This window comes from Muscardinus avellanarius, assembly GCF_963383645.1.
Source record: "Muscardinus avellanarius genome assembly, chromosome: 21".
Classification (NCBI taxonomy): Eukaryota; Metazoa; Chordata; class Mammalia; order Rodentia; family Gliridae; genus Muscardinus; species Muscardinus avellanarius.
The window spans coordinates 16,263,038-16,333,808 of record NC_137807.1 but is presented as its reverse complement, the minus strand read 5'-3'; the positions used below and the strand labels follow the sequence as shown (position 1 = coordinate 16,333,808).

The following is a 70,771-nucleotide window of genomic DNA, read 5'->3' as shown; positions in this document are numbered from 1 at the left end:
GGAACTCAGTAGAGTACAGGGGGACGATGATTATTTATACCCATCTTTGGGGATATACATGCTTATGAACACTAACACTTTTTTATTTTAACTATAATTTTGCCAGGGTTGGATCAGTCGTATTTCTTTGCTTACATTTGAGGTTTAGGATGTCCATATATAGTAGGAACACAGAAGGAGTTAGTTGAAAATACGTATTATGTAAATATTGGAAAGTTTTCTCAGCTATATTGTAATAGTCTGCCCTTTCTTCCAGCCCTGAATTCATAGAGAGGAAATTAAATGAAACGTTTGTTTTTGACTCGCACGCCCTGTGGGAAATCCATTTGCAGTGGTTTATATCTATCGCTAAACCTCACCACATCCATATGATGCAGGCTTTTTGGAGTTAGATGAAAAGGCTCTCTTCCTGTTTGGCTGACAGTTTGAAATTCCCAGGCAGCCTCAGTAAACTGAGAGCGGAGTGGTTGGCCAAGACTACCTTGTGACTCAGGCAAATCTCAAAATAGAAATGGGAGACTCTTGTTTTCATCTTGCAGGCAGTAATTTAGGGAGGAGAAAAAGGGGAGGAAAAAACTTCACTGAACAAGTTTTCTTTTTGTGTGTTTGTGTGGTACTGGGGATTGAACCTAGGGGCATTATACCTCTGAGTACTGGTATTAGAAGTGTGTGTGAGCCACCATGCCCGGCAGGAACAAGTTTTAAGAGCTTCATCAAGGCCTGATGTGGTGGCACACGCTTGTAATCCCAGTACTTGGGAGGCTGAGATAGGAGGATCACAGGTTCATGGCCAGCCTCAGCTACTTAGTGAGGCCCTCCACAATTTAGTGAGACCCTGTTTCAAATAAGGAATAAAGCCGGGCGTGGTAGCGCACGCTTGTAATCCCCGCGCTTGGGAGGCAGAGACAGGAGGATCGCGCAGGTTCAAAGCCAGCTGCGAGCGCTGGCTTAGGAGACCCTGTTTCCAAATAAAAATGTAAAAAGAGGTCTGGGAGTGTAGCCCGGAGGTAGAAGGGCTTCCAGGAACCCCAGTACCACCAAAAAATAAATAAATAAATAAATAAATAAATAAATAAATAAAAAATAAGGAATAAAGCCGGGCGTGGTGGCGTGCTTGGGAGGCGGAGACAGGAGGATCGCTCAGGTTTGAAGCTAGCCTTGCTGGCTTAAGAGACCCTGTTTCCAAATAAAATATAAAATGGGTCTGGGAGGATAGCCCGGAGGTAGAAAGCCTCTGGGGTCTACCTCCAGTACCACCAAAAAAAAAAAAAAAATAAATAAAATAAAATAAAATTAAAAGGCTAAAATAAGAGTATTGAAGGTTCAGGGCCAGTCTCAGCAATTTAGCGAGATCCTGTTTCAAAATAAGAAAATAAAAAAAGTAAAAATAAGCCGGGCGTGGTGGTGCACACTTGTAATCCCCACACTTGGGAGGTGGAGACAGGAGGATCACACAGGTTTGAAGCCAGCCGCGCTGGCTTAAGAGACCCTGTTTAAAAAAAAAAAAAAAAAAATTAGCCGGGCGTGGTGGCGCACGCTTGTAATCCCCGCACTTGGGAGGCAGAGACAGGAGGATCGCACAGGTTCGAAGCCAGCCACGCGCGCTGGCTTAGGAGACCCTGTTTCCAAATAAAAATGTAAAAATAGGTCTGGGAGTGTAGCCCGGAGATAGAAGGGTTTCCAGGAACCCCAGTATCACCAAAAAAAATATTAAAAATAAAAATAAATAAATAAGATAAAGCTGGGGGTGTAGCTCAGAGATAGAATGCCCCTGTTCTTACACTAATGCAATCCCTAGTACAAGAACTCCAAACACTGCTTCCATAAAGGGCACTGTGGCACACTCCTGTGTTCCAAGCTACTTGGGAGGCTGAGTCCAGGGGATCACTTTTTTGCAACAAGTCGAACACCAACCTTCTAGGCAACATATGAAGATCCCATCTCAAAAGCAGACAAAAAAACCTGATATCTTTCTTCACTTATAGTTTGATATGCAGCAAAACTATAGTTTGTGCTGTGTGTCTTATCAGGTTTAAGACAGGCCAGGAAGTGATGTTTTCCCAGCTTAGTCATCTCTGTTCTTTCTCCTCTGTAACTAATTCATCAGCATGATTTGATTTTCTTCAGGAATAAAGGCTTGTTTCTCAGTACTTCAAAAACATGTTCTAATAGGTTCACTACCTTCCCCAAAGAAATCATATTTATACCAGAGATATACCCCTGGTGTGTGTGTGTGTGTGTGTGTGTGTGTAGTACTGAGGATTGAACCCAGAGGCATTCACCTCTGAGGTACACCCTCAGCCCTATTTATTTATTTATTTATTTATTCATGTATTTATTTATTTATTTATTTATTTTGTGGTACTGGGGGTGGAACCCAGAGGATTTCTACCTCCGGGCTATACTCCCAGACCCATTTTATATTTTATTTGGAAACAGGGTCTCACTAAGTTGCTGAGAGCCTCACTAAGTAGCTGAGGCTGGTTTCGAACCTGCGCGATCCTCCTGTCTCAGCCTCCCTTGCACGGGGATTACAAGCGAGTGCCCCACACTGGGCCACACCCTCAGCCTATTTTGTTCTTTATTTTGAAACGGGGTCTCTGTAACTTTGTGAGGCCTTGTTTCAAAATAAAGAATAAAAAACAGGGCAGGGGTGTAGCTTGGAGGTCAAATGCCCCTGGGTTCCATCCCCAGACCCGCAAAATAAATAAATAAATAAATAAATAAATAAATAAATAAATAATAGGGCACACACTTGTAATCCCAGCACTTGGGAGGCTGAGACAGGAGGATTGTGCAGTTTCAAAGCCAGTCAGACCTTGTTTCCAAATAAAATATTAAAAAAAAAAAAATCTGGGAGTGTAAGCCAGAGGTAGAAAGCTCCTGGGTTCCATCCCCTGTACCACAAAAAATAAAAAATTAAAACATAAAATAGGGCCAGGCATGGTGGTGCACACTTGTAATCCCAGTACTCACGAGGCTGAAACAGGAGGATCAAAGGTTCTCTGCCAGCCTCAGCTACTGAGTGAGGCCCTCACAACTTAGTGAGACCCGGTTTCAAAATAAAGAATAAAGCCGGGCATGGTGGCACACGCTTGTAGTCCCCGCTCTTGGGAGGCAGAGACAGGAGGATCATGTTGGTTTGGAGCCAGCCTTGCTGGCTTAAGAGATCCTGTTTCCAAATAAAAAATATTAAAAAATAGGTCTAGGAGTGTAGCCTGGAGGTAGAATGGCTTTCAGGAACCCCAGTACAAAAAAAATAAATAAATAAAAAATAAAAATAATAATAATAACAACAATAAAATGAATAAAAATAGGATAGGGTGTAGCTTGGAGGTAGAATGCCCCTGAGTTCAATCCCACTAAATAAATAAATAAATAATAAAATAAGGGGCTGGGCATGGTGGTGGCACACTTTTGTAATCCCAGTACTTGGGAGGCTGAGACAGGAGGATTGCAGGTTCAAAGCCATCCTCAGCAATTTAGTGAGGCTGTGTAGCTCAAAAGTAGAACACCCTGGGTTTAATCCCCAGACCACACACACACAGAATTCACGAGCATATTGAGAATATGTGAACTGGGGGTGGGAAATGGGTCCCAAAATAGAGGTAAGAAACCAGGCCTCAAATCTGGACTTCGGAGCTGTAAGGACATTTGCAGTGAAGAGGGAGGTCAAGGTTGGATCCAGAAGTTCTAAGCTATCAGGGAAAAGGAAGAGAAAAAGTAAGTCCTAGGTTTGAAGCTGGAGTGACCGACCTTGGCCAGACGCTAGACAGCCACATAGCACGGGCTCTTGGGCTCCTAGAAATGCAACACTGTGCCCTAATCTTTGCTGTGTCTTCAGGATGTAAAAACACTCATCTGCATACACATTTCAGGTGCGCCAGCCTGATGAAGCTGTGTGGCCTGAACTGCTTCAGATTTATCATGCAGAGTTGTGGTTAACATTTTGTGTTTACATAAACAATATGCAAATTAGATGTCCATCTATTAAATGTGTCCGGGTGGAAGAACAAGATGGTTGGGACAGTATCTCTGTTTGTTCTCCTTCACAGTCCTCCATTTGCTCTCCTACGGCTGCTCATTCTTTGAGTCACCTGAGCCCCTTGTGTGCCAGGGAGCGGCTGCTTTTCCCTTTAACTTTCCATCTGGCTCTCTCTCCCATTCTGTTCTATCATGCGACTGCAACTGGTTTTCTCTCTTCTCTCTCTCTCTCTCTCTCTCTGTACTGGGACCCTCAAATCAAACGCTGAACTGCACTCCCATCTCTTCTTTTTAATCTTGAAATAGGGACTTGCTAAATTGCAGAGGCTGGCCACAAACTTGCGATACTTCTGTTTCAGCCTCCCAAGTACTGGGATTATAGGTGTATATGACCATGCCTAGCTTCATTTCTTCTTAAAAGAGATGTCATTAGCCAGGCGTGGTGGTGCACGCTTGTAATCCCAGCATTCAGGAGGCTGAGACTCTAGAGGATAGCTGTTCACGGACAGCCTCAGCTACTTAGGCCCTTTGTGACTCAGTGAGACCCAGTTTCAAAATAAATAATAAAAATAGGGCAGGGGATGTTGCTTGGCGGTCAAATGCCCCTGGGTTCCATCCCCAGACCCACGAGAGAGAGAGAGAGAGAGAGAGAGAGAGAGAGAGAGAGAGAGATCTTTTAAATAATTTGTATGTCAGGAAATACTAATAAATATTATATTTTTCATATATATGCATCATACATTTTAACAGTACACTCTGTTATCCCATTATGGTCAGTGAAATGAAGAGAGAGAGAGAATAAAAGTCCCAAACAAGATCATAGACCGTGTCTGGAAGGAAATGCAAGGGCAGGGGAGATCAACATCTCGTCAGGCTGAGGCCCAGCCGCCGGTCTGATTGCCTTCTCACCTGCTGCGAAGCCCAGTCAACAGAAATGAGCTGTTCCAGAGGGTGTCCTAAGTGGAGTCACGTTGGCTCCAGAATGGCAAACCCTTGGTTCAGTAATAGGAGGTTAAGTACCAGCTTCAAACACCGAGTGCCAGGGAGTCTCCACCTGGGGCTTCCTCCTACACTTAGCGGCTCAGCTGGAAGTCAGCCGCCCTGAGTTTCATGCACATTGGCAGCAGCTTCCTATTATCCTGACATTAGAAATAGAAATTCTGCCCAGTTGCAGCCAGGCATCTGCCACCAAGCCAGCAGTTCAGCAGTTCCAGTTTCTAGGATCTCACCCCTCCAGCGCTGAGTGGCCTAACCTGTCACCTTCACAAGTAGTCAGATACAGGAGGAGAAAGCATCCCAGGCCTTGGTGACTCTGCCATCAGCCAGGGCCTGCTCTGCTGAGTCTCAGCGTCCCTGGATACAGTAGGAGAACCTTCTCCAATCAACGGCGAGCTATTAACGTGCGCATACGCCAGGCATGGTGGCGCACGCTTGAATCCCCAGTACTGGGGAGGCTGCATGGGAGGATGGCGGTTCGCAGCCAGCCTCAGCGACTTAGCCAGGCCTCGCAACTCAGTGAGACCCTGTTTCAGAATAAATAATAAAATTAGGGCTGGGTTGTAGCTCAGAGGTAGAATGCCCCTGGGTTCTATCCCTGATACCACACACACAAACAAAACAAAACAAAACAAAACAAAACAAAAACACTGTGTACACAGCATGTATGTGCAGAGCTCCTCCTGCAGCAGGCCTCCTCCTTTATCAGTACTGTTGTGTCATCTGGATCAGAAGCTAAAGCTTCCAACAGCTCAGCTATAGCTTGAGCCTTGAATTTGTTTTTATTTACTTTTGCAGTACTAGGGGTTGAACGTAGGGCATTCTAGCTCTGAGCTACTATAATATAGTATAATACAATATATACTATAATATACTATAATAGGATCCAGTCCTATTTTTTATTCTTTTTTTTTTTTTTTTTTTTGGTGGTGGTGGTACTGGGGTTCCTGGAAACCCTTCTACCTCTAGGCTACACTCCCAGACCTATTTTTATATTTTTTTATTTGGAAACAGGGTCTCTTAAACCAGCAAGGCTGGCTTCGAACTTGCGCGATCCTCCTGTGTCCGTGGGGATTTACAAGCATGTGCCACCACACCTGGCATTTTATTCTTTATTTTGAAACAGGGTCTCACTAAATTGCTGAGGCTGTCTGAGAACCTGTGATCCTCCGGTCTCAGCCTTCCAAGTAGTGGGATTACAAGTGCCCATGTCCAGCTTGTTCTTGTTTAGTGAGTGTCTTACAAAAATCCAATTCATCACACAGTAATATTAATTTTACTTATTTATGTACTTATTTTGCAGTACTGGGAATTGAACTGAGAGGCATTCTACTTTCAAACTACCCCCAGACCTGTTTTTTATTCTGTGTGTGGTGCTGGGGATAGAAATCCTGATTGTTAGGGTCTTCTCTTGATATATTCTAAGCATTACACTAGTGCGCACCATGGAATAAGAAAGTTGTGCCTCCTTCAAGTCCCAGCTGGATGGAAAGAGAAGCAAGACAAACATGAGACCAAATCAGTACAGTAAGCATAAGAAAAGCCACTGTAGCCAGGCTCAGGGTTGCACACTTGTCAGCCAGTGAGCCAGGAGGCTGAGGCAGGAGGATCACAGATTCAAGCCTCGCCGCAAACTGCACAATTTAATGAGGTCTTGTCTCAAAAATAAAGCCCGGGGTAGTGACAAACACTTGTAATCCTAGTACTTGGGAGGCTGAGACAGGAGGATCATAGGTTCAAGGACAGCTTCAGCAGTTTAGTGAGGCTCTTGGCAACCTAGTGAGACCCTGTTTCCAAATAAGAAAAAAAAAAAAGAAATCAGTTTGGGATGCGGGCGTGGTGGCCCACACTTGTAATCCCAGTACTGGGGAGGCTGACACAGAAGGATCTCATGTTCAAGGACAGCCTCAGCTACTTAGTGAAGCCCTCCTCAATTTAGTGAGACACTGTTTCAAAATAAAGAATAAAAATAGGACTAGGAGCAAGCCTGGTGGCGCAGGCTTTTAATCCCAGCATTTGGGAGGCTGAGAAAAGAGGATCCAGGTTTACAGACAGCCTCAGCTACTTAGTGAGGCCCTTTGCAACTCAGACCTTGTTTCAAAATAAAGACTAAAAAAATTGGACTGGGGGTATAGCTCAGAGGTAGAATGCCCCTGGATTCAAGCCCCAGTACTGCCCCCCCCCAAAAAAAATCAGTCTAGGGGTATAACCCAGAGGTAGGAGGCTGCTGGGTTCCACCTCCCAGTACTACTAAATAAATAAATAAATAAATAGCACCTACACATGATAACACACACCTGTAATTCTAGTACGTGAAAGGGTGAGATAGGAGGGTCACAGGTTCAAGGCCAGCCTCAGCAACTTAGTGAGGCTCTCAGTAACCTAGACCCTGTTTCAAAATAAAATAGGAGCCAGGTATGGTGGCGCAAGCTTATAATCCCAGTGCTTGAGAGGCTGAGACATGAGAATCACAGAGGTTCAAAGCCAGCCTCAGCTACTTAGTGAGGCTCTCAACAACTTAGTGAGACCCTGTTTCCGAATAAAGTATAAAATAAGTCTGGGAGTGTAACCCATAGGTAGAAAAGCCCCTGAGTTCCATACCCAGTACCAACCCCCAGCAAATAAATATGGATTGGGATGTAGCTCAGAGAAAATGCCCTGGGTTCAATCCCCAGTAATCACAAAAAGAGAAAGAAATGAGGGTGCTAAGATAGGCTAATAAAGGAGAGAAATACTCATGTTTTGGCCCGGCGTGGTGGTGCATGCTTGTAATCCCAGCATTTGGGAGGCTAAGACTGGAGGATCATGCTTTGTAAACAGCTAAGAGGTAGAATGCCCCTGGGTTCTACCAATACTGCAAAAAAAGAAAAAATACTCATGTTTTCTGGGAAAGGGCAGAGATTTTCTGGGAATCTGGAAGACACCTTTCTTTCTTTTTCTTTCTTTCTTTCTTTTTATTTATTTATTTTTTGTACTGGGGTTTGAATCTAGGGGCTTTCTACCTCTCAGCTACATACCCAGCCCCCCCCCTTTTTTTGCAGTACTGGGGATGGAACTAGGGGCATTCTACCTTTGAGTTACACCCCAGCCCTATTTTTTATTCTTTATTTTGAAACAGGGTTGCACTGAGTTGCAAAGAGCTTCACTAAGTAGCTGAGGCTGTCCACAAACCACGATCCTCCAGTCTCAGGCTCCCAAGTACTGGGATTATAAGCTTGTGCCAACCCACTTGGCTCTGAAAAGTCTTCTTAATTTCTATATCCATTAGCCTGACATGTAGTTGGCGCTTGATCAGTTACTGATGAACAAATAGATGACGTCATATGGTTTTCTGTTCACCTCCACCTCACAACTGTCATTTTAGTAACCCTTGGCTGTGTGTGTCTGTGTGTCTTTGGTGTGTGTGGTACAAGGGATTAAACCCAAAGGCATTCTCGTTTGTGTGTGTGTGTGATACTGGGAATCAAACACAGGGGCCTTCTACCTCTGAGCTACACTTCCAGTCCTATTTTTTTTTTAATTTAAAAACAGGAGGCTGGGAATGGTGGCGCTTGCTTGTAATGTCAGTACTTGGGAGGTTGAGATAGGAGGATGCCAGGTTCAAAGTCAGCCTTGGCAACTTAGCGAGGCTCTCGGCATCCTGGTCAGACTCTGTTTCCAAATAAGAAATAATAAAAAAAAAAACATCTGGCTAGGAAGATAGACGTGGTGGCGCACAGTTGTAACCCCTGCGCATGGGAGGCTGAGACAGGAGGATCACGCAGGTTCGAAGCCAGTCTCAAGCCGGGCATGGAGGTGCGCGCTTGTAATCCTAGCATTTGGGAGGCTGAGACCTGGAGGATCGCGGTTCGCGGAGAGCCTCAACTACTTAGCGAGGCCTCTGCAGCTCAGTGAGCCCCGGTTTCAAAATAAAGAATAAAAAATAGGGCTGAGGGTGTAGCTTGGAGGTCGAATGCCCCTGGGTTCCATCCCCAGACCCACAAAACAAAACAAACAAACAAACAAAACAAAAACGAAGCCAGCCTCAGCTACCTAGTGAGGTCTTCAGCAATTTAGTGAGACTTGTTTCCAAATAAAGGATAAAATAGGTTTGAGAGTATAGCCTGGAGGTAGAAAGCCCCTGGGTTCCATGCCTAGTAACACACACACACACACACACACACACACACACACACACACACACACATCGGAGGCTGGGTATAGCTTGGAAGTAGAATGCCCCTGGGTTCAATTCCCAATGCAAAAAACAACAACAAAAATTGAAAACAAGATCTTGCTAAAGACTCTGAGAACCTCATTAAGTTGCTGAGAGGCTGGCTTCAAAACTGTGATCCTAATGTCTAAGCCTAAGTACTGGGATTACAGGTGTGCACCACTATGCCTGGCTGGTTCTGTGTATGTTTGCAGTACTGGGGATGGAACCCAGGGGCATTTTACCTCTGAGTTACATCCCCAGCCCTTTTTTTTTTTTTTTTTGAGGGTCTGGGGATGGAACCCAGGGGCATTCTACCTCCGAGCTATACTCCTTGCCCTATTTTTATTCTTTAATTTTGAAACAGGGTCTCACTAAGTTGCAGAGGGCTTCACTAAGTAGCTGAGGCTGTCCGCGAACTGTGATCTTTGGGTCTCAACATCCCGAATGTTGGGATTACAAGCGTGCACCACCACACCCGGCTCTTTTTTTTTTTTTTATTCTTTATTTTGAAACAAGTTCTCACTAAGTTGCAGAAGACCATGATTCTCCTGTCTCAGCGTCCCGAATGCTGGGATTACAAGCCTGTGCCGCCATGCCTGGCATGCTTCTGTATATCTTAATTGAGGATAACATTACCAGGATTCTAGAGAAATAGCCTTACCACTTACTCCTTTTGTCTAGCAGAAGTGTGTGTGTGTGTGTGTGTGTGTGTGTGTGTGTGTGTGTGTGTGTGTGTGTGATACTAGGGATGGAACCCAGGGCTTTCTTCCTCCGAGGTACACCCCAGCCCTATTTTTATTCTTTATTTTGAAACAGGGACTCCCTAAATTGCAGAGGGCCTCACTGAGTTGCTGAGGCTGGCCACGAACCTGCAATGCTCCTGTCTCAGCCTCCCAAGTACTGGGGTTAAAAGCTTGTGCCACCATGCCCGTTATTAGAAGAATCTTAAATCAATGGCTCCCCCTACTGGTCTCCCCTGGCCAGATGCACACAGGTGTCGCCAAGCACCAAAGAACTGGAGCCAGAGTCAAGTTCTTGGAGGGGAAAATAGGACACTTAGCCGGTCCAGGCAGATTTGAGGAGGGAGAGAAAAGCTTGTGGAAACATTCTGGGGAATGCAGCTTCCTCTCTAAGGGACAGGTGGCCACTGCCAGCTGAAGCCCAGGAGGGCAGGGATGGGGACCATAGGACTGCAGGGCCAGGATTCTGACCACAGAGCCTGCAAGGGAGCTGTTGTTATGTGGAGATCAGACCCAGTGTTGGGAATGGAGATGGGCTCCTCTTTCCCCTTAAAAAGAGCCAGGAGTGGAAGCCTGTACCCATAATCCCAGTACTTGGGAGGCAGAGACAAGAAGATTACAGGTTGAGGCCATACTTAGCAATTTAAGGAGACGCTCAGCAATTTACTGAGACCTTGTTTCAAAATAAAAATTAAGAGCGGGTATGGTGGTGTATGCCTTGTACTTCCAGTGTTTGGGAGGCTAAGACAGGAGGATCACAGGTTCAAAACCAGCCTCAGCAATTTAGTAAGACTCTATTTCCAAATAAAAAAATAAAATAGTGCTGGAGTGTCGCTAAGAAGTAGAATGCCCCTAGGCTCAATCCCCAGCACCAAAAATAAGTGAGGAGCCAGGCCGATGGCACACACTTGTTATCCCAGTACTTGGGAGGCTGAGGCAGGATTGCAGGTTCAAGGACAGCCTCAGCAAGTAGTGAGACTCTCATCAACCTAGTGAGAACTTGTTTTCAAATAAATAAAATCAGGCTGGGGTGCAGTGCTAAGGTAGAATGCCTCTGGGTCCCATCAGTATCACACACACACAAAAAAAATAATAAATTATTTATTATAATAGGGCTGAGTGTGGTGGCACATGCTTGTATTCCCAGCATTCAGGAGGTGGAGACCGGAGGATCATGGTCCACAGACAGTCTCAGCTACTTATGAAGGGCGAGGCCCTTCGCAGCACACACACACACACACACACACACACACACACACACACACACTCTGCTTGCTTTTCTCTGCCCGGACATAAACAGAACAAATAGAGCTTTCTCTGAAGCCATTATGTGCTTAAGATGTTTACCAATTAGACAAACCTTCCTTCCTCCCTTCCTTCTGAGTTGAGGATTGAATCCAGGGGCATTCTACAGCTGAGCTGCGCCCCCAGCCCTCTTTTCTTTTGCAACAGGTCTCACTAAGTTGCTGAGGGTCTCACTAAATAGCTGAGGCTGTCCTAGAACCTGCGATCCTCCTGTCTCAGCCTCCCAGTACTGGGATTACAAGCCTGCACCACCAAGCCTGACCTTCTTTCTTGGGGATTGGGGGACTGGGGATTGAATCTAGGGGCATTCTACCTCTGAGCTACACCCCCAGTGCTATTTTTTTTGTGTGTGTGGTACTGGGGATGGAACCCACGTGCATTCTACTTCTGAAATACGCCCCAGCCCTATTTTTTTTTTTTTTTGGTGGTACTGGGGTTCCTGGAAGCCATTCTACCTCTGGGCTACACTCCCAGACCTATTTTTATAGGTTTTATTTGGAAACAGGGTCTCCTAAGCCAGCACGGCTAGCTTCGAACCTGCGCGATACTCCCGTTTCTGCCTCCCAAGCTCGGGGATTACAAGCGTGCGCCACCACGCCTGGCTCAGCCCTATTTTTTTGTTTTTGCAGGTCTGGGGATGGAACCCAGGGGCCTTCTACCTCCGAACCACACCCTCTGCTTTATTTTTTATTCTTTATTTTAATTAATTAATTTATTTATTTTGGTGGTACTGGGGATGGAACCCAGGGGCCTTCTACCTCCAGGCTACACTCTCAGACCTATCTTATATTTTATTTTGAAGCAGGGTCTCACTGAGTTGCAGCGGGCATAAGTAGCTGAGGCTGTCTACAAACCACGCTCCTCCAGTCTCAGCTTCCCGAGTGCTGGGTAAAGTCATTGATTTCAGAACCGAAGGATGGCCTCATACAGAGGGCAGCCAATGCTCCTGTGATTGACACTGAACAAGCTTTTGAGGAAAAGTGAAAACCCCAGGGACCATGGCTTCCATGGACGTGGACAAGGCCTCCTGGGGTCCCATCCAGGTGCCTCTTCTTCTGTGTTACTGGAGACTGAACCCAGAGGCAGGCCACCTCTAAGCTCCAGGTGCCTCTTATTTCCTTAGACACTTGAAAGTATTTGAAAATGTTTTCATCTAGTTGTGGTGGCGCATGCTGTGACGCCAGTACTTGGGAGGCTGAGACAGGAGGATTGCAGGTTCCAGGACAGCCTCAGCTACTTACCAAGTCCTTCAGCAACTTATTAAGACCTGTTTTTTTTTTTTTTTGTCTTTTTTTTTTTGTGTGTGTGGTACTGGGGTGGAACCCAGAGGCTTTTCTACCTCCGGGCTATACTCCCAGGCCTATTTTATACTTTATTTGGAAACAGGGTCTCAGTAAGTTGCTGAGAGCCTCACTAAATAGCTGAGGCTAGCTTCAAACCTGTGTAATCCTCCTGTCTCAACCTCCCAAGCGCTGGGATTACAAGCGTGCATCACCACACCCAGCTTAAGACCCTGTTTTAAAAGAACGAAAAAGAGCTGGGGGTGTAGTTCAGCGGTAGAATGCCCTGAATTCAATCCCCAGTACAAAAAAAAAAAAGTTTTCAGAGCTGAGCATGGTGGTGCACATCTGTAATCCAAGTACTTAGGAGGCTGAGACAGGAGGATTATGGTTCAAGGCTAGCCTCAGCAACTTAGTGAAGCCCTCTGCAACTTAGTAAGACCCTATTTCAAAATAAAAAATAAAGCCGGGCGTGGTGGCGCACACTTGTAATCCCCGCGCTTGGCAGGCTGAGACAGGAGGATCGCGCAGGTTCGAAGCCAGCCTCAGCTACTTAGTGAGGCTCTCAGCAACTTAGTGAGACCCTGTTTCCAAATAAAATATAAAAATGGGTCTGGGAGTATAGCCCGGAAATAGAAAGCCTCTGGGTTCCACCCCCAGTACCACCAAAAAATAAATAAATTAAAAAAAATAAATAAATAAAATAGGGCTGGGATGTAGCTCAGAGGTAGAATGGTACACACACACACACACACACGCACGCATGCACACGTGTGCTGTTTCAGGACCTGGGCTGGGCTGAGTCCTGGGAAGGAGCTGTAGGTAGTTGGGATGTCCCACTCCTGTCCTGAGTCTCCATCTTACCCCACTGACTGATTGGCTTTTCCTCCTCGGCTACAGCCTTGGCTCTGCGAAGCTCTGGGGGGCAGAGCTCTTTCTGTGCATTGCTATCGTGAGTCAGGGCAGGTGACATCCTCAGCACGTGTGCATCCTGGCATTCTGCCTCGGTAGGTGTCCACCCAAACCGGCCCCCTGCTGGAGCAAGGTCTGTCCTGCCCAGACCATGTGAAAGCACAGTCTGATGGCTAGGCAACTTCCCCAGAGGTTCTTGCACAGGCCAGGATGGTCCTTTCTTCCGTGGTGACAGGAAGGAACTTGTCACTTTGAATTCTGGCTGGAATTTGAACTTGCCAGGCAAGGCTGTTGTCTGTTGAATGAATTTGTGGCTTCTAAAAGCTAAAAAAATTCTAGGTAATAGGAACACAGAGATGGATTATGTTTGCCTGAACCTCATTTGCAAAGAAAAGTGGCTTTATATGGGGAGACAGATTAATAAAAAGATGATGCAGGAGGCGGGGGCGTAGCTCAGAGGTAGGGTACTTGCTTAGCATGCACAAGGCCTGGTTTCAATCTCTAGCACCACAAAACAAAACAAACGCACAGAAATGGAAACACATGCAGGACAGAGGCGTCCAACTGGGAGCTCCATGCCCAGGTCAGTGCAGGGACTCACGCCCGGCTCCGTCTCAGCCGCGCGGCACTGACAGCTGCTTGGCCTCTCTGGGTCTCCATGAAAGCAACAGTCTCCACTCCACAGGGCCGCAGATGCGCCCAAGGCCTGCCCAGTGCTTGGTACAGGGATGGAGTGCGTGCCGTCCTGCAGAGGGGCAGGGACAGCCCCACAGGCGAGGGCAGGATGGCCTGAGCTTCTGATAAGAGTTGATAGGTAAAGGGAACTGCATGAATAAGCAAACAGTTTGCCATCTGCCAGAGAAAAGCTTTAAAAAAGCTCAATACAGGCTCCACCGCTCAGGGAGTTTCTGCTCCTTGACATGGGCATCAAAACATTTAGCAGGCTCAAGGCACAGGTTTTTACTTGAAAGAAAATCACGCCTGGCATTGTGGTGCGTGCCTGTGATCCCAGACCGAGGCAGCGTGGGCCAGTTACTGAGATCCCCATCTTAACGTACAATCTAAAAGACGCATGGTAGCACATGCCTGTAACCCCAGTACTTGGGAGGCTGAGACAGGAGGACAGGTTCCAGGCCAGCCTCAGCAACTTGGCAAGGTCCTCCACAACTTAGTGAGACTGTGTTTCAAAATAAAGAATAAAACAGGACTGGGGATGCAGCTGGGAGGTAGAGTGCCCCTGGGCCCAACCTCCTGTACCACAAAAGGGGGAAAAAGAGCCCAGGGCTGGAGCTGCACGGCAGAGCACCCCTGGGTCCATCCTCCAGTGTCACACCTCAAGGTGTGTGAGGGCTGAGACTCTCAGGGCCACCAGGGCTGCCTGGCTGGAGTGGCCGCTGCCCAGGGCACCAGTGTTAAGAAGTTATTTCCTTGTGTGCCAGCTGCACACTGATACAAAGCTTTATTCAGAGGCTCCTACCTTAGCAGAGCCGGGCCTTCAAAGAAAACTAGGGGAGACTAGTCTCTCTGATAAGCCCCCCACCCCCGCCTGCTTCCTGCAAGAGCCAGAGGGACCTGCCACTCTCTTGCTGCCAAGCTTTTCAAGAAAGCCAGAAAGCAGAGGATGGGCAGTCACCAGCCTCACCACCGTCCTCCAGCCCGCTCCGCCAGCCCTCTGCCCGCGCTTCCTCCTCTACCCTGCCCCAAAGAGACACGAATGCAAGCCAAATGAGCCAGATGTGGAGGCCCACGCTGTAATCCCAGCCACTCAGGAGGTTGAGGCAGGTTCAAGGCCAGCCTCAGCAACTTAATGAAACTCTGTCTCAAAACAGAAAGGGCCAGAGAGGTAGCTAGCCTTCTTTCGAATGGCCCTGGCTGGGGATGTAGCACCCACTCTGTAGGGATTGGTGGGCCGGTCGGCAGACCACAGCACAAGATCTGAGTGTCAGATCATTTAAATCACATGAACTAGAAGCCTGCAGCAGGCCGAACCTAAGTCTGGGTGAAGCCCAAGCTCCAAAATTAAGGAAACCTAGAGAATCCTGTTTCAGCCTCCTAAATACTGGGATTACTAGCATGCACCACTGTACCCAGCTCTGATTGTGTGTGTGTGCACGTGTATGTGTGTGTGTGTATTACTGGGAATTGAACCCAGGAATTTTTTATTTTTGATTTTTGGTGGTACTGGGGGATAGAACTCAGGGACTTTCTAAAATCCCTGGGCTATACCCCCAGCCATATATATATAAATTTATTTGAAAACAGGGTCTCACTAAGTTGCTGAGAGCCTAAGTAGCGGAGGCTGGCTTCGAACCTGTGCGATCCTCCAGTCTCAGCCTCCCAAGTGCTGGGATAACAAGCATGTGCCACCAAAACCCAGGAATTTTATTTTTTTGGTGGTACTGGGGGTGGAACCCAGAGGCTTTCTACCTCCGGGCTATACTCCCAAACCTATTTTTTATATTTTATTTGGAAACAGGGTCTCACTAAGTTGCCGAGAGCCTCACTAAGTAGCTGAGGCTGGCTTCGAACCTGTGTGATCCTCCTGTTTTAGCCTCCCAAGCACGGGAATTACAAGCATGTGCCACCACGCCTGGCTCCAGGAATTTTTTTTGTGTGTGGTACTGGGGAGTGGAACCCAGGGGCTTTCTACCTCCGGGCTACACTCCTAGACTTATTTTATGATGTATTTGGAAACAGGGTCTAAGTTGCTGAGAGCCTTACTAAGTAGCTGAGGCTGGCTTCAAACCTGCGCCATCCTCCTGTCTCAGCCTCCCAAGCGCTGAGATTACAAGTGTGCGCCAACATGCCCAGCAACTCAGGAGAATTTTACCTCTGAGCTATCCCCAGCCATATGGAGAAAGGGCAGAATGAGGGCCGGATCCCTCTGCTTGCTGCTTGAGTGGCTGCTTGCTTGCCCTTCCTTTTTTTTTTTTTTTTTGCGGTTCTGAGGATGGAACCCAGGGCATTCAACCTCCGAGCTACAACCCCTGCCCTATTTTTTATTCCTTATTTTGAAACGGTCTAAGTTGTGGAGGGCCTAAGTAGCTGAGGCTGTCCGTGAACCGCGATCCTAAGGTCTTAGCCTCCTGAATGCTGGGATTATCTCTCTTTTTTTAATTGCGGTACTGGGGATGAAACCCAGGATCATTCTACCTCTGAGTTACACCCCAGCCCTAGTTTTTAGTGTTCTTTTTTTTTTTTTTTTTTTTGGAAACAGGGTCTCATCTCACTGAGTTGCGAAGGGCCTCGCTAAGTACTGAGGCCGTCCTCGAACTGAGAACCTCCTGTCTCAGCCTCCCAAATGCTGGGATTACAAACATGCGCCACCACACCCGGCCTGGCCTCCATTTTTAACAACCAGCAGGCATAATCAAATGGCATTCTGTGGGGGTCACAGAGCCACATGTCCACAGTGTCTTGGCATTCTAGGGTCACAGTTTCCTTTGTTGACTTACATCTAATGGTTCAAGCCTCCATTCCACGGTCCACAAAGCCCAATACTTACCCAAAAGTTTGCAAAAGGCTGAATTTCTCTTTCTTTAAATCGAGCTGGGAAACTTTGCCTTTAATTAATAAATTTATTTGTGGTATTCAAGATTGAACATGAGGACATTCTAGCTCTGAGCTATAATCCCAGCACTATCTTATTTTATTAACTTATTTCTGTGGTATTGGGGATAGAATCCAGGGCATTCTATCTCCAGGCTACACCCTTACATCTTTAATTTTTATTTGGAAGCAGGGACTCGTTAAGTTGATGAGCGCTTCACAAAGTTGCTGAGGTTGTCCTCAGACCTGGTATTGGGCTTGAACACGGGCATTGCACCTCTGAGCTATACCTCTGGCTCTATTTTAAGTCGCTGAGGGCCTCTCTAAATTGTTCAGGCTGGCTTCAAACTTGGAGTCCTTATTTCAGCCTCTTATGTACTGAGATTACAGGCATGTATCACTATACTTTTTTTTTTTTGGTGGTACTAAGTGTTGAACCCAGAGACATTCGACCTTCAGGCTACACCCCAGGCCAATTTTATTTTATTCTATTTTTATTTTTGCAGTACTGGGGATGGAACTCAGGGGCGTTCTACCTCCAAACTGCACCTCCAGCCCTACTTTCTATTCTTTATTTTGAAACAGGGTCTCACTGATTTTTTTTTTTTTTTTTGGTGGCACTGGGGTGGAACCCAGAGGCTTTCTACCTCCAGGCTATACTCCCAGACCTATTTTATACTTTATTTGGAAACAGGGTCTCACTAAGTTGCTGAGAGCCTCACTAAGTAGCTGAGGCTGGCTTCGAACCTGTGTAATCCTCCTGTCTCAGCCTCCCAAGTGCGGGGATTACAAGCGTGCGCCACCATGCCTGGCTCTCACTGATTTTCAAAGGGCCTCACTAAGTAGCTGAGGCTGGCCACAAACCACGATCCTCCTGTCTCTGCCTCCTGAATGCTGGGATTACAAGTGTGCGCCACCTCGCCCGGCTCCAATTTTATTTGGAAATAGTCTTGCTGAGGCTTTCTTCCAACCTGAGACCCTCCTTTCTCCGCCTCCCAAGCACAAGGATTACAGGCGTGTGCCACCACGCCTGGCACTTCCCCCCTTTTCTTATGTTCACCAGTAATGGTGCAACAACTTAGATTTAACATCATGTAGATTCAGAAATGGGGCCATGCGGGCTTGCCCTGCCACGTCCCTCCTCAGCCCTGGCCGGCGATGTGTTGGGTTAGCGCCATGCCGCCTCTCCCCAGCCCCGTGCCTCCCCCTGCATCCCATTGTTACTACCTGGCCTAGTTCCTTCCCAGGCAGTTTTCATTACCCAAATTCATATTTATTTATTTATTTATTTATTTATTTATTTATTTATTTATTTACTGGGGATGGAACCCAGGGGCATTCTACCTTCGAGCTACACCCCAGCCCTACTTTTTATTCTTTATTTTGAAACAGGGCTTCACTGAGTTGCAGAGGCCTCACTAAGTAGCTGAGGCTGTCCACAAACCGTGATCCTCAGGTCTCAGCCTCCCGAATGCTGGGATTACAAGTATGTGCCACCATGCACAGTGTCCAAATTCATATTTAAATGTTTATTTGTTAGTTATGTCTCTCATTAAGCTATACAGGGTTATCTTGTTCAGCTCAGGCCTGAAACCATGCGTGACACACAAGCATAAAGGTAGGCGGTGGACATCTGTTCACAATGTACAGCCAGGCGCATACCTCTGATCCGGGGCTCAGGAGGCCAATGCAGGACGGTCACAAGTTTCAGGCCAGCCTCAGCAAGTAAGCAAGACTCTGTCTCAAAGTAAAAATTAAAAAGGGCGTGGTGGCGCACGCTTGTAATCCCCACACTTGGGAGGCTGAAACAGGAGGATCACACAGGTTCGAAGCCAGCCTCAGCTACTTAGTGAGGCTCTCAGCAACTCGCTGAGACTCTGTTTCCAAATAAAGTATAAAATAGGTCTAGGAGTATAGCCCAGTGGTAGAAAAGCCCCTGGGTTCCACCCCATTACCACACACACACACACACACACACACACACACACACACACACACACACACAGGGGGGGTTGCGGGTAACCAGGTGTGGCGGTGAACACTTGTAATTCCAGTATTCAGGAGGCTGAGAAAAGAGAGGAGGATCAGGGTTCATGGCCAGCCTCAGCTACTTAGTGAGGCCCTCTGCAACTCATTGAGACCCTGTTTCAAAATAAAGAATAAGCCAGGTGTGGTGGCACACGCTTGTAATCCCGAGGTGGAGACAGGAGGATCTAGCAGGTTCAAAGCCACCCTCACTGGCTTAAGAGACTCTGTTTCCAAATAAAACTATAAAAAAAAATAGGTCTGGGAGTGTAGCCCAGAGGTAGAAGGGTTTCCAGGAACCCCAGTACCACCACCAAAAAAAAAAAAAAAAAAAGCCAGGCATGGTGGCGCACGCTTGTAATCCCTGTGCTTGGGAGGCAGAGACAGGAGGATCGCTGGTTCGGAGCCAGCCTTGCTGGCTTAAGAGACCCTGTTTCCAAATTAAAAAACATAAAATATGTCTGGGAGAGTAGCCCGGCGGTCGAAGGGCTTCCAGAAACCCTAGTACCACCAAAAAAAAAAAAAAAGAAAGAAAAGAATAAAAAACAGGGCTGGGGTGTAGCTCAGAGGTTAGAATGCCTGAGTTCCATCCTCAGTACTGCAAAATAAATAAGTAAGTAAATAAGTAAATAAGTAAATAAATAAATAAATAAATAAATAAAAAGGGCTGTGGATGTAGCTCAGTGGTAAAGCATTCCTGGGTTCAATCCCATTACCACAGGTCAAGGGGGGAAGAGCTGAATCCTGGCAGAGAAGTCTTCAGTGGAAAGGGCCACCTGTCAATCCCAGGCACTGGTGCAGTTAGGAGGAAGAGAGGTACCCTGGGATTCTGCCCCACCCCAGGTATGGGTGTAGACTGCCCATTCCCAGGTCCCGAAGACGACCCCCCTCGGCCGAAAAACTGCACTCAGGGGATCAGGCAGAGTAAGGTACTAACGTTTTTAATACAGTCTGATCGGATCAATTCACATCACAAGGTTAACCTGCGCTTGCTCGTGTGTGACACGCGGAGGTACGCAGTCTCGCCTGCTGGCTCTCCTGTCCTCCTGTTCTAATAGCATCAAAACCCCACCTTCCTGACCAGACTGGCATTTTTTAAAATTTTGCATAAAACTATTTCTTCCATAGACTTCAAACAATCAACTAGCCAAGTTAATTATGGTACATCTAAACAAAGTTTAATGCTAACCCTAATGTGTGACTGCGGTTTACAAAGAGCTCTGTATCACCTGGAATAGCTTTCAGTAGCGATTCACTACAACTGGTCCTAGAAAATAATAACAATAATAATAATAATAATAATTAGAGAATTAAAACCCAACAGCAAGTTGAATGGTTAAAATCATGTAAGAACTGGAATTTGAGGTGGGGGTGTCCTCAACAGCTGAGCTTGTCCTAGCAGCAAAATGCTAGCCTCCAGCAGGGCTCAGAAAGGCTTGGGGCCCCCCAGGCCCAGGGCAAGGCTCAGGGCGGCTTTCAGAGGACACTCACCCCGTGGTCCGCAAATGCTGTAGGTTTCCAGGTTTCTTTAAAACAGCTGGGCATCAGGGTGGTATGAATGGGTGGAGACCCTACTGTGGCTCTTTGGAGGGACAAGGGAAGGGGGAATGAAGAAATTGAGAGGTGGGATGGGACCAAAGTCACAAGATCCCAGAATGCCACGAGGTTGAGTTAGGCTTGGATCATGAGGGGTTCAGCACCAAGAATTCCAGCTTCTGCCCGTTAGAGACCAGGACTGGTGCCGCCTTAGCGACCTAGGGAGTGCTTCCGCCCAGCCCCGCATGGGGTCCCGCAGAGACTTCTGCAGAGTATCTGATGAGAATCTATTTCTAAAGACCATCGAGGGGAGTGGATGGTGAAGAGGAAGTAGGGTTGGGATGGGGAGTTAAAAACGAATAAAACTCTCTCAGCTACAGAACCCAAAGACATCGCCTTCCTCCGCATTCACAGCACTTGCTCAGCACCCCGATGGCGGCTTCTGGGGGTGCAGCACCTGCCTCACTTCCCCTCAGGCCCCATGGGCTGCTGGTCCACCTCGGGATCTACTAAAGACGACGCAAAGGCCGACTGAACAATCTGAAACCCAAAGGACTCGAGGAGAGACATGTTCTGTTGGGGAGAGAAGGGGGAGCCGAGAGCAGGGCCCAGGTCCCCCAGGGGGCCGCCGAGGGCCCGCACATGCACCTTCTGGATGTGCTTGTTCAAGTAAGACTTGGAGCGGAAGAAGCTCCCACATTCAGGGCACGGGTACTTCTTCTCCCCGTCAGACTCCATTTTGTTTTTGGGGACCGCCATGTCGCAGGAGAAGGAGCCGTTGGCGCTCTGCTTCTCAGGTGTCTTCAGGTCGCTGGCGTCTGAGAGGTCACCATAGGAGTCGGAGCTTTCAATCGGGTCCTGATGTGAACATTTCTGGCCTTCTATGAAAAAACAAACACAGGGGAAAGATGAGGCCAGGCTCTGGAGCCCCTCCTGGGGGGCCACGAGGGCTCACAGGCCTGTGGAGGGCGGCTGGCCAGCCATCGCCCTGGCAGAGCCCGGGGGCCGCCAGCCTCCCTCGCTGTGGACTCCTCATGCAGGTGCACGTGGACTGCTCACCATCCTCTCAGCCTGCTTCAACAAAGGGGTGCAAAGAGGGGCCTCCACTGCTCCTGCCCTGAACAAGTCAAAGGCCAACTCCCTGGCGCCTCTGGGGACGACTAATCCGGAGATGCTCTGCAGGTGAACCGGTGGCCTCCCCACCAGACTGGCTGCAGCCCTTGCAAGGCAGGCAGGACCCGAACCACGAAGTCCTGTCCAGCAAGACAGGAACCAATCCAAACACGAGCCCGACCTCACCACTTCCTCCTGCGAGACCCTTCCAGCACCAGGCAGCCGAGGCAGCTCTGAACAACTCAGCCAGCTGGCGTTCCTGCCAGGCCAAGACACGGCCCTCACCTCTCTGCCTCGCGCAGCCGCACGGGCCCCGCTACTGACTACCAGCCTCCTGCCTGGTCCAGAGAGCCGTGCCAGGATGGGAGGCCTGCGACGGGAGCGTGGAGCATGCCATCTCTGCCATCCATCATGTGCCAAGCCCCTGGCTCATCGCAAGTCGCCAACAACAGGACACACACAGAACCACCATGATCAACAAGGAAGGGTGGCTGAAAGCCCCACAGACCACCTCCAAGTCAGAAGCAACCAGTGAGCTCGCTTACTGCTGTGCGTCTCCTGACGCGGCCCGAGCCTCCACAGAGAGGGCCATCCACGGCAGCCAACTGCCTCCATCGCAGGAGATGCCAGCCGCCAGCCGGACCCTAGTCTACAAGGTCAGCGCAGGAGAGCACACTCCACACTGCCTACGGGCGGCGCAGCTCCACCCTGCCTCCAGGGCGGCGGGTGGTGGAGAGGCCAGGACGCATGCGGGCTGGGGCATCCCTGCAGGGCTCTGGACGGCAGGACTAGCCAGGTGGGAGGAAGGAGCTGGGGAGGAGGAGGGGCCGGGCCTTGCAGTGCCCTGCAGTGAGATCCCCGTGTGACTTTCCTCCTGGCAGGGTGCCACAGCAACCAGATGTCTGACCTCCTCACAGCAACCAGCAAGCCTCCCCACGCCCGGCCCAGCGCCCCGCAACACAGTCTGCGCAGAGAAGCAAAGTGCAGAGCAAGGGGTCGCTTGCCTTTGATGCCATAGGTCCTGGCGCAGTGGAACGCGGCTCCCCCATTCAGGATGGGCTCCTGGTGCCTGGAGACCTGGGGAAGGGGAACACCGTGGTGGGTTTTAACATGGACCTTTAAGTAGGAGGCAGAGGAGAAACCTAAACAAGACAAAAGGAGATGAGATCCCGTGGCCAGCGAGACGCCTGCTTCCCCGTGCCTCTCCTCCGGCCGCTCTGGCTAGCGTTCCCAGTCAGCTGCACCTAGAATGCGGCCCCTCCGAAATAGCTGCAACCGCCTCAGCCCCCTGGCTCAGGATGGGGGGCACAGGCCACAAATCAGCCTCTTTGCAAGGCTGTCCTGAGGTCCAGCTCGCCTGGTGGGAGGGTTTGAGACCTTGCTCCCGCTAGGGCCAGAGGTCACTGCCCCTGGACTTGCTTGGTGCTTCTGTAACAGGTGGCTTAGGTCAGCGTCCCAAAGGCTAGATCAGCTGCAGGGACCCTGCCTAGGAATGTGGTGAGGTAAACGTGTGAGGCCAGGGAGCCCTCAAGCCAGCCCAATGCGCTGAACGCTCGCTACACGGAGACTGAGCTAAAGCGAAACCCCCAAGGAATGCCTCCAGGGTCCCCTTCTACCTGGTAGGAGATGTTCTACTTTGCTAACTTTCCTACCTTCAGAGTAGCGGGATTTAGTAATTGCTTAGGCTTTCTAAAAAAAGAACAAAAATAGGAAGTTATGTTAAAGGGGCATGGTCAGCGAGGCATGATGGCACATGCCTGTAATCCCAGTACTTGGGAGGCTGAGACAGGATTGCAGTTCGAAGCCAGCCTCAGCAGCTCAGTGAAACTTGCAGGAGTTTAATGAGAAATCCCATTTTAAAACCAAAAAAGGGATAGGGGTCTAGCTTGGGGGTAGAATGCTCCTGCGTTCAAGCCCCAGCACCACCAAGAAAAAAAAAAGAAGGCACAGTCATTTCTTATCCATGGTAGTTTTTGACTTGGTTCTAGAGCACCCCCAGGTTCACTTCGAGAAACAAAGCTGATCTCCGCTTGTCTCTCTTTTGGAGCAGGGCAAGCCGGTGTCCCACAGCTGCTCCAGCCACACCACAGCTTGGGCCAATTAGCCACGAAGCATCTCAGGCTGCAAACAGCAGACGCTGGACTGACTTCCACAGCAGCCAAGTCCACGGATACAGAATCAGGCCAGTAAAAGGGACCCAGCTTGGCTTTCACAGGAAGGAGGTATGCCATCGAACACCACTGCAGGCAAGGGCACCGAAGTCTTTGGGTGTAAGGCCCCCTTGGAGCCAGTGTCCCTTTAATCCACTCCAGATCTGGCCCACATATTCTTAGGTACTTTCATTCCCTTTTAAATCACACAAAGCCAACATGGTGCACAGTGGTAATCCCAGCACTTGGGAGGCTAGGACAGGAGGATGGCAGATTTGTGAGGCTGTGGTCAGCCTCAGCAATTTAGTGAGGTCCTCTGCAATTTAGTGAGACCTTGGTTTTGTTTTGTTTTTTATTGAGCCCAGGGGCTTTCTACCTTTGAGCCACATCCCCAAGCTGATTTTATTTTTGTGCTATAGGGGATAGAACCCAAGAGCATTCTACCTCCGAGTTACACCCCTAGCCTGATTTTTTAGTCTTTTTATTTTTGAAACAGGGTCTCACTGAGTTGCAAAGGGCCTTACTATGCAGCTGAGGCTGTCTGCGAACTGCGCGATCCTCCAGTCTCAGGCTCCCAAATGCTGGGATTACAAGCATGCGCCACCATACCCAGCTTATTTTATTTTTTATTTTGAAACAGGGTCTCACTAAGTTGCAGGGAGCAAGCATGTACCACCACACCTAGCTAGTACGATCCTGTTTAAAATAAAAAATACAATAGGGCTGGGGTATACGTCAGAAGTAGAATACCCCTGAGTTTATTCCTAGTACCACCAAAAAAAAAAAAGTCTGATTGTCATAGCATTCTGAATGCCACTGGAACTATAATAAAGTTTCATCTTTAAGAAATGCTGATGGTGGCGCACATTTGTAATCCCAGCATTCAGGATGCCGAGACAGGAGGATCACAGTTTTCAGACAGCCTTAGCTACTTAGTGAGGCCCTCTGTAACTCAGTGAGACCCTATTTCAAAGTAAAGAATAAAAAATAGGGCAGGGGTGTAGCTCGGAGGCAGAATGCCTCTGGGTTCCATCTCCAATACTGAAAAAAAAAAAAAAAAAAGAAAAAAAGAAAAAAAAATGCTGATGGTGCACCAGGGCCCAGAACGCTGTGCACACTATTCCACAGAATTTCTCTAACACCTTATGTGTTGGGATCGCTTTAGTTTTTTTCTTTTGGGTACTAGGGATCGAAACCAGGGGCATTCTACCTCTGAGCTACACCCCCAACCTTTTTTATGTCTTATATGGAACCAGTTCTTGCTAATTTGCTGAGGCTGACCTTGAACCTGGGATCCTGTCTCAGCCTCCCAAGTACTGGATTAGAGGTGTGTGTGTCACCATGCCTGGCTATGTGGGGATAAATATTATACTCATTTTGCAGATGAAGAAACAAATGGCCTGGTGAGGCCAAGTAGCTGTGGGTCACACATACAGCTGCAAAGTGGAAGAACTTGCACTCACTCCAACCTGTGACCACAGGCCATTGTGAGCTTGGTGCTTGACCACTGGAAAGACTCTAACTCTTGCATCTTGGCCCTGGGCCCTAGAAACATTAGAAACATCTTATAGACTTTTTTTTCTTTTTTTTTCTTTTTTTTCTTTTTTTTTTTTTGGGGGGGGGATAATTCTGGGGATTAGGCCCAGGGAGGCTCTACCACTGAGATATATCCCTATAACTTTTTTCTTTTATCCCTTATAACTTTTTTTTTTTATATGAGGTCTTAATAAGTTGCCTAGGCTAGCCTGGAACTTGCAATGCCCCTGCCTCAACCTCTTGAGCCGCTGGGATGACGGGCATGCCCCACCGCTCTGGCAATCTTTTGGACTTATACAGCAGGTTTCGTTATCATCAACACTCTACCACGTCGACAGGTTAGAGCGAATGCTGCCAGTGGCCAGGGCTGAGCCATGGGAAACTTCCTTAGCAAACACTCCCAACAGCAGCAGTTGATAGTTCTGGAGGGAAATGTTAAATTTCCCTTCTTTTTCCCACACAGCTGCTTTAAAGATCCTTCTGCAACAGGTGCTGTGTCCTCCCTGCCTAGGAGAGTAGGTCCTCTTGTGCTGTGACTTCAGTGGTTGGCCTGGGGCCAGTCACCAGGTGACAGGCTGGCTGGGCCCACATAAACATTCCCCAAAGGGAGACTGTAGTCGGGATTAACTCGACCAGGCCGACAGGATAGAGGCTCTTAGCCCTACCCATTGGGCTGGCACTGTGAGGACCTCCAAAGCAAGCCAAACCAGGAGACACTGGCCTTGGCAACTAATACAAGGTATCAAAACTTTCTGATAGGAAAGTTCTAAATGCAGGGACATTCTACTTTTGGACCACACCCCCCGCCCTATTTATTTATTTATTTATTTATTTATTTATTGCAAGTCTGGGGATGGAACCCAGGGGCATTTGACCTCCGAGCTACACCCCCTGCCCTATTTTTTATTCTTTATTTTGAAATCAGGTCTCACTGAGTTGCAGAGGGCCTCACTAAGTAGCTGAGGCTGTCCACGAACCGCGATCTTCTAGTCTCAGCCTCCTGAATGCTGGTATTACAAGCGTGCGCCACCACGCCCAGCCTATTTATTTATTTATTTATTTATTTATTTATTTATTTATTTATTTATTGCTAGGGATTGAATCCAGGGACATTCAAGCTCTGAACTATGCCTCTAACCCTATATATATATATTTTTTTATTTTGAAACAGGGCCTCACTAAGTAGCTGAGGCTGTCCACGAACCGCGATCCTCCTGTCTCAGCCTCCTAACTACTGGGATTACAGGCATATGCCACCATACCCATCTTATTTTTTAACTTTGAAATGGTCTCACTAAATTACTGAGGGTCTGGATAAATTGCTAAGGCTGGCCTGCAACCAGCAGTCCTTAAATCTCAGCCTCCCAAGTACTGGGATTACAGGCACACGTCACTGTGCCCAACTGATGATGCCACCTTAGAAGAGAATTCTTTGGTTTGGTTTATAATCCCTTGTGGATCCTCTCCATGGTGGCAGGGCAGGCCCCCTGCAACCACGGTGGATGAGACAGGAGGAGAGAGCATCTATTTTATTTACTCCTTGCCATACCAGGGGACACAGCAGGTATGCAATAAGAACCTGCTGCGTTTTCCTGGAAAACAGTCTGAGAAACACGTGGCTAAGTCCTCTTGACTTTTCTCCAGCTGTAGACTGTACTATCTATAGCAAAACTGCTTGGCGAGGTGGAAGGAACGGATCCACAGCTGCCACTTAAAGCCCAAATTCAAACACAGAGTAACTCGCAGCCAAGCGTGAGGATGAAACAGAAGCTGAGCTTCTGAGCAGAACAGGTCTTTGAAGCCGGACGCATTTAGCCTTTAGCCAGCACTCGGAACTCACCCGCCCATTCACCACGGATTAACAAAGAGGCAAAGATGCAGCCCGACCCAGGTAGCCATGTGATGGGAGCGCCGGCAGTGGCGGGAGCATGCTGGGTGAATGATGGAAACGACCGACATGCGTCCTCCCTCCACTCCAGAGATGAGTTTACTAGCAGAAGGCACAACTCCTCAGCTGCGTTTTCTTGCCTAGTGCCCTGCAATGTACGTTCTAGAAGCAAATTCTTCTTTAGCAAGTTCCATGTCTGTGCAGGGACTGGGGCCTGCTTTTCCCATGACCGCATCCTGGAGGGGCCGACCCACCTGAAGGAGGACTGTCAGGCCAGGGGATGGTGGGTAGCCTCTGTCCGTCCACTTGGGTGCTCTACTGACTGGGAAGATTCCTCTACTTTTTCTTTTGCAGAACTGAGAACTGAACCCAGGGGCATCTACCTCCTCCAAGCTACACCCCAGTCCAATGTTTATTTCTTAAATCTCACTAAGTTGCAGAGGGCCTCACTAAGTAGCTGAGGCTGGCCGTGAATCTGCGATCCTCCTGTCTTAGCCTCCCAAGTACTGGAATTACAAGCGTGCACCACCACGCCCAGATCTACCTTTTAAGCAATAATTTTTGAGTCCAAATGACTCTGTCAGAAGCAGATTCCTGATATGCTATCCCTCGCCCCCATTCCAGCACATATGTATATGTCAGAAGCCCTGCTTCAGAAATGTAAAGAGAAGAAACTCGTCACGCCAGGTCCTTCCCTCCTTCCCACGGCTCAACCCAACTCCCTTCCTCAGCCTGAGAATAAATGTGCCCTCCACTGCAGATGATCTTCCTCTATTAACAGTGTGCACCCTCACAGTCTCCGGGACAGACAGGGTCGCCTGCTTCTAAAACCTGCATCGGACTCCTGTGGGGTCCAGGGCCTGCAGCCAGTCCTCTTTCTTTTCCATTCTTCAGAGTTAGGAGTTCGAGGACACCTGGAACTTCACCTAATTCAACTTTTTTTTTTTTTTTGGTGGTGGTCCTGGGGATTGACCCCAGGGACATTCTACCTCTGAGCTACACTACCAGCACTTTTTTTTTTTTTTTTTTTTTTTTTTGTGGTACTGGGAATGGAACCCTTCTACCTCTGGGCTATACTCCCAGACCTATTTTATATTTTATTTGGAAACAGGGTCTCTTAAGCCAGCGAGGCTGGCTTTGAACCTGAGCAATCCTCCTGTCTCCGCCTCCCAAACCCGGGGATTACAAGCGTCCCAGCACTTTTTAATCTTTTTTCTTGGCCAGGCATGGTGGCCCACCCTTGTACTCCCAGCACTTGGGAGGCTGAGCCCAGAGGATCACAGGTTCAAGGACAGTTTCACTCATCAACCTAGAAAGACTCTCTCTCTCTTATTTTTTTCTTTGTGGTACTGGGGATTGAACCCAGAGGCATTCTACCCCCAAGCTACACCCCTAGCTCTCATTTTTATTCTTTATTTTGAAACAGGGTCTCACTAAATTGCTCACTAACAGAACCTCACTAAGTAGCTGAGGCTAGCCGCAAACGTGCGATCCTCCTGTCTCAGCCTCCCAGCATGCGCCACCACACCTGGCTTAATTCTTTATTTTGAAACAGGGCCTCACTGAATTGCAGAGGGCCTCACTAGGCAGCTGAGGCTGGCTGATAACCTGCAATACTCCTGTCTTAGCCTCCCAAGTATAGAATTACAAGCATGTGCCACCACAGCAGGCTAAGACTGTTTCCAAATAAAAATAAAGTAGAGCTGGGGGTATAGCTTGGGAGTAGAATGCCCCTAGGTTCAATCTCCAATACCACCAAAAAAAAAAAAAAAAAAAAAAAATTCTGGGCATGGTGGTGCAGGCTTGTAATCTTAGTACTTAGGAGGCTAAGACAGGAGAAATGCAGGTTCAGTGAGACCCTGTTTTAAAATTAAGAATAGAATCAAGCTGGGGGTGTAGCTTGGAGGTAGAATGCCCCCTAGGTTCCATCCCCAGCACTAGAAAAAATAAATAAATAAAAATAATTTTTTATTTTGAAGTTGGGAGTAGTGGCATATGCTGCCCATAATCCCAGTACTTGGGAGGCTAAGACAGGAAGATCACAGCCTCAGCAAGTAGTGAGACTTTCACCAAACTGGTAAGACCCTGTTTCAAAATAAAAATAAAAGGCTGGGGGTATAGCTCAGAGGTAGAATGCTTCTGGGTTCAATCCCCAGTACCAAAAAAAACTTTTGTTAAATTTTGGAACAGGGTCTCATTAAGTTGATAAAGGGCTCACTAAATTGCGGAGTATCTTGCTCAGTTATTGAGGCTGTCCTCAAATCTGCGATCCTGTCTCAGCCACCCACGGACTAGGATTACAGGCATGCACCACTGCACCTGACTGATTTAATCTTAACTGGCCAGCAGGATAACATTTAGCCTTTACTTGGACCTTACAGAAATAAGAACATCTAGCTGGGCATGGTGGCGCACACTTGTAATCCCTGCGCTTGGGAGGCGGAAACAGGAGGATCACGCAGGTTCGTAGTCAGCCTTGCTGGCTTAAGAGACTCTGTTTCCAAATAAATAAAAAATATAAAATAGGTCTGGGAGTGTAGCCCAGAGGTAGAAGGGCTTCCAGGAACCCCAGTACCACCAAAAAAAAAAAGATAAAAAATAGGGCTGTGGGTGTATCTCAGAGGTAGAATGCCTCTGAGTTCCATCCTCAGTACCGCAAAAAAAAAAAAAAAAAAAAAATCTGAGAATTGCACGTAAGGCCTATGTAGGCAAGGCAAGCGCCCCACTTCCAAGCAATCCTAAGCATATTTGCTATTTAAATGACTCCTGGGTATTCACACCTTGGTGACTACAGGGGAGAGGACGACAGAGTTCTCTGTATTCTCACTCCAGTGTGTCAATGTCTTCGGTGTCCAAAAAGAACTTTGTCCTCTTCCTCCCCAACCCCTTTTTTGGTCTGTTCCTACTTCTGCCCAAGGAAGGATCCAGAGGTAGCATCCTGATCCTTCTCTTGTGATAAAGACTACCATCTACCACTGTCCTCTCTTGAGCGCCCAGCCCGGGTTACCCAGAGCTTTCTTTTGTCTTCTTAGAGGAATGGGGCTTTCCGCTTTGGATTTAGGACTCAAAGGCTCAGCCTGTGATTCAGGTCTAGTCTTGGCTTTTCTAAAAAAAAAAAAAGCTCTTTTACTTTTAGGGGGTCCCCACCCCAGTCACAAAGCTTGTGGCTCTTGCTCATGTCCTTTTTACCAGATTTTGGGGAAAAATCCTAAGGCACAGTAGTTGTGGGCTTCGCCACGTCAGCTCTCGTCACCGGGCCAGCGCTCCCGAGGCCTCGCTGCTCTGGGCTCTCCCTTCTCCCCAGCGAGACTTCCAGGGGCCCGATGTCTCCTACCCAGTTCTTGCAGTGTGCCACCATCTGGACTTTCTGGTTTTATCCTTCTCACTCTTACTGGTTCTCAGCCTCTGGTCTCCAACCCCAGGTCTAGGACTGGGAACTTTAACACTAAAAAGCTGACCAAGCTGGGCGTGGTAACGCACGCCTGTAATCCCTGTACTTGGGAGGCTGAGGAGGAGAATCACAGGTTCGAGGACAGCCTCAGCAAGAAGTGAAACTCTCATCAACCTAGTGAGACCCTGTTTCCAAATAAGAAATAAAATTGGGCTGAGGGTATAGCTCAAAGGTAGAATGCCTCTGTGTTCAAACCCCAGTACCACACACACACACAAACAAAAAAACAAAAAAAGAAAAAAAGAAAAAGAAAAGAAAAAAAAATCCTGACCAAAGGTCTGCTGCTAGTGCATTAGAGCAAGTTTTGAGTTATTTGGGACACTCCCAGGAAGCCAGGTTAGGATGAAGAAGACAAGAAACCAGCTCTTTCTAGGGCTGAGACCATGCTCATGACCTCCCTACTCGCACAACCCCGCTGCTTGCTCCCCAGGGAAAGTTTCCACCAGAAATGGGCTGCAACATGTCAAAAAAACAGGACAAAGTTTGCACAGCTTTGATTCCTCCTTCCCCCGCATCCACAGCAGGCTCCTTAGTGGAACAAACAGAACATCTAGTGGCCTTAACGCAAACTCCAGGTGTGCAGCCCAGGACAGGACACCAAGAACACCCTGCTACTCGGCAGCCTCCCTCCACCAGCAACGCCAGGGCGGGGAGATAGCACAGGCACCTGAGGAGTCCAGCCAGGGCCCGCAGGTGCTGTGCCTGGTCCACACCAGTGTCAACGAGTGGCTTCTTTCCTACCACTGTCGGAGTGTGAGGATGTGCACACACAGGCTCAGAGAACTTTCACCTACCTTGTCTTGGGATAATCACAACCCAGTGAGACGGGAAAGGGGGTTTAAGAGAAGAGACTGAGACTTAGAAAGGAGAAGGGGGAGCTCGAGGCCAGAGACTGAGGGGCTGGGACTGCGCCCTGGGTCCCCTGACTTCTAGTTCAGTGTTCAGTCCACTGAGCCATACTGCAGACTTCCAGAAGCACTGGGAGGAGAGCACCCAGGGACAGACATCCCGGCAGCACCCCCACCTGGCCAAAGCAAGCGAACCACACAGAAGCCCCCTCTGTCCAGGCCAGCCAATCCGCTCCCAGCCTCCCTGAGCACAGACTCAACTGCCTCCTCCTGGGATGCTGTGTTTGCAAACAAACTCCCAGCGTTTCCAACAGCCAACCAGACCCCACAAAACTTCAGGGACAGGCCTGACTTCAACACCACATGCTCCTATAGCCAGACACCGCCTGGGCCGACCTCATCCTTAAGCACACTGCCCCGCTCAGGGCGCCTGCCACTTTCCTGTCTCCAAAAGGCCACAGTCTACTTCTGGCCATCTGTGCTCATTCTTGTTCATCTCCACACTTGACCTTCCCTGGCTGCCAAATCACATGTGCCAGTGAATCAGCCCACAAGCCTCTAAAAGGGCCCTCTTCGGCCCCCAAGACCTCACGACTCCTTACCAACTTGAGTACTTCAAAGTGTTTGCCAAACATATCCATCCTCCACCTGAGCAGCAGGTGAGCTACAGGTCCAAGCTAGGGAATGAATCACCTCTCCCCTGTTCTGTCTGCAGGTCTCCTGGGGCCCCTATTCCAAGCACCCCAAGCTCTTAAAAAGGGAGGGAGGGAGGGGACGTAAACAGCTAGCCGGGTGGTGAAGCCACTGTCTGTTCAGCGGGAAGGAAGGGTGGTGGGAGCGAGTCTGCGCAGGGTACTCAGGACACCCCTGCAGGTCGCACACATGCCCAGGCCCATCCCCTGGCCATGAGAGAACAGTGGGGAGATTACCTCGGTTACAGATACTGCAGAAGTTGCTGGGCCCCTCGCTGTGCTTCTTCAGGTGGTCCGCCATGTATGCTGCCCGCAAGTACTTCCCACACACCTGGCATGGCACCTTGTCCTCATGACAGGCCAGGTGGGAGCGCAGACGGTCTCGGGTGGCAAAAGAAGCGTTGCAGGTCTGAGGGCAGAAGGAAAACCAAGATGAGGCGAAGCCACGATTCCACCCCTGTCCAAGCACACTCAAAGCAAAACAGCTCCAGCCATCAGGTGGACATCCTCAGAAAGCTTTAGAGCCTGGCTCAGAGCTGGCCGAGGTAGCGCATGCATGCTTGTACTTGGGAGGCTGAGACAGAAGAACCTCAGGTTGGAGGACAGTCTCAGCAAGTAGTGAGACTCTCATCAACTTCCAAGTAAAAATAAAATATGGCTGGGGGTACAGCTCAGAGGCAGAATGCCCCTGGGGTTCAATCCACAGTACTGCACTAAATAATAAATAAATAAATGGCTTGGGCTCTTTACCCAGAGCACCAAGTAGCTGTTCTTATTTCCCATGATGCCTCCTCACCAGACCCCTGAGTTGGAATTACTGGTTCTTTACCACAGGCATGCCCAGAACACGGCAAGCTAAGTGCTATGCTCCTCGCAAAGTGAACTGCCAGGTATTTGTTTACCCATTAAGCATCGACTTAACACGCACTGACTTTTAAGTGACTTGCAGAGGAGTCGTCGGTATATACACCAGTCTTCCTGCTTTCCATCCAGGGTGTCCTCACATATTGAAAGCAACACATAGAATCCAATTTACTTTATCAAAAGGAACACTGGTTTTGATTGCAGGGAAATGGAAAGGCAGGACCAAGAATACAGGTAACTCTTTATAATATTTTCTTGAGTTTGAATAGAAAAAGCAGCCCATATGAATGAGGCAAGATCAGTAGAATAGTGGAAGCGAATTGGGGAGGAAGGTGGGGAAGGAAAAAAGGAGAAATGAAGGAAAAAGTTCAAACAGTGCTAAACTCATCTGCAGAAGTGTCACCACCAAATCGTATGAGTAGGGAGGGTCCAGGGAAGGAGCCGGGAAAACACCAAGTCCCTGTGCAAGGACGTTTGTATCACTTAGAGCCTCATCGTGAGGTATAATTACAGTGCACCAATGAGTGTATTTCAAAAAAAAGCAGCTCATAAGCCAGGCGTGGTGGCACTTGCCTGTAATACCAGCTACTCAGGAGGCCAAGGCAGGAAGATGACAAGTTTGAGACCAGCCTGGGCAACTTAGCAAGACCCTGTTCAAAATAAAAATAAAAGATGAGCTGGTGTACACTTGTAATCCCAGTACTTGAGAGGCTGAGAGGAGAATCACAGGTTTGTGGCCAGATCTCAGCTACTTAGTGAGGCCCTCTACAACTTAATGAGATACTGTTACATAAAGAATGGGAAGCCCAGAGAGAGAGGGAGAAGGAGAGGGAGAGGGAGGGAGGGGTGTAATGCTTGTAATCCCTGCGCTTGGGAGGCTGAGAAAGGAGGATCACTCAGGTTTGAAGCTACTCAGTGAGGCTCTCAGCAACTTAGTGAGACCCTGTTTCCAAATAAAGTATAAAATAGGTCTGGGAGTATAGCCTTGAGGTAGAAAGCCCCTGGGTTCTACCCCCAGTGCCACCACCAAAAATAAATAAATAAATAAAATAAAGAATGGGGAGGGGGTGAGAGCACTAAGCCTGTGTGAATGCCATTTTTAGTATGATCCACATAAAAATAAAAAAGTAAATTCAGTTATTTTTGGCAACTAAGGTTATCTTTATTAGTTATCTATAGGGACTTAAAGGGTATAGCTCAGTACTAGTGAATGTGTTTAGCATGTTCAATCCTCAGCACTAACAAAAATAAAGTAACCAGATTAAAAAAAAAAAATAAAGAATAAGCTGGGCGTGGTGACACACACTTGTAATCCCAGCATTTAGGAGGCTGAGACATGAGAATTGAGGTTCACAGACAGCCTCAGCTACTTAGTGAGGCCCTTTGCAACTCAGTGAGACCTTGTTTCAAAATAAAGAATAAAGCTGGGTGTGGCAGGGCAAGCTTGTAATCCCAGTACTTGGGAGGCTGAAAAGGAGATCGTACAGGTTCGAAGCCAGTCTCAGCTATTTAGAGAGGCTCTCAGCAACTTAGTGAGACCCTGTTTCCAAATAAAATATAAAATACATCTGGGAGTGTAGCCAAGAGGTAGAAGACCCCTGGGTTCCATCCCTGTACCACCAAAAAATAAATAAATACATACATACATAGGGCTGGGACTGTAGCTTGGAGGTAGAATGCCCGAGTTCCATCCTCAGTACCACAAAAAAAAGAAAGAAAGAAAGAAAGAAAGAAAGAAAGAAAGAAAGAATAAAAGATAGGGCTGGGGGTGTAGCTCAGAGGTAGAATGCCTCTGTGTTCAATTCCCTGTACCACAACAAACAAACAAAATTAAAGAGGACTGGGAATGTATCTCAGTGGTAAAAGTATCCCTGGGTCAAGTAAGCCCCCACCAAAAAAAAAAAAAAAAAAAAGGGAAAGAAAAAGCAACCCATGAATTGATAGTGTCAACTCTGCTAATGTGAGAATTACCAGAGGGGACAGGCTTGAGGCCTGGAGGCTTTGAGATCATCTGTGAAATGTTGGGGTGAGGGCGCATTGGTAATAAGGAGGACGATCAGCCTGCACTGACAGCAGGCCCTCCCCTTCGCCTGTGAGAAGCGTCCTCATGCAGCCCGTGCTTGCAGCAGCCCTCTGAGGCAAGCTGTGTGACCTCCTCCTCCAGGAGCACATGCCCATAGAGCATCCCACATCAGGAGCAACAGCTCACAGCTAGACCTGAGAGTCAGACCCCCTAGGAGCTAAAGAATAGCACCTGCCTCCTGGGTACGAGGCCTGGGTCACCAGGCACTTCCCAGGGCCTGCGGTCATGACTTAGTATCAGGCATTCTCTCCCCCCAGCATCCCTTCCTATGTGCCCTAGAGGACAAAGACTGTCAGAAAGCCCGAGGAGAGGTGAATCCAGTGGTATTCAAGCTACTTGGGTCCATGGAGCTGTTTCAGGGGTTCACGTTTCACTCATTCCTTTTCTCTATGTATGTGTGTGCCTACTGTTTTAGAACTGTGAGAAAAAGCAGCATTGCTCTTTAAGGGCACTGTAGATGAACTGTGAACCCACTGGAGAATGGCTACCCTGTTTACTTACAATGGAGCTGTCCCTGCTGTTTAGAAGCAGATTCCGGGGACCTGAGGTCTCAAGGTAAGCGTCTGATCAGTTGCCACATACAAATTATTTATCCGCGCACCATCACAGCAAGAAGCAAAGACAGGCAACACGGTGGAGGGGAAGACGCCACCATTAACTGCTACAGCCCCAGACGGCTTCTCTAGTGCAGCCCTTGCTGTTCCCAGTTGTTTTCTTTTTAAGTAAACATTCTGAAACTTGAACAGAACAATTTATACATGGAGGTCTTATCTTTCCCAATGTACAGCTGTGCGAAGGAGGCCTGCAAGGACACAGCACAGCTGTGATGGGAACCAGCCCAGAGCCCAAGCTCCTGCATCTCCAGATCCAGCAGAGGCAGCATCTCGCGGGGGAGGGGGTAGCCAGGACCCTCCTGGTGGGGACAGCGGAGTGACTAGTGCAGAGGTGATGACGTGGGACAAAAGCACCTGGACACTGGAGACCTGGTCTTGGGCTCACAGGGAGACCCCTCCCTAGTCAGGGACCTCGTGACCCAGTGATAGCCACAGTGGGAGAAGAAACTCAGACTCTACCACCCAGCCCACCAGACTGTGCACCAGAGCAAAAGCTCCCTGGGAGAGGGGCACATGTCCACTTAGCCAGGGACAAGAGCTGCCTTTGCCAGGCAGTGACCTGGGACCATCCCCCCAGCTCGGCTGTGGGTGTGCCCCAAGTCTCACACTGAAGGAAACAACACAGACCAGGTATGAGAAAAGAGCTGAAGGCTCACATTCAGCGTCCTCTCCAGGCGCAGGGAGGGGGAGCACAAGGGCTGCGAGAAAGACACGCCTTGTTTCTTTTGCCAGCCCTCTTTGGAGATCTGTCCTGTAAAGAATTTGCTACCTAAAGATGATGGACAGCCGAGCCTCCATTATCCACAATGGATTTTCCACTTGTGTATTAAGTGAGCAAAATTAAAAAAACAAAAACAAAAAAACCCAGACCAGGCTGGCTCCCCTCACCCCATCCTCCACTGACTATCTCTCAAGGAAGGAAAGCTAACTTTAGCCTGAGCAAACACAATTAGGGATGTAACTCTACTGCTGGGGAGAGAAAAGACACAGACAACAAAAACTTTCACTGTGTTACAAAGCCAAGCTGAAGTGATCCTGGCTTCTCTGAGCCAGGACTGACCCTCTGCAGCTGGACCTCGTTTTCTGGGGAAACTGAAAGTTTATGAGTTCAAGTTTAGGCCTGCCAGAAGTTCAGACAACAGAGAATAGAAAGAGCCTGGTCATAGGACTTGGAGAACTGGCCTCGGGAGACAGACCTGCCGGAGCGGACGCCCAGCACCCGGCCCCAACAGGACAGCCTGAAGCAGAAGGCTAGCTGTGGGCCCTGCTTGGAACTCCTGCCCTGCCGCGGGCAGCCTGCTGTCAGGAGCCACCCCCAGGTCCTGGCCCTGCAGGCCAGCGCTCCGGCCATCACGCTCCCAGCTTCCCACACCTCCCAAAGTTTTTCTTCCTGAGTTGGGCAGCGTGGGAATAGGCCCAGATGGTACCAAGGATACGAGATGCCCCTACCCCAGTGGTCTCCGAAGTCTGGCAGCCTCAGTGGCATCTTGAGCCTCCCCAGCTGAGGAGCCAGGGCAGTGCATGGAGGTCCAGCCTCTTCCCGTGTGGCCCCGTTCATCCCTCTCTGACACCCGACAAGTGGGGAAGCAATGGGAAAAGCCCGCTCCAGCGGGCAAAGCGGCCCACCCACACAAACCCGGCAATGCCTACAGCAGGTCAGGAGGGTCGGACCAAGCTGCAGAGCCCTGTCTGGCCCTGCCCAGCTGCTGCCCCTGCCCTCAGCTGGCCTTCCCATTCATGCTGTGGCACCTGTCTCTGTAACTGGCCTCTTTTGTCCTCTGTAGGATCAGGTGGGGCCAAGTGGTATGGCTGGTGCCCAGCCTGCCTCCGGCCAAGGAAGCAGCTCCCAGAGCGGCCCTCCCCTCTGAGGCCTTCAGCACACCACACCAGAGGCTCCGGCTGGCTGCACGTGTCTCCAGGCACTGGGCCCTCAGGCGCTCTGGTGACAGGGCAGTGTGTGCTGGAGGGCAGGCGGGACGGGGCTCGCACACCAAGGACAACGATGGCAGTGTTATGACACAGACCAAGGACAAAACACACAAAGCCTCAAATGTTAGAATGAAAACTTTTATCATCACTCCTGCTCTTCCCCGCGGAGCCTGCGGGGGCCGAGGGGCACACCAATGGGGTCCGGGGGTCTACATCTGCTTTACCAGACCCTACAGCGGTACACCGGAATGGCCGGATATAAAGCTACTGTTTAGTTCCTGAGCAGACCAGGTAAAAAACCCCAAAAGCAGAGAAGTCTAATTCACTAGCCAGAAACGAAGGCGGGACCGGTCTGAGTGGGGAGGGGGGCACCAGGGCTGCCCTGGAGCGGGTTCACTCCTGGAGGAGGGCGCAGACCATTCTAGACGCGGTGCCTACGAGTGATGCCAGGGGAGGAGAAGCAGAGGCTGGAGGCTTGGTTCCCAGGAAAGCACCAACCTCCAGAATGACCCAGGCAAGCCCCAAAAGAAACTTGGAGGCTGTGGGGACCCAGAAAGGTGCTCCTTGCTACCCCTATCTGGGGTCCCTGAGCTAGAAAAAACTCCAGGTCGCCCCTGGAGGAGCTGGGCACCACGGGCAGGAACCACCTTGCTGGCCTCTCCCAAAACAGGGGTCTCAGGCAGCCACCACTCCTGTCCCTCCATGCGAGCTGCCTCCACGGAGGCCAGCTAGCCCACGGGCCACTGAGTAAAGGCCCGGCTGCCCTCAGGGGCGGCCCAGCCCTGCCTCAGATACCCGGGTGGGGCTGGGCAGAAGAGAGTGTTGCTGGAGTGTGCTGGACCCAGGGTTTCAAGGGCTGGGAATGGCTTTTTTAGAGAAAGGGAAAAGGCGGTGTCAGGAACCGAATGGGACGACCTCCACAAAGCAGGCTGGGCAAAGTCCCATGATGGCAGGTCGCTAGGAAGAGGTTCCAGGGGCGGCAGGCCGCTGCTGCTCCCAACCCACACCTGGAAAAAGGGCAGAGAGTGCAGGTTACCCCCCGGCCACCGGGCACGCCCCCACTGCCCTCTGGGCACCTCCTATTCTGCCCAGGCTACTCAGCACACTACCTGGGAGAGCCGGAATGTGTTCTGTGACAAAAGAACCAGAGAGAGAGAAGGCAGCAGGCAGACAGACCCCAGCAGGCCCACCCCAGCTACCTCCGGGGGTACCTTGCCTGTCTACCAACACTGTCCATGCCTGGCCCCCGGGGCTCTTGGCCCAACGCTTGCGCACTCCTCCCTTCCCACCGGCCCCCCTGAACCCTGCCTCCTTGGTACCAGCATTAAGGAGCAGCATCTTGTCCCAGCCACAGGTTGCTGCAAATACCCCACAACCTTGTCTCGCCCTCACTTGGCAGGAACTTGGCATGGGAGAGGGAGACAACCAGGGAGGAGACAGAGGCATGTTATCCATCCACAAAGGAATGCTAGCAGCCGGGGAAAAGACTCACTCTTCTGAGTGCCAGCGGGCCCCCCCGACAGTGTTTAAGCAAACAAGGGTAAGAATCAGAATCAGCCTTCCATATCTGCCACTCTGCAGAGAGCCTAACGGAAAAGGAGACCCCTGCTCCCTGCTCCTCCAAACACCTGGCTACTCGTACACACGGCTCAGGAACAGGTTAGGATGGTGCTGGTGTTCAGAGACAAGGCCACCCTCACCCTGCCTCCGGCCTCCCCGGCTGACTCAGGCTGAGGAGACCCAGGAGGAGCTCCAACTCAGGCCAAATGAGACGGACTTCCAGGAGATGTTTTAAAATCCCAGGTCCTACCAACTAAGAGCCAGCAGCTGGACCGAGCGAGGTGCCCCAGGACAGCACCCGAGCGACGCGGCCCACCATCTGAGGAGCCGGCAAACACCAGCAGAGGAAAAGCTGAGCAACAGTGAAGACAAGACGGGGCAACCAAGACTAAGCGGCCAGGAAGGAAGGAACACTGGCCGGGGGAGGGGGCCGGGGCGAGGGACAAAGGAGGAGGGCAGAGGGGTGGAGGCAGAGTGGGGAGGTGTGCAAAGCATGGTCAGCCCGCCAGCAGCAGCACAGCACACTCGCGGCCGCCTGTGGGCAGCACTCCCAGCCTGCCCGGCCCTACCTGGCACTTGTGAGGTCGCTCCGAGGTGTGCACCTGCTTGATGTGTCCGTTCAAGTGATCTGGCCTAGGAAAGAGAACCAGAGGGACTTCAAACCAAGACATCAAAAGATGGGGGGACAAACCTGACCCGCCCCCGCAAACACTGCTGGAGGGGACTCCCAATTCCCCACCCCAGCATGACAAAGAAAGTCACCAGGCCCTGGCTCCATAGGTTCCCCCAGAGGGGGAAGGGAGGTCCACATTTGTTTCTGATCTGGCCGGCCCTCCTCCACTCCCCCCAGCAAAAACTCAATGATTTCTCAGACCAGAGGCTGCGGCTTTGGAATGCAGCAAGGCCGCCTTGCTACAGCCTTTCCGGGAGGGGGGGTGGTGATTCATTGTCCAGACTAAAGCCCCTTAGAAAGTCCGTGTTCCCCTCCCCCAGCCTCTCCCGCCAAGGCAGCCAATGAATGCCACCCGGCTGGAATTCAGTCCCCAGAGGCCGGCAATGGAGCCTTAAGTCCCCAGCTGGCTGGTAAGCCAGATGCCCGCCGGAGCAGGTGGGCAGGGGCTGCCTGACCGGTAAGACTGGTTCCTGGTTGGGGCCCCTCTGAGGGAGTTCTCCATTCCTAGGTTTACATACAAGGTGGCTCCTCAGGATTCAACTTAGAACCAGCCTCTTACTCTGAATATTCTCTAGGAGAAAAGCCTCATGGCCCCTCCCCCCCGCTGCCAGCCAAGTCCTCAGTGCCCCACCAGGCTCCCAGGAAGGCAAATCTAAACAAGGGGGGTCTGCCATCTTTCTGTTCTGTCCTGAGGCCGTGTGGAGGGTCTGCGGATTCGACTAGGATCTGGAGCCAGCAGGCTAGGGCGGGTCAAATGTTACGATGTTCGCTGTTCGGGAGCAGCTCTGGGTGCCCGGCTGTCTCTCACCCCCAGGCTCCTGTGAGGGCAAAACTGGAGGCTACTGAACAGTGTGGAGCCCCAGATGCACTTGTTCCAGTCCCTCCCTCCACAGCCATTCAAACCCGGAAAGTCGCCAGAGGAGCCCAGCCTCCCGCCCCCAAAGGGGGCCCCAAGCCTGGTGCCGAAACACAAAGGGAGCCCTGGGAGAAGAATGGCCAGGCCGGTGGCTCTGCTCTGAGGAATCTGGCCCCTTCCCACAGGCCCCAGGGAAGAGACCAGAGGGCATACCTAGTGCCAGAAAACTTGCCTCAAGGAAGATGAAGCAGCTCTCAGCCACGCTGTCTCAAAGCCAGGGCCCTTATAACACTCTCCCAGCCTGGGATGCTCCTACTCCGGTCTAGGGAGGCCCCACCAAGTCCCACACCACCAGATTCTGGAATAAAAACTATCTCCCCTGCCAGGATGAAGGCAGGGGTGGGGAGGGGGCCCTGCTCACCTGGAGAAACCTTTGCCACAGCTCTGGCAGATGTAGGGCTTGCCCACAGACCCATCGTGGGATCGCACATGGTAGGACATGCGGTCTTTTCTCTTGAAGCGCAGCCCACACACAGGACAGGAGTAGGGCTTCTCCCCGGAGTGGGACAGCTTGTGCCGGTTGAGATGGTACACGTCTCGGAAGATCTTGCCGCATATCTCGCAAGCCACCTGCTTCCTGGTCCGGCTCCTCTTTCTGGGGCCATCAGGGTCCTCAGAGATGGGTAGGCCGTTCTCACCCAGCCTGGGAGGAGGGAGGTCGATGTAGCCCAGTTGGAGGCTGGTGACACCATGCTGGGCCTCGTGCTGCCGGAGCCGGTTGGCATCGGTGAACACCTTCCCACACAGGCCACAGGGGAGGATGCCTGCCTCCCTCAGGCCCCCTGGGGACCCGAACATCGAGTCCAGAAGGTTGGCCTTCCTGGGGCGGCCCCGGCCTCGCTTGCCAGTCAGTGGAGGGGCACTGGATGCCACATTGGGGAACGGGGAAGTCAGCAGTTGGGGGGACAGGGGTCCGGCCACCATGGGCAAGCGGTCCACCCCAGGTAACACAGGCAAGGAGGCTTGGCTCGCAATGGCTGCACCGGCCGCCCTGGCTGCTTCCTCCTCGGGCTGCATGCTGCCCGCGATGCCGTTGCTGTTGGCCGCCAAGGCTGCCCCGTTGGTCATGTCCAAAGGGAAGCCCAAATCAGAGGTCCCAGGCGGCCGAAAGAGCATGATGTCTGCGCGGGCAGGGGGCACCAGGATCTGCACGTTGGACTGTTTAATGACTTCCTGGCAGATCTCGATGACCGACCTCATCAGCAGGAACTTGGCGGCCGTCATGAGCTCGGGGAAGCTCTCCAGGCGCACCACGATGCGGGACGTGTAAGCGAAGTCCAGGATGTCCCCGAACACCTTGGAGCTGATGGTGTGCATCTCCAGCTCGCGGCTGCCCCCGGCCCCGCCGCCCGCGGCCGCCGCCGCGCCCCCCACGTCGGCGGGACCCCCGTCCGCAGCTCCGCCGTCGCCCAGCTGGGCGCTGAACACCGACTCAAAGTACTCGCTGCAGGCCGCCAGCACGGCGCGGTGCGCCGGGAAGCTCTCGTCGCCCACCCGCAGGAGCACGTCGCAGAAGCGCCCGCCGTTTTTGCGCTGCTGGTTGAGGTTGTGCAGCATCTCCGTGCTGTGCCGGCTCACCTGGTAGGTGTAGCAGCCCGACGGGCCGCAGGAAGCGTCGCCGACCCGCTCCATGGCCGCCGCCCCCTCCCCGCCGGCGGCCGCGGCTCCCGCCCGCCCCTCCCCGCCCGGGCTGCCGCCGCGGACCAGCCCTCCCTCGGCACACGTGCCCGCCGGGCCGCGGCCTCGCAGGTGCGCGCCGCGCACACGCCCCCCGCGCGGTCCGGCTCAGGCCGCGGGGCGCGCCGCCGCCCGCATGCTGCCGCCCTCCGCGCTGCCCGGGCGCCGGCCGCCGGCCGCGGGCCCTCCGCAGGCGCGCCGCTGCCTCCCGCCGCCAGGCGGCGCCGGCGCGCGCTGGAGGCGGGCCCGCGGGCGCGCGCTCGATCCCCGGCCCGCGGGCGCGCGCGGCCCCTGCAAAGCGCGAGCCGGGGCGGGGGCGCCGAGCGCAGGAACAAAAGGCGAAGGCGGCGAAGGCGAAGGCGAAGGCGGCGAAGGCGGGCCGGCCGGCGCGGGGCGCGGGGCGCGGCGAGGCGGCGCGGCCCCGGCGAAGCGGCGGGCGGCGGCGGCGCGGGCCCTCCCGGCCGGGCGCGGGCGGCGGCGGCGGCGGCGGCGCGGCGGCCCCGGGCTCCGTGCGTTCGGCGCGGAGGAAAGATGGCAGCGGCCGCACTTCCTCTTGCACTTTCACCCCTGGGGGAGGAGAAGGAGGGGGCGCTCGCCACCGCAGCCCCTCGGCGGGCGGCCGGGCGGAAGAGGGCGCGGCGAGCGGGCGCGGTCCGGCGCGGGCCGCACGTGCGCCGCGATGCCCGCCGCCGCGCAGCCGCCGCTGCCTTTGTGCCGCGCGCCCGCCGCCCCGCCCGTTTATAGCCGGCCGCTCCCCCCGCTTCCTGCCCCGGCCGCTCCGCCAATGCCGGCGCAGCCCGCGCCCGGGCCCCCCCGCCGACCCGCGCCCTGCAGGCCGCGGCCGGGAGGGAGGGAGGGAGGGAGGGAGACGGCGGCCGGCCGCATCCCCGCCCGGCTGCGCCCGCGCCCGCGCCGAGCCGCCCCGCGGCCGCCGAGGGGAGCGAAGCGTGCCTCGCAAACTTTCCCGCTCCTCACTGAGCGAGCGCTTCCATGCAGAGAAGCGGTGTGTAGGGAAAAGCATTGTGGGTATTAACATGCAAATGAGCGGGCCCGCTCCCAAGGCCGCCCGGGATTCCCCCGCCGCGCGCCAGCCACGCGCCCCGAGCTTCCGGCCGGGCGCCGAGGAGCCGCGGGTTCGAGTCCCAGGCTGCGCCCTGCGTGTCACGGAGCCAGCCCTGGCTCGGTCCCCGGCCAGGTCCAGGTTCCTGACCGGTCCCCCGGACACGATGGCGCCGGTCTCCCAGGCGATGAGCATCCTCTGAGCCCAACCCTGAGCGGGCTCGCGGCACACCTCCACCCTCCCTAATGCTCGCGGAGAAGGCAGCCTTGGCCCGCAGCACCAAAGCTGCGCAGCCGCCGATTCTGGAAACCTGCAGCTCTTGGGGGTCAATACTTGAGTTCGTTCTTTCTTTCTTTCTATCCCAACGATTGAACCCAGGGGCATTCTACCTCCAAGCTGCACCCCCAGCCCTAGTTTACTTTTTTAATTTTCTTTTTCTGTGGTACTGGGGGGTGGAACCCACAGGCTTTTCACCTCTGGGATACACCCCCAGCCCTATTTTATATTTTATTTGGAAACAGGGTCTCACTAAGTTGCTGAGAGCCTCACTAAGTAGCTGAATCTGGCTTCAAACTTGCGCGATCCTCCTGTCTCAGCCTCCCAAGCGCGGGGATTACAAGCGTGCGCCACCATGCCCAGCGTTACTTTTTATTTTTAACAGGGTCTCACTGAGTTGCTGAGAGCCTCACTAAGTAGCTGAGTCTGGCTTGGAACCTGCGCGATCCTCCTGTCTCTGCCTCCCAAGCGCGGGGATTACAAGCGTGCACCACCACGCCCGGCTTTACTTTTTATTTTTAACAGGGTCTCACTGAGTTGCTGAGGCAGGCCTCCAACCTGCAATCCTCCAGTCTCAGCCTCCCAGTACTGAGATTACAGGCGTGCACAACCACGCCCAGCTGGTTTATTTTTCATTTTGAAACAGTCTCACTACATTGTAGATGGCCTCACTAAATTGCTGAGGCTGACCTCCACAGTACTGGAATCATAAGCACCCATCACCTACACTCCCCCCTGCCCTATTATTTAGTCTTTAGTTTGAAACCGGGTCTCACTGAGTTGCGGAGAGCCTCACTTAGCTGAGGCTGACTGCAAACCAGATCCTCCCGTCTCAGCCTCCTGAATGCTGGGATTACAAACATGCGCCACCATGCCCGGCTTGTTTCTGTTTGTTTGTTTTTGTGGTACTGGGGATGGAACTACAGCCTTGTTTTCAATTTCTAGGCCACACCTTGAAGAGATGAGGCACTCTTAATCCCCCAGGCCACCTCCTATTGCTGGTCTGGCAGACCTTCTGTTGCCGTGGAAACCATGCACCTCAGTTTTGGCTGTGCACAGGCTGTATCCAGCTGAGAGCATCCTTAGCTCCCAGGCTAAGCAGACCTGTCAAGGCCATTCATTCCCTCATTCACTACTTTAGTATTGTCTGAGAACCTAGTAAGCACCAGGCTTTATTCTTTTTCTTGCTTTTTTATTTTTTTTTAGATGCTAAGAACCCAGCAGTAAATAAGCCCTCAAAAAAGGCAGATAAGAGCAGGGAGTGGTGGCGCACGCTTGTAATCTCAGCACTTGGGGGGCTGAGACAGGAGGATCGTAGTTTACAGACAGCCTCAGCTACATAGGCCCTCTGCAACTCAGATCCTGTTTCAAAATAAAGAATAAAATATAGGGCTGAGGTGTAGCTTGGAGGTAGAATACTCTTGGGTTCCATCCCCAGTACAGCAAAAAAAAAAAAAAAAGAAAGAAAGAAAGACAGACAGACAGACAGACACAAGGAGAAGAAAGAAAAGGCTTCTCTTTCCTTTCCTCATCCTCAGTTCAAATTGCCCATTAAGCCTGGTGAGGGGTGCACACCTGTAATCCCAGTACTTGGGAGACTGAGACAAGGAGGATGTTTGAGGACAGCCTCAGCAACTTAGACTCTCAGCAACCTACATAAACCCTGTTTCAAAACAAAAAATAAAGCCAGGCGTGTTGGTGCACGCTTGTAATCCCAGCGTTTGGGAGCCCTGAGGTAGAAAGGTTTCCAGGAACCCCAGCACCACCAAAAAATAAATAAATAAATAAATTTAAAAAAAAAAAAAATATATATATATATATATATATATATATATAGAGAGAGAGAGAGAGAGAGAGAGAGAGAGAGAGAGAGAGAAAGAGAAAGAAAGAAATAGGGCAGGGGGTGTAGCTCAGAGGTCAAATGCCCCTGGGTTCTATCCCCAAACCCGCAAAAAAGGTAGGCGTGCTGACAGATGCCTGTAATCCTGAGATTTAGAAGACAGACAGGAGGACCTCAGGTTCCAACCCAGCCTCAGAAATTTATTGATACCCTCAGCAGCGCAGTGAGACCCTGTTTCAAAACAAAACATAATAGCCAGGCATGGTGGCACACACTGGCTTGTAATCCTAGTACTCTCAGCTACACTCCAATTCCTATTTTTAAAATTTATTTGGATGGAGCTGGCAGCGGCGGTGCAGAGCGGCTTCCAGGCGCTGGCCACCCCAGCGCCTTCGCGGGGCTGCCGCGGGCGGCCTCCCAGAGCCTGCGGGGCGCCTCGGTGCTGCATCACCCAGACTTGAAACTATTGACCCGGGGGTTTTAAAACACCGTCACGCGGCAGCAGCAGCTTACATACTGGGAGGCCACAAAGCACCGGGCTGACAAATCCACTCTCAGCACTTACCTAGAAGACTGTAAATTTGACCCAGAGCGGGTAGAACTGTTTTGCACGGAATACCAGAAGAATAAGCATTCCCTAGAAATCCTACTGGGAAGCATAGGCAGATCTCTTCCTCATATAACTCATGTTTCTTGGCGCTTGGAGTATCAGATAAAGACCAATCAGCTTCATGAGATGTACAGACCTGCATATTTAGTGACCTTAAATGTAGAGAACACAGATTCTCCATCCTACCCAGAGATTAGTTTTAGTTGCAACATGGAACAATGACAGGATTTGGTGGGTGATAAGTTGGGTCCTGCACTCATGTGATGCATACCTTGAAAAGGAGAGCCCGCGTCCTCAAGCTTCGGACAGGCGCGCGGGCCCCACGGTGCCTCGCCCTGATCCCCTGGAGAGCCGTGCAATTAAAACTTTACATGCCACGTGTACCGGACCTCTCTCGTGTTTTTCACACTCCGCCGTACTCACTTATTTTTATTTTACTCGCATTTAATTTTTTATTTTACTTATCAGTGGGGAAACTTAAAGATGCTTCGGAAAGCCTGGAAAGAGCAACTCAGTTGTAACTTGGGGGGTTTAGCGACCCACGGAGTCTAAAGGAAAACCAGAAACTCCTCGCCCTCAGCGGACGCCGGGCGGTCGTGCAGCCGCCTGCCCTGTCCGCAGCAGGGGAAGAAAAAACACTCTTTGGAGCCTGTGCCACTCATCAACGTTGTCACTTTTTTAACACGCGGGGAAGGGTTCCGAGGGCCGTTCTGCCTGCGGACCTGATCATTTTAGTGTTCAGCTGTGCATTTCCCCAATCCTCACCCTTTCCAGCCCTATAAAGGAAGTGACATTGCACCCTAAATAAACGAGGTGTTCCCACCAAAAAAAAATTTTTATTTATTTATTTATTTTTTATTTATTTATGATACTGAGGATGGAACCCAGGGACATTCTACCTCTGAGCTACACCACCAGCACTGTATTTTAGTCTTTATTTTGAAACAGAGTCTCACTGAGTTGCAAAGGGCCTAAGTAGCTGAGGCTGTCCTTCAACTGTGATCCTCCTGTCTCAGCCTCCCCAAATGCTGGGATTATAAGCATGCACCATGGTACCCAGTCTTTATTTTTTATTTTGAAACAGGTCTCACTAAGTTGCTGACTGCCTTGCTAAATTACTAAGGCTGGCCTCAAACCTGTGATCCTCCGGTCTCAGCCTCCCAAGTACTGGGATCCCAGGCATGCAACACCACACATGGCTCCTTATATTTTATTTTGAGACGGGGGCTTGCTGAATTGCCCATACTGGCCTTTAATTTGAGATCCTTTTGCCTCAGCCTCCTAGCTAGTTTGATAGGCATGTACCACCACATCAGACCTGGACCTCTTTTTTTTTTTTTTCTTGACAGTCATGTTTCCGCGGCGACCAGGAAGAGTATGAAGATCACCCACCTATCCTGGAGGCCCTTCTGGTGGTCTCCATCAAGGCTGCCTCAGGAGGCCCCGCGCACACTTGTAATCCCAGTGCTTGGGAGGCTGAGACAGGAGAATGGTAGGTTCACCGCCAGCCTCAGTTCCTTAGTGAGGCCCTCCGCAACATAGTGAGACCCTGTCTCAAAATAAAGAATAAGCCAGGCGTGGTGGCGCACACTTGTAATCGCAGCACTTGGGGAGGCTGAGACAGGAGGATCGTGGTTCGCCAACAGCCTCAGCTACTTAGTGAGGCCCTCCACAACTTACTGAGACCCTGTTTCAAAACAAAGAATAAAAAAGAGGGCTGTAGGTGTAGCTCGGAGGTAGAATGCCCCTGGGTTCCATCCCCAGTACCCTACCCCCGCCCCAAAAAAAAGGGTGCCGCAGGAGGCAGAAACTGAGGAACTCCTGCCCCTCCCCCACCCTGGCTAATCTCCACCCTCTGTGCTGTGGTCTTTAGAGTTTGAAGGGACCCTGGGAGCTGTGGCTTATCTTAGGCCTGTCCTGTTTCCGGGCTCTGTGTCACCAGCAGGGACCTTGGCTCTCTTCTAGCTCATCAGGAACCAAAAAAGAAGAAAATCTTCATATGCAACTGTTTTATTATTTTTGTTTGTTTGGCAACAGGGATTGAACCCAGGGGCATTCTACCTCAGAACTATTCGACCTCCAAGCTACACCCCCTGCCCTACTTTTTATTCTTAATTTTGACACCGGGTCTCACTGAGTTGCAGAGGACCTCACTAAGTAGCTGAGGCTGTCTGCAAACTGCGATCCTCCGGTCTCAGCCTCCCAAATGCTGGGATGACAAGCATGCGTCACCACGCCCGGCCTATTTTTATTTTTTACAGTACTGCAGATGGAACCCAGGGGCATTCTACCTCCAACCTCTACCACCAGCCCTGTGTTATATTCTTTACTTTGAAACAGGTTCTCACTGAGTTGCAAAGGGCCTCACTAAGTAGCTGAGGTTGTCCGCAAACCTGCACTCCTCCAGTCTCAGCCTCCCAAATGCTGGGATTGCAAGTATGGGCCACCACGCCTGGCTCCTGGCATTATTTTTGAAATAGAGTCTTGCTAGGTTGATGAAAGTCTCACCACTTGCTGAGGCTGTCCTAAAACCTGCAATTCAGCCGGGCGTGGTGGCGCACACTTGTAATCCCATCGCGTGGGAGGCTGAGACAGGAGGATCGTGCAGGTTCGAAGCCAGCCTCAGCTACTTAGTGAGGCTCTCAGCAACTTAGTGAGACCCTGTTTCCAAATAAAGTATAAATAGGTCTGGGAGTATAGCTCAGAAGTAGAAAAGCCCCTGGGTTTCACCCCTAGTACTACAAATAAATAAATAAATAAATAAATAAATAAATAAATAAAACCTGCAATTCTCTGATCTCTATCGCCCAAGTACTGGCTCCCAGCCCTATTTTGTTTTACTTTATTTTACTCTTTTTTTTTTTTTTTTAGTTTTGGTACTGGGAATCGATCCCAGAGAATTCTACCTCAGTGATATGCCCTCAGCCCCCTTTTTAAATTTTATTATTATTATTATTATTATTATTATTATTAGCCGTACTGGAGTTGAAACCCAGGAGCATTCTATCTCTGAGCTATACTCCCAACCCTATTTTTTTTTTTTTTTTTTTTGTGGTACTGGGGATGGTACCCAGGGGCATTCTACCTTTGAGCTACAGCCAGATCCCTATTTTTTATTCTTTATTTTGAAACAGGGTCTCACTGAGTTGCAAAGGGCCCTCACTAAGTCCTTGAGGCTGTCCTCAAACCTGGATCCTCCTGTCTCCGCCTCCCGAATGCTGGGATGACAAGCATGTGCCACCATGCCTGGCTGCCCGGCTCCTTTTTGTTCTTGATTAACCAACACAGAGTCAAGGTACCTCTAGTGATGGGTTAGGAGACATGGTAAATGATACACCATGTCACATGTACTTCTCTCTCCTCTCTCTCTCTCTCTCCTCTCCCTCCTTCCCTCTCTCTCTCTCCTCTTCTTCTTCTCTCTCTCTCTCTCTCTCTCTCTCTCTCTCTCACACACACACACACACACACACACACACACACACGACAAATTATTAACAAAAGAAAACTGCCTACATATTATAGAAAAATAATATTCTTAATACAAAAAGAATTCTTATGACAGGCCTGGTGATTCATGTTTGTAAAACTAACACACTTAGGAGGCTTGAGACACACAGATTGCTGGTTCTCTCCCAATCTCAGAAACTTGGTGAGGCCCTATTTCAAAATAAAGAATAAAATAGGGCTGGTAGCGTAGCTCAGAGGTAGAATGCCCCTGGGTCCAATCTTCAGTGCCATGATAATTAATTAATTAATTAAAATTCTTAAAAGCCAGGCCAGAACCTGGCATGGTGGTGCACATTTATAATCCCAGTATCCCAGTATTTGGGAAGCTGAGACAGGAGGTTCACAGGTTTGAGGATATCCTCAGCAAGTAGTAAGGCTCTCATCAACCTAGCAAGACCCTGTTTCCAAATAAATAAAATTGGGCTGGTGGTGTAGCTCAAAGGTAGAATGCCTCTGGGTTCAATCCCTAGCACCACAAGGGGGAAAATAAAAAGCTGGTCATAGTGGCACACACTTTTAATCCCAGCATTTGGAAGGCTGAGACAGAAAGATCGCGGACAGCCTCAGCTACTTAGTGAGGCCTTTTGCAAGTCAATAAGACCCTGTTCCAAAATAAAGAATAAAAAATAAACCAGGCGTGGTGGCGCACGCTTATAATCCCTGCGCTTGGGAGGCGGAGACAGGAGGATCGTGCAGGTTCTAAGTCAGCCTCGCTGGCTTAAGAGACCCTGTTTCCAAATAAAAAGTACAAAACAGGTCTGGGAGTGTAGCCCAGAGGTAGAAGGGTTTCCAGGAACCCCAGTACCACCAAAAAAAAAAAAAAAAAGAATAAAAAATAGGGCAGGGAGTGTAGCTTGGAGGTAGAATGCCCCTGGGTTCCATCCTCTGTACTACCAAAAAAAAAAAGCCAATAATCCCAGTCAGTACTTGGGAAGCTGAGTTGCCTCAGGATCAGTGGTTCTAGGCCAGCCTTGGCAATTTATTATTATTATTTTTTTTTTTTTATGGTGGTACTGGGGTTCCTGGAAGCCCTTCTACCTCCGGGCCACACTCCCAGACCTATTTTTACATTTTTTTATTTGGAAACAGGGTCTCCTAAGCCAGCGCGCGCGGCTGACTTCGAACCTGCGCGATCCTCCTGTCTCTGCCTCCCAAGCGCAGGGATTACAAGCGTGCACCACCACGCCCGGCGGCAATTTATTATTTATTTATTTATTTAGCAGAGTTGGGGATTGAACCCAGGGGCATTCTACTTCTGAGCTACACCCCCAGCCCTATTTTTAATTCCTTATTTTGAAACAGGGTTTTACTATGTTTCAGAGGGCCTCACTAAGTGGCTGAGGCTGGCCATGAACCTGCGATCCTCCTGTCTCAGCCTCACAAGTACTGGCATTATAAGCGTGCACCACCACGCCCAGCTCAGTCTTGGCCATTTTAGAAGAGGCTCTGCAACTTAGTGAGGTTTTTTTTTAACTGTTTCAAAGTAAAAAAAAAAAAAAAAAAGCCAGGTGTGATCGTGCATAACTGTAATCCCGGTACTTGGGAGGCTGAGACAGGAGGATCGAAGGTTCAAGGTCAGCAGGTGGTAACTTAGGGAGACCCTTGTCAGAAATGGATTTTAGGGAAGCTGCAAATGAAAACTCATGAAACCAAAAGTAACTCAGCAAGGAAATTCACCTCTGTGCAGAAGGGCACTAGCACATCTCTTGGGAAGTCCTCTCAGCCTTCTATCCCCCATGCATAGGCCGCAACGCCATCCCCCGTCAGCTGGAGTAAGACTTCACAGTCTAATCTGGTTGGCTGATTTTCCCTGGGCAGATTTTACAAAAGAAGAAACATGAAACCAGAACATCCTGGAGTACACACACACACACACACACACACACACACACACACACACACACACCACAAAATGGACACCTAAGGTACAGTTACAAAATGGAAGCCTGCCAGTTTCTATGTGATCTTGTAACTTCAAGTGAAATGGCCATTTTCCTTTTTTACGCCCTGTTTCAAAATTTTACAAAAAGGGCTGGGGAGAAAGGCTGAGACAGGAGGATCGCAGGTTCTTGGATAGCCTCAGCTACTTAGTGAGGAGGCCCTTTGAAACCCCCCCCTTTTTTTGTGGTACTGGGGGTGGAACCCAGAGGCTTTCTACCTCTGGGCTATACTCCCAGACCATTTTTATATTTTATTTGGAAACAAGGTCTCACTAAATTGCTGAGAGCCTCACTAAGTAGCTGAGGCTGGCTTTGAACCTGTGCAATCCTCCTGTCTCAGCCTCCCAAGCATGGTGTTTACAAGTGTGTACCACCACGCCCAGCTTAGTGAAACCCTTTTTCAAAATAAAGAATAAAAAATAGGGCTGGAGGTGTAGCTTGGAGGTAGAATACCCCCTGGGTTCCATCCCCAGTACTAAAACAAAAAAAGGAAAGGAAAAAAAAAAAAAAAGGGCTGGGGATATAGCTCGGATGTAGAATGCCCCTGGGTTCAATCTCTAGCAGCAGATAAAAGAAAAAATCCTATTTTAGGTTTCCTAATAATCCCTGTTTAAATGCAATTCCTCAGGAAGGCTGAATCCTAAGTGGCTAACCGCTATTATCCTGGCCAGTAGCACCCTCTCCTGACATCTCCAGCCCCACTATTCAGGTGATCATGCCACTTAAATTCTCTCTCCAGCGAGACAGAGGCTCCCATGGCAATGACCTTCCCTCCTTCCTTCCTGAATGGAACTGACCTCAGTGGACCCACCATAAGATGTAGGCGACAGACCTTCCAAGGATGTCCACTCTGGGTCTCTCGTGTGTGTGTGTGTGTGTGTGTGTGTGTGTGTGTGTGTGTGTTACTAGGTATTGAACCCAGAGGCATTCTACCTCCAAGCTACACTCTCAACCCTATATTACTTTATTTATTACTTTATTACTTTACTTATTTATTTCGTGGTACTGGGTATGGAACCTAGGGGCATTCTACCTCCGAGCTACACCCCCAGCCCTATTTTTTATTCTTTATTTTTGAAACAGGGTCTCACTGAGTTGCAGAGGGCCTCACTCAGTAGCTGAGGCTGGCTGCGAACTGCGATCCTCTTGTCTCAACTTCCCAAATGCTGGGATTACAAGCATGCACCACCACGCCCAGCTTTATTATTTGATGTTTTTATTTGATGTTTTTATGGTACCAGGGGTTGGACCAGGGGCTATCTGTTTCTAAGATGTAATTTTTTCCTGTCACTTTAACTCCTGCCGTCTGTCCTGGGTCACTCCCTGAGGCCTGTGCCATGCTGTTTGGACTTTCAGATTCCTAAACTGTGAGCTAAATAAACCTCTTCACTTTAGAAAGTTAATCAGCCTCTGGAATTTCATTATAGTAATGAAAAACGAACTGATACAAATAGAAATGGATTACTTCTGTCATTTAGAGAGTTACGGAGGACCCAAAATGTCACAAATATGTTTCATAATATCATGAACACTTCTAAAATCATTACATGAATATTAAAAATTAAGTAAGCCAGGTGTAGTGGTGTACGCTTGTAATCCCAGTACCTGGGAGGTTGATTCAGGAGGACTGCATCTCTGAGGGTATAGCTTAGAGGTAGAATTCCCTTGGATTCAATCTCCTGTACTACCAAAAAATAAAAAATTAAAGAGAAAAAAAATTTAAAAGAAGCCAAGTATGGTGATGCATACGTGTAATTCGAGTACAGATTTAAGGATAGCAGCAGCAAATAGTGAAATTCTCATCAAGCTAGCAGAGGTCCTGCTTCAAAATGAAAATAAAATAAGACTGAGAGTATAGCTTAGAGGTAGAATGCCCTGGGTGTGCAGCTTGGAGGTAGAATAACTCTGGTTCAATCCCTAGTACCAAAAAAAAAAAAACCCAAAACAAAACAAAAAACCAGTCTGGTTTCGTGGTTTGTGCATATAATCCCAGTACTTGAGAGGCTGAGACAGGAGGATCACAGGCTCATGGCAGCCTCAGTTATTTAGGCCCTCAGCATCTTAGTGAGACTCTGTTTCAAAATAATAAGCTGGGCATGGTAGCACCTACTTGTAATCTCAGTACTTGGGAGGCTGAGACGGGAGGACCCAGGTTCACGGACAGCCTAAGTTACTTAGTAGGCCCTCTGCAAATTAATGAGATCCTGTTTAATAAATAAAGAATTAAAAAATCGGGCTGGGGTGTAGCTCAGAGGTAGAATGTCCTTGAGTTCAATCCCCAGTACTACAATAAATAAATAAATAAATAAATAAATAAATAAATAAATAAATAATTTAAAAATAGAGTTGAGAGTGTAGCTTGGAGGTAGAATGCCCCTGGATTCAATCCCCAGTAACACACACATACACACACACACACACACACACACACACACACAAATATTGTGAGTCAGGCATGGTGGCACAGGCCTGTAATCCCAGTATTTGGGAGGCTGAGACAGGAGGATGAAGATTTGAGGCTAGTCTCAGCAATTGATCAAGGCTTCCAGCAATTTAGTGAGACCTTGTTTCCAAATAGAAAATAACATAGGGGTGGGGGTGTAGTGCAGAGGTAAATGCCCCTGGTATCATTCCGCAGGCCCCCTCCCCACACACACAACACACAGTTGCGATGTTGAATTTATGTGTTAGTTTGACTGTTAAGGATTTGTAGAGCAGTAAAATCTGTAGATCACTTTTGGAAGAATGGCCATTTTAATGATATTTATTCTGTCTATCCATGAACATAGAAGATCTTTCCATCTTCTAAGATCTTCTTCAATTTCTTTTTTCAATGTTTTATAATTTTCTTAGTAGAGGTCTTTTACCTCCTTTGTTAAGTTTATTCCGAAGTATTTTTTTTTTTGTGGGAAATCCTGAGTGGAAGTGTTTTCAGAATTTCTTTTTCAGTGGATTTATGTTTGGTGTACAGAAAAGCTTTTGATTTTTTGAGATTGATTTTGTATCCAGACACTTTGGTGAATTTGTCGCTCAGTTTTATAAGCCCTTTGGTTGAGTTTCTTGGGTTTTCTAAATATAGTATCATGTCATCTGCAAATAGTGAAAGTTTGAGTTCTTCTTTTCCTATTTGTACTCCTTTGATTTCCTTTTCTTGCCTTATTGCTCTGGCTAGAGCCTCTAGTACTATATTGAAGAGAAGTGGTGATAATGGACATCCTTGCCTTGTTCCTGTTTTTAGGGGGAATTCTCAAAGGTTTTCCCCATTTAATATGATGTTGGCTGAGGGCTTATTGTTTCTCTGCAGTGCTTTTATCATAAATGGATGTTGGGTTTTATCAAATGCTTTTTCCAGCATCTATTGAAATGATCATGTGATTTTTGTCTTTGATTCTGTTTATATGATGAATTACATGGATTGATTTTCGTATGTTGAACCAGCCTTGCATCCCTGGGATGAACCCTACTTGGTCATGGTATGATTTTCTTTATGTGGTTTTGAACGTGGGTTGCTAGTATTTTGTTTAGTAGTTTTGCATCCAAATTCATCAGAGATATAGGCCTGTAGTTATCCTTCCTTGAACTGTCTTTATTCAGTTTGGGTATTAGTGTGATGTTAGCTTCATAGAATGTATTTGGGAGAATCCCGCTTTTTTCGATTTCATGAAATAGTTTGAGGAGTATTGGGATTAGCTCTTCTATAAAGGTTTTATAGAATTCACTTGGAAAACCATCTGGTCCTGGGCTTTTCTTTGATGGTAAGCTCTTTATGGTTGTTTCAATCTCTTTGATTCCTATTGGTTGGTTTAAGTGTTCTATATCTTCTTGACTCAGTTTAGGAAGGTTGTATTTATTTAGAAAGTTGTCAGTTTACTCCAGATTTTCCATTTTGTTGGAGTATAGTTTTTCAAAGTAGTTTCTGATAATCCTCTGGATTTCTATACTGTCAATTCTAATGTCTCCTTTTTCATCTCTTATCTTCATAATTTGGGTTGATTTTCTCTTTTTTTTTTTAGTTAGGTTGGCTAGTGGTTTATCTATCTTGTTAATTTTTTAGAGAAACCAGCTTCTGGTTTTGTTGATTTTCTGTATTTTGTTAATTTATGCTCTGGTTTTAATAATTTCCTGTCTTCTACCTTCTTTGGGGTTAGATTGTTCCTGTTTTTCAAGGGTTTTGAGGTGTGTCATTATGTTATTTATTTGAAGATCTTCTGTTTTTCTTATGTGAGCACTCAGTGCTATAAATTTTCCTCTTAATACTGCCTTCAAAGTATCCCAGAGGTTTTGATATGTTATATCTCTATTTTTGTTTGTTTCTAGAAATTTCTTGATTTCTTCTTCTTCTTCTTCTTCTTCTTCTTCTTCTTCTTCTTCTTCTTCTTCTTATTTTTTTTTGTGGTACTGGGATTCCTGGAAGCCCTTCTACCTCTGGACTACACTCCCAGACCTATTTTATACTTTTTTTTTTTTTTTGGAAGCAGGGTCTCTTAAGCCAGCATGGCTGGCTTTGAACCTGTGCAATCCTCTTGTCTCTGCCTCCCAAGCGGGGGATTACAAGCGTGCACCACCACGCCTGGCACCTCTTACATCTTCTATGACCAATTCTTCATTCAGAAGTGTGGTGTTCAGTCTCCACATGTTTATGTGTTTTTTTCTGAGTCGTCATAAATGATTTCTAGTTTCATTCCATTATGGTCTGAAAAGACACAGGGAAGTATGTAACATTTTTTGAATTTGCTAGTGCTCATTTTGTGACCCAGGATGTGATTTATTTTGTAGAAGGTTCCATGAGCAGCTGAGATAAATGTAAACTCCGCTGTAGTTAGGTGAAATATTCTCTATGTGTCCAACAGGTCCATTTGATTAATGGTGTTCTTTAGGTCTGAGGCATCTTTACTGATCTTTTGTCTGGAAGATCGGTCTGATGGTGTGAGAGGGGTGTTGAAGTCTCCTAGTATTATTGGGATTTATTTGTGACTTAATGTCACAAAGAGTTTGTTTTATGAAAGTAGCTGCACCTATGTTTAGGGCATAGATGTTGATTATTATTATTTCTTCTTGCTGGATTGTTCCTTTTGCCAATAAAATATGACCTTGTCTCTTCTAGTAAGCTTGAGCTTGAAGTCTAACTTGTCTGATATCATAGTTGCTACTCTTGCTTGCCTTCGAGTACTGTTAGCATGGATTACCTTGCTCCAGCCCTTTACCTTAAGTTTGTTACTATCTTTACTTGTAAGGTGTGTTTCTTGCAAGCAGCAGATAGATGGATTCTGGTTTGTAATCCATTTTGCAACTTTATGTCTTTTTATTGGGGAGTTGAGGCCATTTACATTCATTGTGATTATTGAGACATGATTATTAATTCCTAACATGTTAAGATTTTATTTCTGTTTGAAATACTGTTTATTCTTCTTTGCTTAGTTGTCTGCTGGATGGAAATTCTTATTTCTCTGGTTCTTGCATGTATTAACTATTTCTTCTTTTAGTTAATCTCTGAGTATTTTCTCTAGTGCTGGTTTTGAAGACAGAAATTCCTTCAGCTTCTCTTTGTCATGGAAGCTTCTTATTTCCCCATCTAATTTGAAAGATAGTTTTGCTGGGTAGGAAATTTTTGGCTGGAAATTGTTCTCTTTCAGAGTTTGGAATATGTTACTCCAGGCCCTTCTGGCTTTCATGACTTGGTTTGGGAAGTCTGGGATGATTCTAATTGGTTTGCCTCTGAATGTCACTTGGCCTTTTGTTTTTGTTGCCTTTAAGATTCTCTTCTTGGCTTCTACACTGGTCATTTTGATTATTATGCGGCATGGGGAACCTTTTCTCTGATCTTGTATAAAGGGAGTTCTATACGTTTTCCAAACCTGTTTATTGACCTCTTTCTCTATGTTTGGAAAATTTTCTGCTATTACTTCTTTGACAAGATTATTGATCCCTTTGGTTTCACCTTCTTTTCCATCCTCTATTCTAATTATTCTTAGATTAGCTCTCTTAAAATGGGCCTATATTTCTTCAATGTCCAATTTTTGCTGTCAAATTGTTTTTTCTAAGTTATAAATTATGAGCCGGGTGTGGTGGCGCACGCTTGTAATCCCAGCATTCGGGAGGCTGAGACTTGAGGATTGCAGTTCGCGGACAGCCTCAGCTACTTAGTTGTTGGGGTCTGCTCAACCACCAGATGACAGGTAGCATCAAGCACGTTGGCCACCTGTCAAAACTTCCGATGAATGGGCTACATGTAGCGAACACAGGTCTGCACAACTGCCAGAACTTCCGATGAGTAGACCTGCAAAAAATAGCGCCGAGCGGATGCAAGGGGGCGTCTCCTTGCCCCCACTACCTTTAGTTTGATAGGTTAGAATAGTTTCCTGACCAGAAAATCCCCCCTTGCCTTTTTGCTTTAAATTGGGTTGCCTAAAGGAAAATAAACGAGATCTTGCTTGACAAATCTCCTGGCTCCGTGTGGTGATCGGGGCCGTCGGTTCTCATCATCTCTTCAGCCCCACCACTGACGGGCTGGACCCGTCAGTCTGGTGCCCCATGTGAGACCTCCCCCACCTCGCTCTCCATCGTCTAACGAAGGTAATCGCTGGCGAGCAATCAGTCTGCAGGTGAGTATCCCCCCATACTTTAGCATGGGGAAGTCTAGCTCCAAACCCGACCCTTCCCTTGAATCTCTGAGATTGCTCTTAAAGAGTCGTGGGCTTGATCTCTCTGAGGATCAGGCCAGACAAGCTTGGGATTGTCTTTTAAAAATTGCCCCCTGGCTCCCCAAGGGAAACCTTTTTAACTGGGACACATGGGACCAAGTAGAAATGCTAATCAAGCGTGCCCAAACGGATGAAGGAGAGGTTCTCCCTCTCAGGGTTCTCCTCACCATCTCCGCACTTATAACTTGTTTTCCCCCGTGAACCCTGAAAAACCTCGCTGACTGTGGCCCCAAGCCAGCGGAAAAAGGGGCCGCTGGGCATACATCCTCCTCCGGTCCTGAAGCCCCTAAAAAACCTCCCAATCCCTCCAATCCCTTTGGGGACGCTAAGGGCTCCCCACAACCCCTTTCCCCGGCTGATTCCTTCTCCGTATCCTCCACTCTGACACCATCAGGCGAGGTGGGAGCCGGAGGAACTGTCAACGTCAACCTGGGAGGAAACCACCCTACAGCCTGGTATCGCTGGGAACCGCAACACCAGGTATAGACAGTCTCTTTGACAGCACAGGAAAAATTAGATGAAGGACCTACTGAAGCCCCCAAAGATTTTCCGCCCCTGTATCCCTCTCTCAATCCCTTTGGGGCTGCCCCCTGGCATAAAAGGGATCCCCTGGATCTTCTCCTCCCATAGCCTCTTGTGCCCCCTCCCTGTGACTCCCTCAGCACCTTCCCTCTATCAGGGAGTCAACTATGAGGGGAGGCAAGCCCAACTTCTCCCCGTGACCGTTAACCCTGGGGGAAACCTTCCCCCTACCTGGCACCCCTGGATCCCCCAAGATCTTAAAGAGCTTAGGAGGGCAGCGACTCCAGGTGCCGAGCGAGGCCTGTTAAAAATAACTGAATATAATCTTGTGATAGTTGGAGCTGGTGGCGTAGGCAAGAGTGCCTTGACGATACAGCTGATTCTAAATCGCTTTGTGGATGAAATGATCCTATAATAGAGGATTCCTACAGGAAACAAGTAGTAATTGATGGAGAAGCCTGTCTCTTAGACATTCTCAACACAATAGGTCAAGAGGAATACAGTGCAATGAGGGACCAACACATAAGGGCTGGGGAAGGCTTTCTTTGTGTATTTGCCATATGATACTAAATCATTTGAAGACATTCACCACTCTAGAGAACAGATTCAAAGAGTTAAAGACTCTGAAGATGTACCTATGGTCCTAGTAGGAAATAAGTGTGATTTGCCCTCTAGGACAATAGACACAAAACAGGCTCAGGACTTAGCAAAAAATTATGAAATTCCTTTTATTGAAACATCAGCTAAGACCAGACAGGGTGTTGATGATGTCTTCTATACATTAGTTCGAGAAATTCGAAAACCTAAAGAAAAGATGAACAAAGATGATAAAAACAAGAAAAGGAAATCAAAGACAAAATGTATAATTATGTAAATACAATTTATACTTTTTTCTTAAAACATATTTTTGTACATTATACTAGATTATTAGGATTGTTTTTACATTACCTATTTTTTGGTGTTTCATGCAGACTGTTAAATGCTTACTCTAAGATGACAATGAAAACTTTTTTTTTTCCTTTAAATGCCCACTAACTAGCAAAATTCTAGACCTGTTCTGAGGATTATGCATGCTTGTCTTATTTCATGCCAGCCATCGGGCTGGGGAAGGTCAGGCCCATAGGGTCCTGCAGATGGAGGGACAGGGGTGTAGGGCCATGGAGACAGGCTTTCCTGGGCATGCCCGGGAGACCTTGGGCCTCCCAGGCACCATAGACAGATGAAAGCCAGAGCATCCTTGAGAAGAAACTAACTACAAAGGAGATGTAGATTTGTGTCTACTAACAAAAAGCATAGAGGACTTTTCCATGCATTGAGTATGTGTTTAATAAATGCATACAAGGTAATAGACATCATACATGAGCTGGTGGTTTTGTGGTGGGATAGATTCTACTCTGCTGGAGCTTATGGCTTCTTAATGATGACAAACGTTAAACACGTGCAACTGCTAAAGGGGACATGTAAGATCGACTATGTTGCAGGGTAGAATCTCAAGTTAGGAGTCCTAGGTTTACCTTTCACATGGCGATGGGCTCTGAATGAAGTCTAGATGCATGGCTTGAGACCAGACTGAACATAAATACTAGTTTCTTACAAATGGGTTGCTTGATGTGAAATGAAAAAAAAAAAAAAAGCTATAGAGTTTGAGCTCTAGAATGGTAGGGCTGGGTTTGAGACTCAGATGCTGCACGATTTTCTCTTTGGCAAATGCAAATTGTAGTAAGTGCTGCCATGTGTTATACTCAGTATAGTGTGGGCCTTATAGTATCTAGTATCGGTGACTGTGATCTTCTGTGCCATTATCATTATTATTTTATTTTTTTTTTTTTTGCGGGTCTGGGGATGGAACCCAGGGGCATTTGATCTCCGAGCTATACCCCCTGCCCTAATTTTTATTCTTTATTTTGAAACCGGGTCTCACTGAGTTGCAGAGGGCCTCACTAAGTAGCTGAGGCTGTCCGCGAACCGCGATCCTCCGGTCTCAGCCTCCCGAATGCTGGGATTACAAGCGTGCGCCACCATGCCCGGCCCCATTATTATTATTATTATTTGCTATTGTTATAGTCTTGGTTGTCATGTCAAGGAAAATTGCTTCTGATAATGTACTAAAGGCAATTCGTAGCTGTAGAAATCTTCAAGGATGTGGATTTATGAGAAAACATAAAACTTACTATCCTTGGGAACATTGTGCAGATTTGAAATGTCAAGTTTATTGGTCCTAAACATAGTGTAACAGTGAGCATTTTGTATATCAGAAAGTAGTTTTAGCAATTTCACTCCTAAAAGTTAATTCCATAAGAACTGGAAACTGGTGGTTGGGCTGGGGGTATAGTTCAGTAGTACAGCACTTGCCTGGCATGCAAATGGCCCTGGGTTCGATCCCCAAACAAACAAATTATCCTTTCCCAATACCCTGAGTTCCTTCGAGTTACATAGAAAACTCTCCCTCCAAGGGATCAATGATATTAAGGCCGTCTCAAAAAACCATCCTAGACTTACAAGCCCAATTAGATTCTCTGGCCAATGTGATATCACAAAAAGAACAGGGATTGGATTTATTAACAGCCGAAAAGAGAGGCATCTGCTTATTTTTACAGGAAAGATGCTGTTTTTATCGGGCTTAGTCCAAGACAAGATGAAACAATTCCAAAAAGACAACGCCGACAAAATCTACAAAACAACCCACTATGGACAAGATCTCTCCTGATTGTACCCTGGGCCCCTATATCCTCAATAGATTAGTTCAGTTCATAGGCAGTTAAGTAGAGATCATGCACCCAATGACGGGTAAGATCCTCAGAGGACAGGGGTTGGGGTGGCTTATGAGCGGTTATCAAGCATGAGTACCCAATGACGGGTAAGATCCTCAAAAGAGGGCAACCTGAGACAGGGGCCATGCATTTTGCCCTCATACATAAAAAGAAAGGGGGAGATGTTGGAGTCTGCTCAACCAACAGATGACAGGTAGCGCCAAGCGCGTTCCCAGTATTAGGCTGAGACAGGAGGATGGCAGGTTTGCAGCTGGCCTCAGCTACAAAGTGAGGCCCTTCTCAATTTATAGGGACCCTGTTTCAAAATAAAGAATAAAAGCCAGGCATGGTGGCTCACACTTGTAATCTCAGCACTTGGGAGGCTGAGACAGGAGGATCCTGCAGGTTTGAAGCCAGCCTCAGCTACTTAGTGAGGCTCTCAGCAACTTAGTGAGACCCTATTTCCAAATAAAATATAAAATAGGTCTGGGAGTATATACCAGAGGTAAAAGGCCCCTGGGTTCCATTCCCAGTAACACACACACACACACACACACACACATAAATAAATAAAAATAAAAATAGAGCTGGTTGGTGGCTCAAAGGTAGAATGCCCCTGGATTCAATCTCCAGGCTCACAAAAAAAGAAAAGAAAGAGAAGAAAAAGAGAAAGAGAAAGAAAAAGAAAGAAAGAAAGAAGAAAGAATAAGCAGGTGAAATTTCTATTGATCAGTGAGCATTGACCAGAAGGATAATCACCTTCTGCTCCCACCTGTGAAGAGCTTTAGTGCAGGGACACCTATTGGTTAGACAATGAGGCCAACGCAGGGCTGGAAGATGACCCAGGCACCCACCTCCATTGCCTGTGATTGCCAGACTAAAGTCATCCTCATTCATCCCCCCCCTCACAAAGCTTCCCTTTATGAATGTATGTATGTATGTATGTATGTTCTGGGAACTGAACCCAGAGGCATTTGAAACAGGGTCTCACTAAGTTGCAGAGGGCAGCGCTAGGTTGCTGAGGCTGGCCGAGAACCTGCAATCCTCCACTCTCAGTTTCCCAAGTACTGAGATTAAGGTGTGTGCCACCATGCCCAGCTACAGTGTGGCGAGTGAGCTGGGTGTGGTGGCACGCGCTTGTAATCACAGTACTTGGGAGGCTGAGACAAGAGGATGGCAAGTTCTGGTGTGCGTGTGTGTGTGTGTGCTTGGTGCTGAGGATTGAACCCAGGGACATTCTACCTCTGAGCTACACACACAGCCGTATGTATGTATGTATGTATGTATGTATGTATGTATGTATGTATATTGTCATACTGGTGATGGAGCCCAGGGCATTCCACCTCTGGGCTATACTCCCAGCCCTATTTTTTATTCTTTATTTTAAAACAGGGTCTCACTAAGTTGCAAAGGGCCTCACTAAGTATCTGAGGCCACAAACCTCCTGTCTCAGACTCCCAAATGCTGGGATTACAAGTTTTTGTTTTTTTAATTTTGATATAGGGTCTCACTAAGTTCCGGGGGTGGCCTCACTAAGTAGCTGAGGCTGGCCATGAACCTGTGATCCTCCTGTTTCAGTCTCCCACATACTGGGATTAAAAGGGTGTACCACCTCACCCAGAGAGGATGGCAAGTTCAAAGCCAGCCTCAGCAATTTAGCAAGTCTCTTAATAACCTAGTGAGACCTTGTTTCCACATAAGAAATAAAATCAAGCAAGGGGTGTAGCTTGGAGGTAGAATGCCTCTGGGGTTCACTCCCAAGTGCCTCTCTCCTTAAAAAGAGAAAGAAAATAGGGCCTGGGGTTTGGCTCAGATGTAGAATGCCCCTGGGTTTGTTAGAAATAAATTTCCTTTGTATCCTTAGGAAAGACATATTCAAAAGTGGCTCAGCAAGTAGAATTTTACTTTTTGCAAAAAGAAATTCTGCCACCATACAGTTAGGTAAAAAACATGGTTAAAAAACAAACAAACTGCTGGACATTTTATTTTCAATGCATGGCTTCTGTGCTATGCTCCTATTGGTGGGAACATGGCCTCAGAATCTTTACACCATTGGCTGGAAGGATGCCAGGGAAGGGGATGCCACTTCAGCATCCAGGAAATGCTCTCTTTACAAAAAATACAAGCATATACAACTTACATAGTGGTGGTTCTACAAAATGGAGCCCAAGTCAAGGTCTACCTCCCAGCAACACTACCAGCCCTATTTTATTTATATTCTGAAACAGGGTCTTGCTTAGATTAATGAGAGTCTCAGTACTTGCTAAGACTGTGCTCAAACCAGTGATTACCTGTCTCAGCCTCCCCAAGTACTGAAATTACAGGCATGCACCACCACACCCAGCTCTTTTTTCTTTTTTGTTGTACTGGGGATTGAACCCAGGAGTATTCTACCCCTGTATTTTACCTCCAGCCCTGGTTTTTTTTTTTTTTTTTTTTTTTTTTCATCACTGGGGATGGAACCCAAGGGCATTCTACCTCTGGTCTATTTTTTCTTTATTTTGAAACAGGTTCTAACTGAGTTCCAAAGGGCCTCGCTAAGTAGTAGCTGAGGCTGTCCGCGAACCTCAATCCTCCCGTCTCAGCCTCCCAAATGTTGAAATTACAAGCATGAGCTACCACGCCTGGCTCCCCTAGCTCTATTTATTTTTTATTTTTTATTTCTTGCAATACTAGGGATGGAACTCAGGGGCATTCTACCTCTGAGATATACCCCCCATCCCTATTTTTTATTCTTTATTTTGAAGCAGGGTCTCACTGAGTTGCAACCACTATCTTTCTATCTCAATCTCCCAAGTGCTAGGATTACAAGCATGTGCCACCAAGCCCGGCTCCTATTTTTTACTTTTTATGTTGAAATAGTGAGGAGCTAGATACTGGACAGGCAGTACGGGAATGGGACTCCAGAAGGTAAGGGTTAAGAAAAACAAAATCCAAACGTCCCTCAAGAAGGAGGGTGTTTTCATGTTGTTCATCAAACCTGAACACAAACAACTAAATACGCAAGGATGGCACCAAGGCCTCTATGCACCGGTCTTAGACTCATGGGCTGCAGCTGTGTAGAGATCAGGGAACACACAGGCAGAAAAAGAATCACATGATTGCAAGGAATTAAAGGCCATAGATGGCAGATTAATTAAGTCAAGAAAAACAAGATGAGAAATGGAAACTTTCTTCATTAGTGAGACCCATTAGTGAGACATATATAGGGAGTTTTTCTGACTCCCTAATCCACAAAAGAACTCCCATCTGTAAGCCAAGCAAGGTGAGGATTGTCTAAGTAGGAGCTCATGCTAAGATCCTCTCTGCTGGCATGAGACAGGCTTAGGACTTCCTCAGAGGCCTGTTGAGGGATTGTGAAGTCCCCTCTGGAAGAAGGAGCAGGTTTGCTGGATTTAAAGAGGTACATACGCTGGGCATGGTGGTGCACACTTATAATCCCAGCATTTGGGAGGTTGAGACGGGAGGATCTAGGTTCGCAGACAGCCTCAACTACTTAGGCCCTTTGCAACTCAGTGAGACCCTGTTTCAAAATTAAGAATAAAATATAGGGTTGGGATATAGCTTGAAGGTAGAATGCCCCTAGGTTCCATCCCCAGTACTGCAAAAATAAATAAATAAATAAAGCCGGGCATGGTGACACACACTTGTTATCCCAGCATTCAGGAGGCTGAGACCAGAGGAACATGGTTTGTGGACAGCCTCAGCTACTTAGTGAGGCCCTCTGCAACTTAGTGAGACCCTGCTTCAAAATAAAGAATAAAAAACAGGGCAGGGGGTGTAGCTCAGAGTATGTGGTTGATGGGAGAAGCTGTTGGATGTTCTGGGTTCTCTCTGGAGATTAAAGCCTTTTTTCAAGGTGATATTGTTCTTTTGCCAGTATTGGAAAATTGTTCCAGTATTAATTTCCAAAATGTGAAAAGCAAAGCCAGGTGTGGTGGCGCACACTTGTAATCCCAGCATTCAGGAGTCTGAGACAGGAGGATCACCATTGTCCGACAGCCTCAGCTACTTAGTGAGGCCCTCTGCAACTCAGTGAGTCCCTGTTTCAAAATAAAGAATAGAAGTAGGGCTGGGGGTGTAGCTCGGAGGTAGAATGCCCCTGGGTTTCATCCTCAATACTGAAAAAAAAATGTGAAAAGCAGTCAGAGTCAGAGTGCTTATAATCCCAGTACTTGGGAGGCTGAAACAGAAGTATTCAAGTTTTTGGCCGGCCTCCGCTACTTAGTGAGTTGCAGGGACTCAGGGAGGGACGGCAGCTGTTCCACTGCAGATTTCTTCCCTCTCTCTCCCCTTTGTTCTAATGATTAACCTATAGTAAGGATGTAACGAAAATTCAGGCCTTTATCCTTAAAAGCCCTAGAGACAAAGCCTTTAGTCCTAAAAATATGTAGGGGCAACCAGTATCTCTGTTTACTTCCTCTCCTTTCTGACATGGCCTGAGTATAGGAAAAGTAAACTATGTGCTGCGTCAAAGCACCCATAGTTGATAAACAACGAATACAGCCTAATACAGTGGAGGTGGAGACATGGTAGATTATTGACCTCTGTACTTAGTAAGTACACTGTCTGGAGGCAAAGAGGCACCACCTTGCTAAGAAATAAGTTACTACCCCATTGCCTTGGTTACACTGATAAGAACATGCCCATACAAAATCTACTGAAAGGCCAGGGATGGAGAGGGGGTCAGAGTTCCAGTTTTAGGTTCTCCAGTGTGCCCGCACACTGCTTTTTCTTCTCTATTTCCTACTAATTTTGTAATAAAGACTTGTTAAAGTTGCACCAAGCCACCTGTAGTTTTAATTTCCCTATTCAACAAATCCTAGTTGAATAGAGGAAGAAGAGCCCATAGCACCATTAGAACCCTAACAACTCCCAGATAAGTGACTTTTTGTTATATGAATTGGGCCTTGGATTTTGAGGCTTTATATCCCCAGTCAGCCAAAAAAATTTAAGGTTTGTATGGCATGCTTTTCTGCCACTTCTTGGGTTGGGGAGCAGATAAGGAGGTCATCTACATACTGGGGGAGTAAGCCTTTATCCAGAGAAAGTTCATCTAAATCTCTAGCTAAAGTTTGTTCAAGACTGTCTAGATCAATTGTTGGTTGGAGGGAAATCACTTTCCTCCATTTTCTGCCCACTCAAAAGCAAACAAATACTGTGGTGTTGGGACCAACGGAATGCAGAGAAAAAGAATTATTGAGATCGAGCACTGAAAACTATGAGTATTAGGTGGAATTTTCCCCAGAAATACAGAAAGATTTGACACTATTGGGTATATGGGAACCACTGTCTCATCAATTACCCTCAGGTCCTGATCCGGCCTGTATTCTCCATATATGCCTTTCTTTTTCTTTTAGTATTGATTGAAATCAAGGGCATTCTACCTCCAAGCTATATCCCCAACCCTATTTTTTTTTAAACAGGGTCTCATTAAGTTTTGGAGATCCTCACTAAGTAGCTGAGGCTGACTGTGAACTCATGATCCTTCTGTCTAAGCCTCCCAAATACTGGGGTTACAAGCGTGTGCCACCAAACCCAGCTTCCATTTGCCTTTTTTGTTGTTTTTGTTTTTGTTTGTGGCAGTACTGGAAATTGAACCCAGTGGCATTTTACCTCCAAGCTATGCCCCCAGCCCTAGTTTTTATTCTTTTTTATATTTATTTATTTATTTATATTTATTTTCAGTACCAGGGATGGAACCCAGGGGCATTCTACCTCTGAGCTACACCCCCAGCCCTATTTTTTATTTTGTATTTATTTATTTATTTATTTTGCGGGTCGTCTGGGGATGGAACCCAGAGGCATTTGACCTCCAAGTTACACCCCCTGCCCAATTTTTTTATTCTTTATTTTGAAACAGGGTCTCACTGAGTTGCGAAGGGCCTCACTAAGTAGCTGAGGCTGTCCGCGAACCATGATCCTCCAGTCTCAGCCTCCCAAATGCTGGGATTACAAGCGTGCGCCCCCACGCCCGGCTATTTGGCTTTATTTTGAAACAGGGTCTCACTGAGTTGCAGAGGACCTCCCTAAGTAGCTGAGGCTGTCCGCGAACCGCGATCCTCTGGTCTCAGCCTCCCAAGTGCTGGGATTATAAGCGTGCTCTACCACGCCTGGCTTATTCTTTATTTTGAAACAGGGTCTCATTAAGTTGTGGAGAGCCTCACTAAGTAGCTGAGGCTGACCATGAACTTGTATCCTTCCGTTTCAGCCTCTCAAGTAGTGGGATTACAAGCATTCACCACCACACCCATCTTTTTAACTGCCCAATTGGGATGTTTCACGGGGAGTTACAGGACACTAGGAGCCCATGATTTAGGACCTCTGAGAAGAGTGGCTGAAGGCCACCTAGGGCCTCTGCTATTAGAGGGTACTGCTTGTAGCAGGGGAAGTTTGTGGGATTCTTGAGCCTGACTTCCAAAGGATAAGCCATTTTTAAAAATTTGTTATTGGTGCATTATATTCATACATCATATTGGGGTAAAAAACTTGTGCGTACATACATGCACACATCACTGATTTAACCCCTACCCAATTCCCACCCCATTCCCTCCCCATCCCTCCTTCCCTTGCTTGGCTTAGTGGTTGAGTTCAATATGTTTAAGTACATTGTGTGTTTTAGAGATTTTCCTTCTTCCCTCCCATCTCCTCATTTAGGTTGTCTTCTTTGCTCCTCTATAGTATTTCCTTTTTCATCTAGAGTTCCTCCTATGACCCATTTCTCCTTAGCTTTCACATATTAGGGAAGGCATCTCATTTCTTATTTTTTTGTGACTGACTATCTCGCTTAGCATAATGTCCTCCAGTTCCATCCATTTCCCTGAAAATGATGTCATTGAGTTTTTTTTAAATAAGGATAAGCCATTTTTGCACACCCAAGGGATCCCCCCATTTCAGACTTGGGAATCTATGGAGAGTTCTTTTTGATCTTTGGAAGCGAGGTCCTGAGACATGTCAGCTGGTAAGGCCAGGACAAGTGAGGAGGTTTCTTGAGGAACATAGAGGGTCAATGTGCCCCAGGTTTACAAGCAAGTCCCTTCCTAGTAAAGGGACGAACACTCAGCCATGACCAGGAAGGAGTGGTCAAGCGAATATCCTTCCCCAGGGCAGCGAAGTGGAGGGTTATAAGTGTATACCACCACGCCTGACTTATTTCGAGTTTATTAAGTGCATATGGTCCCCAAATTCCTTTGTACCCTCAGTAATCTTTTGTCTTTCTGACTTTGATAGGGTCTGTCCTAGAATGATATTTATGTCCTTCCAAGTTAAATCAAAAGCCTAGACTAGGTGCTAGAAGGCTTCTGTATATCCATCTGGGTTAACAGAGAATTTCCCAAGATCTTACTTAATTTGCTTTAGATCTTTTAGAGAGGAGAGTCCAAAATTTCCACCCACCTTCTGTAAGACCTCATGTCTTAGATGGCAGTGGGGGTGACCCTGGTTATGAGGGACTATGGTCTGAGAGTGCTATTGAAGGGTAGAGTGCTCTAGAGGCCTCTGGTTGTTTGAACTTTTGGAGGGTGCTGAGGAATCGGCCAGTTCCTCACAGAGAGGCTCAAAAGCAGGGAGATCCTCCATTTTGGGACTGGCTGTCACTGTAAGGCATAAGGGCAGGGGTAACTTTGCATCCTTGCCAAAGGTGTGGACATTTTCTTAAAGCAAAGAAGGGTTTGTATAAGTGACCTCCTTCATTTTTCTCCTTGCAGCAGAAAAGATCTAGCTGTAATAAGAATCTAGCTGCGTGGAAGTCTAAGATCCCGTTTAGGATCCTGTTTAAGAGCCATGCTTCTTGGTTATGCAGTGGGTATTGGGGGCAACCAGTATTACAAAAGAAAACAATCCTTTCTTTTTAGTGTTTCAGGCTCAAACTTTTCCCAGTTTTTTTTGTGGTTGGCCTGAATGCAGTGGTGTTTATAACTAATGCTCCTAATTCTTTATTTAATTTTTTTTTTTTTTTTTTTGCGGTACTGGGGATGGAACCCAGGGGTATTCTACCTCTGAGCTACACCCCCAGCCCTATCTTTGTTTGTGTGTATATGGTACCTGGGGTGGAACCCAGCAACTTTCTACCTCCGGGCTATACTCCCAGACCTATTTTATATTTTATTTGGAAACAGGGTCTCACTAAGTTGATGAGAGCCTCACTAAGTAGCTGAGGCTGGCTTCGAACCTGTGCGATCCTCCTGTCTCAGCCTTCCAAACACGGGGATTACAAGCATGCACCACAAGGCCTGGCACCCAGCCCTATCTTTTTTTCTTTATTCTTTATTTTGCTGAGTTGCAGAGGCCTCACTAAGTAGTTGAGACTGTCCACAAACAATGATCCTCCTGTCTCAGCCTCCCAAATGATGGGATTATAAGTGTGCGCCACCATGCCCAGCTTCCCAATTCTTCAAAGTGCATCCCAATGGGGAATCTGAAATATCAACATCTGATTTCCTAACTGAAAAAGAAGACAGAAACTTAAGAGGGAGGTGGCCCCATCCTCCTAAGTGAATAAACCCTTTGTACCAGGGATCCTCAAGGCCTTCCCTTTGCAGCTGGCATCCAGGAATCCTGTGTGTGTGTGTGTGTGTGTGTGTGTGTGTGTGTGTGTGTGTGTGTGTGGTGCTGGGAATTGAACCCATGGGGCATTCTACTTCTGAACTACACCCCTAGCCCAATTATTTTTTCTTTATTTTTGAAACAGGGTTTCATTAAGTTGGGGAGGACCCCACTAAGTAGCTGAGGCTGGCCGAGAACCTGCAATTCTCCTGTCTCAGCCTTCCAAGTACTGGGATTACAAGCATGTACCACCACACCCAGCTTTGAATTTATCTAATTTGGACAGTTTACTTATAGATTACCTCTGAAAATCAAGATATCGAATGAGTAATATTCACATTTAAACAATTTTTATCAAAAAATGCCCCAAAGGCAATGGATATAAAGTATCTTATAGAAGAAAGTACAAGAGGATCACAGGGTCACAGCCAGCCAAATCTACTTAGTGAGGCCCTCCGTGACTCAGTGAGACCGTTTCAAAATAAAGAATAAAATACAAATAGGA

General features: G+C 48.3%; 1 protein-coding gene and 2 pseudogenes across 7 annotated transcripts; 2 read left to right on the top strand and 1 right to left on the bottom strand.

Annotated features, from left to right (window-relative positions):
- Positions 1 to 20,984: 20,984 nt before the first annotated feature.
- Positions 20,985 to 42,471, bottom strand: PATZ1 (POZ/BTB and AT hook containing zinc finger 1; the record flags this gene model as incomplete). Of its 5 annotated transcripts, none has more annotated exons than XM_080717688.1 (5): positions 20,985 to 21,403; positions 22,640 to 22,777; positions 32,438 to 32,609; positions 39,820 to 39,883; positions 41,201 to 42,471. In XM_080717688.1, 5 exons carry the CDS (start codon positions 42,469 to 42,471, stop codon positions 20,985 to 20,987), a joined length of 2,064 nt encoding a protein of 687 aa, XP_080573814.1. The 5 variants fall into 5 exon arrangements, with proteins under 5 accessions (XP_080573814.1, XP_080573815.1, XP_080573816.1 ...); XM_080717690.1 differs by having other exon boundaries at positions 21,370 to 21,403; positions 22,640 to 22,712; XM_080717689.1 differs by lacking the exon at positions 22,640 to 22,777.
- A 3,556-nt stretch (positions 42,472 to 46,027) lies between these two features.
- On the top strand, positions 46,028 to 46,823 carry LOC308277956 (COMM domain-containing protein 3-like; annotated as a pseudogene). The gene is made up of 2 exons: positions 46,028 to 46,537; positions 46,771 to 46,823. The product of its transcript is annotated as a COMM domain-containing protein 3-like (transcript).
- Positions 46,824 to 59,479: 12,656 nt separating this feature from the next.
- LOC308278155 (GTPase KRas-like) lies at positions 59,480 to 59,846 on the top strand (annotated as a pseudogene). Its single transcript has one exon. The product of its transcript is annotated as a GTPase KRas-like (transcript).
- Positions 59,847 to 70,771: the final 10,925 nt, after the last annotated feature.